The 65,940-nt window shown below is 50.1% G+C and overlaps 1 protein-coding gene across 1 annotated transcript; it reads right to left on the bottom strand.

Annotated features, from left to right (window-relative positions):
• Positions 1–5,258: 5,258 nt before the first annotated feature.
• Positions 5,259–28,077, bottom strand: LOC147660925 (uncharacterized). The gene is made up of 4 exons (XM_086951420.1): positions 26,394–28,077; positions 24,258–24,359; positions 13,523–13,639; positions 5,259–6,912 (listed from the first exon to the last, which is right to left on the bottom strand). The coding sequence occupies exons 1-4, from the start codon at positions 27,961–27,963 to the stop codon at positions 5,747–5,749; spliced, it is 2,955 nt and encodes a 984-aa protein (XP_086807546.1). The 5' UTR covers positions 27,964–28,077; the 3' UTR covers positions 5,259–5,746.
• Positions 28,078–65,940: the final 37,863 nt, after the last annotated feature.

The raw sequence follows: 65,940 nt of genomic DNA, 5'->3' as shown, positions 1-65,940 counted from the left end.
CGCCGAGACCCCTGTGGTCTCGACCGTCTACCTGCACTCTCGTGGGCAGCCCACCCTGGGTGATTTCCTCAGCCTCCCATAATCCATTAGGACAGTTTGTCCTTTAGCAACTCCCAGCAAGTATTGCTTTTGCGCTAACATGAGAAGGAAGCAGAGGGTCCGTTCCAACTGGGATCATAGCAGTGGCAGCTCCTCAGCTAGGGCGGACAAGCATTGCCCCTATGCCAGCACCCTCAAAAACATAAAACTATAATAAAATGGGTTTTAAACCGGTTTTGTTTTTCTTGTGCTGAGTCTTGGGGTGCAGCCAGGGCGATGACCAGCTGGAAGGGGAGTGGTAGGCACTGCCATCAGTGTGCATGTGGGTTTGGCCAGCCGTCTCAGGCCTGCCACAACCACATGCGCAGTGAAGCTCTCTCCAACCCCTGCGGCATTGCCAAGTAGGAGAGTGCATGCATAGGCTCCCAGTTTGTAAGAGAGCGCAGCTCATCTGCGCTCAGGACAATCCTAAAGCTGCTGTCATGCATGAGAGCAGCTTCAGGATTGGCTGCAGGGCAGTCTGGGAGGATGTGCCTGCCTGCAGTGGAGAGAAGAAGAGCAGAGGAGCCCGATCCTGGAGGGCGGCAGGTAAGTTGCTATAAAAAAGTTTATAATTTGTCTCCATTGTCGTCCCCCCTCACCCCTCTTTTTTCCCCAGACACGAGCCGCTTCTGGATCATAGTCGATTCACACTGTGTACCGTAAGGAACAGACTAAACGAGCAAGTGTTCTTGTAGCACCATACCTGCATACTCTCTTTAAAAGCTCATTTGCCTGCTCTAATCATAAAGTATTGAACCCAAGCGAAGCCAGTTTAGTTTTAGCGCTAATGTTATTGTTTCTAAGCATTGAATGTGATACTTAACAAACATGATAACTTGAAAAGTACTTATATAATGCTTATGGTTTTGTTTTGTTCAGAATATAAACCTACGTGGAATCTTTTTGTGGTGTATTCATTGTGTTACTGTGTGTGTGTGTGTGTGTTTTGCACAAATACTTTACTCATGCTTCGGATGATAAGTCTGCCTGCTCTGCGCCACGCTACTAGAGGGTGAGCACAGGTTATCTTCATTCTGTATCTAGATTACCCTGAATAGAGTGGTGGGTTATTCCTGGCATAGCCTAGCCGACCAGAAATCCCATTTCTAACAGGGACCTTTCATTGGATATCCCCCACAGGCAAACCGCGATAACAGAGGAAGGAGTGGAGGTAGAAGAAGCGCCCTGTCCATGTCCATCAGTTCTTTCCGATTCTGCCTCTTTGAGCCTGTGCGGATCATCCAGGAAGTCCCTTCGGTTGTATCTTCTCTCGGTCTTTGAAAGGCCAGGTTGAAATCTTACAGATTCTTTGAGAAGAAGGAAGGCGAACAATACAAACTGCACAAGGGTGTGTTTGAGCCTCATTTATCCCACAGTTAATAAAACGACATTTTGTGAAGAATAAATATTTTTTCCAGCAAGAAATAGAACAAAATGTGCTGCCTGTATTTAAAGACATTGAGTGAACACATTTTTCAAAGATTTGCAAAGGTTTACAAATAATAAAACGTCCAAAGGTGAAGCTCAGTGCTCCAGGATCCTTGCAGCAGGACTCGGAAAACAAACAAGTGGCCCACCTGCAATCTACAGGGCATGATGGGATACTGGAGGTATCCTATGCCTTCAAGGAGCAGCAGAGTTTTACCAGCTTCTCAGTCTTGAGACTATTAGTCAACATTGTACCTGTTTTTTCATCCTTCCTTAAAAACGGTTTGTATACCTAGTGAGTACCTAATAATAGTTTTTAGATAAATAGCTGAAAATTGGCCAATATGGCACTTCAAAGGTTGCTCTAAAAGTTTTCTTCTTCTTTTGTGTTTTCCAAAATAAAAGCGTAAATTGATTTGTCATTTGTGTTTTGTAAGAATTGCTTGTGGATCCCACGCGTGGGTGGGTCGGTTCAGTGCTCATGTCTATTAATGACGATCCCCTCGGGGGGAGCAGAGTTGAAGCCACAGGTTGTGGCAGTGACTCGATTGGGTGAGGAGTTGTAGTCAAGGGCTCAGAAACACTTGAGGTGGGTGACCTGTTTCAAAAGAGACAGAGTCAATGTAGGGCCCAGGTTGTGGCAGTGACTTGATTGGGATGAGGAGCTGTAGTCGAGGGCTCAGACACACTTGAGGTGGGTGACCTGTTTCAAAAGAGACAGAGTCAATGTAGGGCCCAGGTTGTGGCAGTGACTTGATTGGGATGAGGAGCTGTAGTCAAGGGCTCAGAAACACTTGAGGTGGGTGACCTGTTTCAAAAGAGACAGAGTCAATGTAGGGCCCAGGTTGTGGCAGTGACTTTATTGGGTGAGGAGCTGTAGTCGAGGGCTCAGACACACTTGAGGTGGGTGACCTGTTTCAAAAGAGACAGAGTCAATGTAGGGCCCAGGTTGTGGCAGTGACTTTATTGGGTGAGGAGTTGTAGTCAAGGGCTCAGGCACACTTGAGGTGGGTGACCTGTTTCAAAAGAGACAGAGTCAATGTAGGGCCCAGGTTGTGGCAGTGACTCGATTGGGATGAGGAGTTGTAGTCAAGGGCTCAGACACACTTGATGTGGGTGACCTGTTTCAAAAGAGACAGAGTCAATGTAGGGCCCAGGTTGTGGCAGTGACTCGATTGGGATGAGGAGTTGTAGTCAAGGGCTCAGACACACTTGAGGTGGGTGACCTGTTTCAAAAGAGACAGAGTCAATGTAGGGTCCAGGTTGTGGCAGTGACTCGATTGGGTGAGGAGCTGTAGTCAAGGGCTCAGACACACTTGAGGTGGGTGACCTGTTTCAAAAGAGACAGAGTCAATGTAGGGCCCAGGTTGTGGCAGTGACTCGATTGGGATGAGGAGCTGTAGTCAAGGGCTCAGACACACTTGAGGTGGGTGACCTGTTTCAAAAGAGACAGAGTCAATGTAGGGCCCAGGTTGTGTCTAAGGTGCTCAAGGAGGGGCAGGGGCCCAGGTTCTCCCTGTGGTCTGTATTCTTCTGATTCTTAGGTTAACCTTCGGATTTTCTGACGTTTGTCTGTAGTTCCACTTGTACGGCTGACAAAGAGGCAGCCAACGCCTTCTTTGCTGAAACAGGATTATTTCCCTGCGCATCTCCTGGAGCCGCAGTTTGAGTCATGTCACCTGGGAAGCAAAACTATTGTGCACTAGTCTGCTACTCCACAAGCAGATTTTGTGAATCATCCCAGTCACTCTCCTGGTCCGCAATAACATAACGTGTATTTGTACAGTGTGCGTTCACCCAGAAGGGCCTCTTGGCACTGAATAATAGAGGTTTATTGTTACCCAACTCAATGTTACTCATTTTTATCAAACTCAGAAGGAGTAAAGGCTGGGTGGACCCACCGGGATTTGAACCTAGGACCACAAGGTCAAACACAGGCCCCTACAGAGGACGCATTTGTCTATTAAGCCACCAGACCCGACTATCAATCACCACAGTAGCCAACTAGCTTGACTCAAAAGAGTGCACATGACCTGTAAGCCCCATATGTGTCAAAGTCAAATCAGTGCCCAGCTCTCTCTGTGGTAAATTAAGTGAGCATCTGTCCATATGCACATGGAGAACATGGAGGAAAGGACACATCTTCACTATTATAATGCAAGAAGGTGTTCTTGAGAGTGTTAAAGTGTAATGACATTCATCCTGCACTCACATAGAATTACTGCCTTTAACCGATTCATCTTGGTTTGTCCTTCAGACGATATAGTTAACGAAGAGTATATCTCCAGGATGTTTCTGTTTAGCCAGACACATTATATGACAGGTTCGATTGCGATCATTTCAGCAATAGAGAAGAGTTGTTTTAAAAATGAACTGCTGCCCTGAAAAACAGCTGCACAATGAAAGACTTGCAGGCACTGATTACGACTGAATCAAGAGGAATAATTCTGGAATATTATCTGTTATCGTTCACAAAGATATATTTTGGTCCCTCTCAAATTATTTGTGTGCATCAACATAAGTACGTATTTATAACATCAGTGAGGCCTCTCTGGAACAAGACCGAAAAAAGATAATTTTACTGTTTTTATCAGTGCCGGCATCCAAATCTTCCTGAAAAATGGGTTCTGCTGTAAGAATCTCCCTGGTATATTATCCCTATGTACTACAGAAACAGACAATGAAGCTGATCCGATAAATAATGACTACACATACAAAATCCCACCAATTCGCCTCTAGAAATGCACCAGGTTAGCTATTACTCACCTTATACAGGCATATGTGAAGATCTTTACAAATATAGAAACATATTTTACTTTCACTAAGGTCCACTCACTAATGCCAGAAAAATTTCTTGCAACACAGGAGTCCATATTTTGCACTCCAACATTCTGACATGTGCAATCCACACGTTCTGAGCAAACTGAAGGACAAGAACTCAGCTCCCTTCAGTAAATCAGCTGTTTGAAAAATACCCTTGAATGACCTCCATTATCAGTTTCTTCTTCCGAAGTGATGGGGATTCACCCAACCACTATATTTTAATAGGAACCGTGTCCGATGACCGGAAAATGTGGATTACGTGCACAGTGTGGCTTGTGCCTTAGGCAGACCAGTAGCCATGGACGTTGCTATGTGAAAGATCACTTTGCGGCTCCTACATCAATAAGATAGATTTCTGCACACAGTATACTTTTATACTTGTAATGTACTTGTAACACTTAAATACTTGTAACGTACGTAAAATACTTGTATACTTGTAATGTACGTGTAATATTTGTATACTTCAAATATACATGTAGTACCTGTATACCTGTAATATATGTGTAATACTTGTAATGTAGCTGAAGTACTTATATACTTGTAATGTAGGTGAAATGTTTGTATACTTGATATGTACGTGTAATACTTCTAATGTACGTGTAATACTTGTAATTTACATGTAATACTTTTCTTGTATACTTGTAATGTGCGTGTGATACTTGTGATGTTTGTGAAATACTTGTATTCTTGTAATGTGCGTGTGATACTTATAATGTACGTGTGATATTAGTAATGTACTTGTGATACTTACATGACATATTCTACAGCATGTCAGGTTCAAGGCAAAAGTAAAATCTAATGTATATCCATTTACTGTGGATTTGGGCCAGTGGAAAAGTGTCAATGTTTACTGGTAATGTCAACAAATATATTATACTAGGGAAGTCCTATTACAAAAAAAAAAGAAGAGAGTATTTTCAGTGCATTCTATATTTGCAATATATTATACATACATGGTTGAAATGTGCTTTATAAACTGATTAATTTCTTAGCTAATTATATAACTTTAAATCAAGGTGTGATTGTTTCCATTACAAGATTATCAGGAACTGCAAAAGGACCCATTTTGTAATTGTTTACAATAATTCTGAACAAAGAAATGTTTTTTACCTGCACTGCAAGAGGCAGGGAAATACTGATTTAAATGCAATTATTCCCTAGTAAGACACAGCAGATAAAAAAAAATACGTCTTATGAACCAGTTAGTTCAAAGACCACCTAGGGTAGTACAAAATTACATATAATACTTGCAAAATTATAGTTCACTCTGTTGAAGGAGGAGTCAAATGTCAGAAGATCGGTCGCCGAATGAATTAAGGGACAACAGCGATGCTGTACGTCAGTGCATTACATAAGATCAATGAATGTCAGCAGAAAACGGGATGTTGCCAGCATAGTTAAAGGATCCGTGCCCTTAAGGAGCTGCACTCTCAGTTACACCAACTCCATCTTTCTTCTCCGCATGTAGTCTCAGATGTCGTGAAAGAGATTGTTTTGCAGTGAAACTCTTCTCACACTCAGTACAATTAAAAGGCCTCTCTCCTGTGTGTGTTCTCTGGTGTTGTATTAGAGTTGTGCTCAGAGTGAAACTCTTTTCACAGACAGTGCACTTGAAGGGTCTTACACCTTTGTGTGTTCGTAGGTGTTGAATGAGGGATGGTTTCAGAGTAAAACTCTTATCACACTCGTTGCAGTTAAAAGGTCTCACTCCTGTGTGAATTCTTTGGTGTTGTAAAAGAGCGGTCTTATCAATAAAACATTTCTCACAGTTTGTGCAGTGAAAGGGCCTAATCCCCTTGTGAATATTTAGATGCCGTAATAGAGCAGATTTAACAGTGAAACATTTTGCACACTCAGTGCAGGTAAAGAGCTGCACTCCTGTGTGTATTCTTTGGTGTTGTGTAAGAGCTGTTCTCACCCTAAAACTCTTTTCACACTCCGTGCACGTGAAGGGCCTCACTCCAGTGTGTATCTGTTGGTGTCTTAGAAGAGAACCCTTTTCAGTAAACCTTTTCCCACATTCTGTGCAGGGAAATGGCCTCACTCCGGTGTGTGTTCTCTGATGATTTAGGAGATTTCCTTTTTTAGTAAACCTTTTCCCACATTCTGTGCAGGGAAATGGCCTCACTCCGGTGTGTATCTGTTGGTGTCTTAGAAGATATCCCTTTTCAGTAAACCTTTTCCCACATTCTGTGCAGGGAAATGGCCTCACTCCGGTGTGTGTTCTCTGATGATTTAGGAGATTTACTTTTTTAGTATAGCTTTTCCCACAGTCAGTGCACTGAAAGGGCCTCTCTCCTGTGTGTATTCTTCTGTGAATTACGAGATCAGACTTTAGAGTAAAGCGTTTTTCACAGTCTGTGCAGGGAAAGGGTCTCAGCCCTTTGTCGGGTCTCTGGTGTGCCGCAAAAAATATCTTAGTCCTATATGCCTTTTCCCACTCACTGCTGGTCAAGCGTCTTTCTGTTGTCTGGAGACCGTATTGTTGATTTAGGATGAAATTGTCAGTAAACGTCTTACACTCCGTGGATGTACTGGTCTCTCCCCTGTTCACACTTCTTTCTTCTGACTGGAAGGCTGCTGAATGAAAAGAAATGTAAAAAAACAGGGAAATAGTTTACATAAACGAGCACCAATGTGTGATGTTACATCTCAGTGGTTGGCAGTACTGCTACAGGAATGTTTTGCATGTTCCAATGAGAGACAGTACCAAGGATTCCTATGATACACAAATGTTGGACACTCAGGTAATTTCAGACAGATAACAGACTCTTGTCGCTCATGAGACATACTTATGTCAGTCAGGTGACAGACCCACATTAGTCTAATGAAGGACGCATGTTGGACAGCCATGTGGTATGCCATGTTATGCAGATTTGTAGATGGCACTGTTCTGGCCCTGAGCAGGTTTGAGTCGAGCCAAACATATGGACTAGTGGCACTACTCGAAAAGTCAGGTCTTCATCTTATTGTTGCATTCAAGAAGTGAGGGGGAGGCTCTTATGTGTAGTGACAGGTCCTTCCACACTTTACGAGTGAAGTAGGAGAAGGTGTGACTGACAGATATGGTTTTTCGTGTCTGTGGGATTTGGGCAAGGAGTGCGGACGAGCAGAGGTGTCTGGAAGGTTTCTTTGAGCAGATGCAATTGTTGAGGCATGCTGGGCCAGTGCTATGTAATGCTTTGAAAGTGTGGGTGAGGAGTTTGAATTGTGTTCGTTTGTGTATGGAAAACGAGAGGGGGTGCTTCAGGTGAGGAATGATGTGAGTTCGGCATTGGAGCTTGAGAGTGACTGGCCTTAGAGTTCTGAATAGTCTGCAGGCCTCTGTGAGTTTTTTGTTGATCCTGGCATATAGGATGTTCTCGTAGTTCAGCTTGCTTGTCACCAGGGTGTGCATGACGGTTTTGCTGTTGCTGATTGAGAGCCGTTCAAAAATCATCTTCAGCATCTTCAGGGTATGGAAGCATGAGGTTGTGACGGCATTGACTTGAGCTGTCATGTTGAGTTTGCTGTCGATGACAAGCCAGAGGTTATTGGTGGGGATGAGTGTCAGTTCAAAAACTATTGCCCACCACATAAAGCCCCAGTTGAAGTGCTATTCTCCAAGATCATGATTTCAGTCTTGTCAGCTTTAGACAACTGGTCTTCATCCAGTGGGTGATTTCAGTCATTCTGGTCTGTGAGGGAGGGCTTGAGCTGTGTGTCGTTGGCATAGGAGAGGATGTTGGGAGAGTGGATGATGCTGGCTAAACAGATCAATTCTGTGTTGCAGAGGGTCAGGCTCAGGGAGGATCCTTGCAGAACTTTGCAGATGAGGTCACCGGCATCAGAGGTGTGTGGTGTCAGGCTAATTGCCTGGGTCCATCCAATCAGGAAAAAGCAGATCCATCAGATTGTGTGTCCTTAGATTGCAATGTTGTGCAGGCTTTGGATGAGGATGGGGTAGGGGACTGTGCTGCAGAGTGTTCCAGGAGAATGAGGCCACCATGTCTCCTCCATCCAGTGTCATATGGATGTCATCTGTGGCAGCGATGATGGCAGCTTTTGTGCTGCTGTTGGGTCTGAAATTAGACTGAGTGATGTTGAGCTCTGGTCCTGTCTCCTGATCCTGATATGACCTGACCTCTTGTCACCCCCCATGCCGCACGGCTCCTCCTGGTGGCCCGTGACTGCCCCACTGCTGCTGCTGCAGAGGGTTCGCTGCAGGTGTTCCCCTGGTACCTGTTTTGTTGGTTCTGTATTGTTGCTCTGTTTTTCCCCATACCTGGCTGTTTATTTTGTTTTACTGTTCCTCTGATTGCCGTTCCTTTGCGCCCTTGCTCTCTGCCCCCCCGCTCCCCGCCGCTGGCTGTTCCCCTGCGGCCCCGCCCCCTCTTTCCTTCTGTGCCCCGTGCCGCCGCCCCGCTCCCGCTTCCAGCTGCTCCTCCCTCCCACTTGGCCTCTTATGGAGGGCGCCGCGCGGCAGTGAGTGTGACCTGACCTCTGGTCACCCCTCACGCCACACGGCTCCTCCTGGTTGCCTGTGACTGCCCCACTGCTTCTGCTGCCGAGGGTTCACCGCAGGTGTGCCCCTGGTACCTGTTTAGTTGGTAGTGTATTGTTGCTGTTTTTCCCCATACCTGGCTGTTTATTACTGTACCTCTGATTGCCGTTCCTTTGTGCCCTTGCCCTCTGTGCCCCCCCGCTCCCCGCCGCTGCTCCCATGTGGCCCCGCCCCCTCTTTCCTTCTGTGCCCCGTGCCCTCGCCCATTGGCCGCCCCGCTCGCGCCTCCCAGCTGTTCCTCCCTCCCACTTCGCCTCTTATGGAGGGCGCCACGCAGACGCGCAGCGGGCACGCCGCTGGAGCACCGAAGGCGCGAATGGCAAGCCCGTCTGCGTCCGTCCCCGCCTGGACCGCACCCAGCGCCAGAACCCCTGGACCCCGCGCCCCCGCAACACCAGACTGCCCTACGACTCCAGCACCCTCCACGCACGCAACATCGGACGAGACCACCCCTGCTACCAGGCCACCCCGAAGCGCACCCAAGGGTTCTTCGCCTGCCGGAACTGCAGATACACCAGCATCTGGCCCACCTAACCATCAACCAGAGAACCCAACCACCTCCGATGCACCCTCCTCAACACCCGCTCCACTCGCAAGCACGCCATCGAACTCTGGGACCTCCTAGACTCCACTGCCCCCGACGTCGCCTTCCTGACGGAGACCTGGATGAACGCCACCTCAGCACCAGACATCGCCATAGCCATCCCACAGGGCTACAAGATCTCCCGCAGAGACCGCACCTCACCACCGCCGAGCACATGCACTTCCAGATCCACACCAACCCCAACACCACCTTCAGTGGGACTCTCGTCTACAGACCACCCGGACCACGACCAAAGTTCTGCGACACCATCGCCGACCTCGTCAGCACCCACGCCCTCGCCTCCACAGACTACATTCTCCTCGGGGACCTGAACTTCCACCTCGAGAACAACAACAACGCCAACTCCACCGCCCTGATAGACAACCTCGGACTTAAACAACTCGTAACGACACCCACCCACGTGCTGGACAAACACTGGATCCCATCTTCTCCACAAGCCCCCACGTCTCTTTCAACCACACCACCGAACCCCACTGGACCGACCACAGATGCGTCCACTTCACCTTCAGGAAACCCACCACACACCACCGCACCCTAAAGATATCATGCCGCTGCTGGGGCAAGGTCACCAAGAACCAACTGACTACCACCCTCGCCCTGAGACCACCCGCCGACCCCACCAACCCAGGCACCGCCGCAACCAACCTAAAACAATGGATCAGCGACTGCGCCAACACCCTCGCCCCTCTCAAGACCTCCACTACTAATCAACTCCGACACCCCCACACCCACCACCGATTCCACCACCCCTGCGATCACCACCCGCACATGCCGCTTGACCGCCTGGACTCACGACAGCGACAAAGACACCATAAAAACCAAGAACTCCATCCACTCCGGATCCCCATCCGAGCCCTGCCCTCACCACATCTTTAACAAAGCCAGCACAACCATCGTACCCCACCTCCGGAAAACAATCAACAGCTCCTTCGAGACAGCAACCTTCCTGGTTAGCTGGAAGCACGCCGAGATCAACGCCCTTCTGAAGAAACCCAAGGCGGACCCCAAGGACCTCAAGAACTTCCGGCCCATCTCCCTGCTCCGTTCCCGTCAAAAGTGACAGAGAAGATTGTCAACAAACAGCTGACCCGTTACCTCGAAGACAACAACGTCCTGGACCCATCCCAATCTGGCTTCCGCAGCAACAACAGCATTCAGACCGCCCTCATCGCCACCACCGACGACATCAGGATCCTGATGGACAATGGAGAAACAGCCACCCTCATCCTCCTTGACCTATCAGCTGCCTTCGACATGGTCTGCCACCGCACCCTATCAGCCAGCCTTCATGACGCCGGAATTCAAGAGAAGGCCCTGGCATGGACCACATCCTTCCTCTCCGGCAGAACCCAGAGTGTCTGCCTCCCTCCCTTCCATTCAAGAACCACCGAGATCATCTGCGGCGTCCCACAGGGATCCTCCCTCAGCCCGACGCTGTTCAATATCTGCATGGCTCCACTCGCCCACGTCGAACGACAACACAGCCTCAACATAATCTCCTACGCCGACGACACCCAGCTGATCATATCCCTCATCGAAGACCACAACACCGCCAAAGCCAACCTCCACAGAGAAATGAAGGCCGTCGCCGACTGGATGAAGGACAGCAGACTGAAGCTGAATTCAGACAAAACGGAGGTCCACATCCTCGGACCCACCCCATCAGCCTGGGACAACTCCTGGTGGCCCACATCGCTAGGCACATCCCTGTAACCCACCGACCACGCACGCAACCTGGGCTTCATCCTCGACTCCTCCCTCTCCATGACCAAGCAAGTCAACGCTGTCTCGGCGTCCTGCTTCAACACCCTCCGAATGCTCCGCAGGATTTTCAAGTGGATCCCTCCCGACACGAGAAAAACCGTCACCCAGGCCCTCATCACCAACAGACTCGACTACGGAAACGCCCTCTACTCAGGAACAACAGCCAAGCTCCTGAGATGACTACAACGAATCCAGAACGCCTCAGGACGACTGATCCTCGACGTCCCCCGGCGCAGCCATATCGCACCCCACCTGAGAGACCTGCACTGGTTCCCAGTCAACAAGAGGATCACCTTCAAATTCCTCATCCACGCACACAAAGCGCTACACAACACCGGACCATCATACCTCAACAACCGGCTCAGCTTCCACACCCCCACCCGCAACCTTCGCTCTGCCACCCTCGCCCTCGCCACAGTTCCTCGTATCTGGAAAACCATCGCCGGCGGCAGATCCTTCTCCTACCTCGCCGCCAAGACCTGGAACGATCTCCCTGCCAGCCTACGACAGACCCAGGACCGCTAGCCTTCAGAAGACTTCTCAAGACCTGGCTCTTCGATCAGTAGCAGCCCTCAACCCCCCCCCCCCCCCCCCTCACCGCCTTGAGATCCTCACGGGTATGTAGCGCGCATTATAAATGCTTGATTGATTGATTGATTGAGAAGTTTGTAGTCATTGAGGTATTCAGTGAGGAGTTTGTTGATGATTTTCTCTAAGATCTTGGACGGTAACAATAGCAGAGAGATTGGTCTTCAGTTGGTAAGCATTCACGGGGCAGTGGGGGGTTCCATCAGCAGTGGGAGGACCAGTGCCTATTTCCAAGCATCTGGGAAGGTCGTGGAAGAGGAGGAAACATTCAGAATGAGTGTGAGCATGGTGCTGATGGATTGCAGTACTCTGGAGATGGTGTGGTAGGGGCAGGGCTCTGATGGGGCTCCTGAGTTGATTGACTTCACGGTGGGAGCAGTTCTTATGGGGTGATGGCGAGCATAAGTTATTTGGATAAGATCAGGAGGCCTTTGGAGAGGTCTGTCTGGTCCATTTGAGGGTTGAAGTTGCTGTAGATAGTGGTGATTTTGTTGCTGAAGAACTGAACGAGTGTTGCAGAGGTCCTGCGAAGGGGTGATTGAGTTGAAGGCAGCCGCCTGTGAGGTCAAATCCTTCACAACAGTGAACATTTCTTTGCTTCGGTGCTGGTATTGATGCGATCCACCGGAGCGGCACGTTTGGTGGTCTAGTTCCTTTGGTGGACTTGTCTCAAGGTGGATTTGGACAGTGCTCCTGTCTGCATTGTCCTGGCTCGTTCTCCGTTTCCTCTCCAGTTTTTTGCAGTGGTGATTCATCTGTCTGAGTGTTCGTGTACCAAGTGTCCTGGGGTCTGGATCTTGCTGTGCTGCTGTGTTTGGGGTGAAGGGGGGAGGAGTCAGTGCAGGAGGTGACAGATGTAAAACATTGGGCAGTGGTATGACTCACTCATGTTGGACAGTAATATGATAACTGTGGCAGACATGTGATAGACGAATGTCAAGGCATCATGTGACAATCACATGAGGGACAGTTATATGACACTCACAAGTGAGAGGCAGGTGACAGATCCATGACAGTCATGTGAGAGACCCATGTCAGATTTGCAATAGAATGTCAGATATCAGACAGGCCCATCTCAGTTCTGAGTCAGACCCATGTTGGGCATGTGACAGACCCAAGTCTGCACTTTTAAAAGTAGAAAGAGATCCCCTTGCAGGTAGGTGCAGTGAGTGACTGCACCGGCCAACCAGGGGACCCCTAGGAGTCCATGGCGCCCATTCCCCCCTGCAGAGGCCTGCTATCAGGAGGCGCACTGTCAGCGCACCTCCTGACAGCTTCTTTGCCTGTGCGCCCGCGTCTCCAAAGGGAGAATGCAAAGGGATTCCCTCATTTGCATGGGGCCATGCCCCCATGTAAATGAGAGAACACACTCTGGTGATAGCATTGGCACTATATTGGTGCAAGCACTATCTGTATTACAAAAAGGACAGCACAAGCGTCTGTGGCCCCTTCAGAAATACCAAAGTGCCCCAGGGCACGTAAAGTGGGCAACCATGTTCATTGTGCCCCTGGGGCACTTTCCATAATACGACCCCGGAAGTGTAGATGGCCAGGTGCTCTGTTGAGGCACGTCTTCCCCTAATACCAGAAGTGAGGCTAGGCAGACACTTACTGGAGGCATGTGTCACTGTAATCCCAGCTGGAGCTGTCAGCCTGCGTGAGATTCTATGTAGGAAAGCATCATATCTTACCTGAAGCACAACTGACATTTTGTGTTTCCTCTGGCCTCGGATAGGTAGTGGGATGGCTCTCCTCCTCCTCCTCCTCTTTAATGACGACCGAAATTATATTGGTCATCGTCTCATAGCCTAAAATGAATTCAAACCAAAAAATAATCACAACATTTACATTTCAATGTACTGTCTGCATGAGTGTGAAATCTGCTGACTGACTGCATGAAGCCCCAATACTCTGCACAACTGGAACATAGAACTCTAACTTGATGAGCAAAGAATGAAGGGAAAAGGAACTCTTTACACAGCTCCCATAAGTGTATCCGTGCAAGTGCCGTATTATGAAAAGTGCCATTGAGGCTCAACGGGCATGCGTGCCAGCTTTGCACGCTCCTGTGGCACTTTGTCATCACAGGAATGGCTGCGGAAGTTTGTGCGGCCCTTTCTGTAATACAGATAGCGCTGACGCACATATAGCGCCAGTGCAATCACCAGAGGACGTTCCCTCATTTGCATGGGGGCGTGGCTTCTTGCAAATGAGGGAATCTCTTTGGCTCTGAGCCCGCATATGATTATAGACATTGGCGCGGAGGCAAAGAAGGTGTCAGGAGGAGCTATGACAGTACGCCACCTAAAAGGTGGTGCACTGTCAGTGCACCTTCAGAGAGAAGCCCTCTGGAGGGTGGAAAGGGGGGTTTTATGGAACCCCCCCAGACATCCCCTTGCAGGGAGATGCAGTCACTCACTGCACCCACCTGCAAGGTGGTCTCTTTCCCTTCTTAAAAGTGCAGGGGGGTTGCTGCCTGTCCAGTGATACACGGCGGGCTGCTTCAAAGCTGCACTGTATTTCACTTGAATGCGCAGCCCCCAGGGCAGAGTTTGCAGCTGCCCCGGAGGGCAGCACATTGAACATAAGAAGGCGCACTTTCCCGGGTTGCACCTGGCACACCTTTTAAAAGTTGCGCCAGGCACTAAAAAGGAAAATGCACCACATTTAAAAAAGCGTCCCCAGGTCTTCATGGGCATCTTGGCTATGAAGCAGACTCCTAAAAGTACACGCTTCTCTTCCTCCTGAACGATGGACTGACACACTCATCTCTCACCTCCTAAGCGTGGCATGAGTTACAGTCAATAAGTGTCTGCCGCGATGTTGTGATGCATCCAGTGTTCAATCAGAATGACGTAGTTGTTAATTGCAGTCTGATCTTGGTTTGTATCTTTAGTTTATATGATTTGTTGTACGGGTGTCAGCTGAGGAGTTAGATTGGGGGGGATTGGATATGTTTTTCCAATGCGGATTCACCCGCTCGTCTTTAAACCAGCGGGCGCCACATCCCTCACCCTCTCTAGTAAGACAGAGCTACCCAGATTGTAAAAAGTCCCAGAAACACAAACACATCAGTCGCTGGGGTGAAAATGATACTCTTTCTGGGGTGGTTTTGAGCAGAAGTTTGAATCATAGTTGGAGGCCTGACAAACACCGGTCTCATCTGAATTACGCCCCTACCCAGCAGTAACAGCAGACGACAGGGTGGAAAGCAAAACACTTAAAATTTGTTTAAATAATTGAATGGAAGACAGCTTGTCACACCCTTTTCTACCTGATAATCTGTATATATTGTACCAGTAGAGTTCAAAGCAGGGGAGCCAAAACCAACTGACACCGAAGTACATCAAACTGATTAAATGGGTTTGCAAGAAATTTCAAACTTGTATTAATGTAATCTGTTTTGTGAAAATAAAGACATGTACTATCCATGTCTCATAACTCAAGTGACCTCTGAGTTCCATTATCTTCAAAACCACTTGCCCTTCAGCCTCATTCATGTTTCACAAGGGAATTCCTTGGTGACTAGTAATATGTTTATAATTACAGCAGAGGATACTTCATCCTGTTTTTAGGTCTCGCCTAGGCAGCGCTTTCGCTGTCTCTTCGAGACAGGCAGTATCTAGGGTAAGGGATTGAAAAAACGCCCATCTTTTTCACTGGCTCCTATTGCTGTCCTTTAGAAATGCTGTTGTTTCATTGGAGAATACACTTAATAGTCCCTGCTTTTAGAATGTTGTATCCTCCCATGAGGACTGGCACTCTTTCACATGTTCTTACTGTTCAGGGTATTTATACTTAGACAGAACTCTTTTTTTTGATTGGGCTGTGTCTTTGCTCCTTCAGTGTTCGGTTTACTTGTGCAAATAAACTTCCTTTTGCTTAATTTGCTTGCAGTGGGGTCCCAGTGCCTCCCCCTGACTCCTCCCACAGCACTACTCCAGACCCCGGCACTCCTCTGAGGCCGTTGATGTTTTCCTCACAACACTGCTTTTATGATATTTAAAAAATGTTGCTTTTATTTATATAGCGCACTTGCTCATGGGGGGGAATTAAAGAATCCGGCTGACGGCAGACTCTATTCGGGATCCCCAGCTTCCCAGTTGGCAGCTTCCACCGCTGCGCCATATCCTTTCCTCGGCCAGGTTGCAGGTGAAGTACTATATGTGGTCAATAAGATCCCTCAGGACACCTAGTGACAGTCTGTGGTACTGCACCCTCACAACACTGCCTGTTTTTGCTGATGTGAGGCTTCTTGCATTGCAAATGTTTGGCCCGCATAAAGACAAGCTACATTCTTGCAGGGAACAACCAAAAATAAGTGTTCTCTGTGAGTGCCAGAAGCACCTGTGTGCCTCTGCTTGTGCATGTCGTATGTTTGAGTAAGGGGAGTTTGGGAAGTTGCCGGAGTCCTTCCTGCTCGGTTATAAAGAAGCTTGCACAGCCAGTGCCCAGGCTGCACCTGTTCTGTTTTAAGGACTCCTAGTTCTTCTGCCTGCACTGTAACTAATCTGCGTGCGAGGGGAGCTTGGAAACCACCCGTGCCTATGCTCCTGCCCGTTCCAGCCGTGCCTATGCTCCTGCCCATGCCACCCGTGCCTATGCCACTGCCCATGCCACCAGTGCCTATGCTGCTGCCCATGCCACCCTTGCCTATGCTGCTGCCCATCACACACATACCTATGCTACTGCCCATGCCACCCCTGCCTATGCTCCTGCCCATGCCACCCGTGCCTATGCTACTGCCCGTGCCACCAGTGCCTATGCCACTGCCCGTGCCATCAGTGCCTATGCTACTGCCCATCCCACACATACCTATGCTCCTGCCCATGCCACCTGTGCCTATGCTCCTGCCCAAGCCACCTGTGCCTATGCTACTGCCCGTCCCACCAGTGCCTATGCTACTGCCCATGGCACGTGCTTATGCTTCTGCCCATGCCACCCTTGCCTATGCTGCTGCCCATCACACATATACCTATGCTACTGCCCGTGCCTATGCTACTGCCCATGGCACACATGCCTATGCTACTGCCCATCACACACACGCCTATGCTACTGCCCATCCCGCACATACCTATGCTACTGCCCATGGCACGTATACCTATGTTACTGCCCATCACACACATACCTATGCTACTGCCATGCCACCTGTGCCTATGCTACTGCCCATCCCAAAAATACTTATGCTACTTCCCATGCCACCTGTGCCTATGCTTCTGCCCATCCCACACATACCTATGCTACTGCCCATGCCACACATACCTATGCTACTGCCACATGCCACCCATGCCTATGCTACAGCCCATGCCTATGCTACTGCCCATGCCACACATACCTATGCTACTGCCCATGCCACACATACCTATGCTACTGCCCATGCCACACATACCTATGCTACTGCCACATGCCACCCATGCCTATGCTACAGCCCATGCCTATGCTACTGCCCATGCCACACATACCTATGCTACTGCCCATGTCACACATGTCCTACGTGTGAGAAACGTGTGCAGTGTTTGATCTGTGTTTGCAATCCTGTTCGCTACACAAAAGCCAAAATGATGGCCTTTGCCACTGCTTGTTTTATTATTGTTGCTGCGTAGCGTTGTTGTTGCTGTTCGGCCATTGTTGTTGCTTGTTATGCAATGCACTATGTTGGCTTAGTACAGTTCAAGGGCTTGCAGCGCCTGGAGGTCCTGCAGAGAGCCCAGTTGGTTTAGTGGTGGCACATGGGCCCCTTCTGAGATTGTGTCCGAGGGAGGGGAGTGATTGGGCATGGGGTAAGGGGGGCACTCCTCTCTTGCCGCCGCTTTATGGTTGGTGTGTTGTCCACCTTCATCCAGTTCCATTAGCCAAGCGTTGGCTTTGTCTAGAATAACGAAGTGATTTAACTTTTCCTGACATATTTTGTCGGACTGTCGGACTCCTTGCCGGGATTAATGCATCTGATTTCAAAGGGGGTTCTGGGAAAGCAGAGCGTGCAGCAGGCGTAAAAAACAAAAAAAAAATACCCACTTCTATAAATGAATGAAAGTTACAGTTCTGTTGAACCTAATTCTATGGCAGTCCACGGCGGCTTCGGATTATGCTTCTCTTTCTTTACTGAAAAAACACCTCAGCCAATCAAACTTTAAATAGCATAACCCGGAAGGACTGCCCCTCCATAGTATGCACCAATCAGGTCCCCCCAAAGGTATAAATGTCCTGAACACTAATCTTCTTTCTCTTTCTTTGCTGCTGCAGTTGCATGTTAAGTGCATTCATTTTACTATATTTAGAGTGATATGTGGTTACTATGCGATTTATTTCAAACGTATACTGTGTTTTAATGGTCACGATCAATCCTAGTTACAAGTAAATTGCTGTATTGTTGCCGATATATATTTCCTGGTGGCTTGAGTGGAGCATGACAGACGCGCTCTGGCCGCTCGGGGAGCAGTCCCCTTTTCATTGCCACTGGATTCGTGCATGCGCAAACAGCCGTATCAGGTTTTTATTACTTATCGGCTGAGCGCGCATACGCGTCTAAGGACAGCTCAATCCCCGGTCCTCAGTGAACGCCCGACGGGGCGGATAAGCGTTGCAGGGCACTGCCCTAGAAGGAATAAAGGGGTGGCTCCCTCCACACTTAAAGAAAATAGTTTTTCCTAGTTAGTTAGTCTCCTAGTTAGTTGGGATACAGAGGTTTGGCAAATATATTGGATATAAAAGAGATAGGCTTTGGGCCTGGAATAGCTTATAATCAGGTTAGGGAGGGATTGTAGGGCCTTTGTCACCACTGGGTCACCCCCTCTGAAACCTTCTCCACACCTCCAATAGCACGATGGCGTACTACCCCGAGGCGGTTGACCAGTGGGCAGATTATAATGACTACGTGGAATTTGAGGAGGTGTCCTATGAGCAACAGATGGAGGAGCAGTTGGTGGAAGCCCTGGATACCCACGTCCAGGGGGTCTGTGAACAGGGTGCTGGTAGAAGCTTTACAACCATTTACTAAGCCCCTGGAGAACTATGGAAAGCGCAAATTTAAGGCATCTCTGGGCGAGCCATCATTTCACTCTTCAGCTGAAGTCTTTTCCCTGGTGGCGCCTAATGTCATTAAAGACCATAGCTATGGCGGGTCCCTCCCTTCTGGAATTTCAGCTCTATTGAACCCAGGGGAGGCGGAGGAGTCTCCTCCTGCCGCCCCGGACATCTCGGACTCTGAGCAGGACAGGACATGGAATGGCAAGGCCATATTTGCATCAGTCCCAGAAGTAGTGATAGAATCAGTTGCCAGCAGATGGGGCTGCAGAGCCCGCAGCGGCTCTGTGGAGATGAGGGGCAGATGGTCCGTGGAGGAATTGAAACTCCATATAAATTGTCTGGAACTTTTGGCGGGCTTGTTTGCGGTCAGGACACTTTCTCCACAGAAGGCGAGTTGCTGTATTCTCCTGCGGATGGACATTTCTCAGCAGTGAGATACATCAATCGTCTAGTTGGCACGAGGTCCTGTCTTTTAGTGGAAATGGCCATAGAATTTTGGCACTACTGCCTCCTACATCACACCTCGGTGACAGCGGAGTACATTCTGGGCACCTGAAATGTGGTGGCGGATTGAAACTCACGTTTCCTTCGAGACTCCAGTGATTGGAAACTTCATCCCAGGGTATTCCAACAGCTAAACAACAAGTGGGGCCCTTGTTCGATTGATCTGTTTGTGTCCAGACTGAAGACGTAATTGCCTCAGTGTTATAGTTGGCGACCAGATCCTCTGGCGATCAACTCAGATACATTTCTTCAATCGTGGATGACGGATATGCTGTATGCATTTCCTCCGTTTGTCAGTATCCAGAGAGTATTGGTGCAGATCTGTGGGCTGGAAGGTGAGGTGTTGTTGATATCTCCGTGTTGGAGAGCACAAGCTTGGTTCCCGGCAGCGCTGACCTTGTGTTGTACTCCTCCAAAAAGTCTGCTATATATGCAGAGATATTGACGAACCCTCTGGGTCAACCGTATTCATTAGTGGTTCAGGAACAATTGTCCATCATGGCATGGAAACTTTCAGGAGACGTTGGTAAATGCCGGGAGTTTCGCAGGAAGTAACGCTTTTCCTGTCTCAATCTTGGGCTCCCTCTACGCATAAACAATATGAATTAGCTTGGCGTAAGTGGGTTGGTTGGTGTTCTGAACGACAGGGGGATCCCGTGGGTTCCGGAATTCGTATGATAGTTAATTTCCTGTTGGAGATGGTGACTAAAGGTTTGGCCTATCAGACAGTTAATAATTTAAGGTCCGCCATCTCAGCCGGTCATCTTCATGTGGACGGTAGGCCGGTGGGGTAGCATTCTTTGGTAAGTAAGATAGTGAGAGGCATCAGATTGGTGAATCCTCCAAAACTGCGATGTTCACAACTGTGGGATGCAGACGTAGTTCTGTGTTTTCTCAGGAATTGGCCCGCAAATGATGGTTTGTCGCGTAAGCAACTGTCGGCAAAACTGACACTTTTTTTATGTTTAGTTTCATGCAGAGGAGTATCTGACGTGCGAACACTGGACTTGGCAGGCAGGGTTTTCACGCCTTCGGGGGTCTCATTTACAATCTCAAAAAACAAACTCTAAGTCTATTTCTTATCCTGTGTTTCCTCGCCATAGTAAACTGTGTGCTGTACAATGTTTAAAATGCTATGAGGAGTGCACTCGAGAGTTTAGAAATGACGTTGCAGGACAGTTGTGGATTTCCTTATAGAGACCTTTTTGCCCAGTCACTGCAGCAACCTTAGTGGGTCACTAGGTTATTAGGTCTGGCAGGTATTGATACTTTGGCTTTGGGAGCCCATTCGGTGCGAGGAGCTACAGCTTCTAAAGCTTTCTCTGAAAGTTCTCGATTAGAGGACATTATGACTGCGGCAGATTGGTCTTCCGATTCTACTTTTAAGACATGTTATCATAAGCCATTTTTTGATGTGGCATCTACAGTGGGGGAGTAACTTTGAACTAGCATAATCCGAAGCCTCCGTGGACTGCCATAGAATTAAAAGAATTCTAGCTGACGCGTCAAGAATTTTCAATTCTATTAAGGACACGGAGGCGAGGATTATCCCACCCTAGAAACATCGATATTCAATATGTGATATGGATTGTTCATATTGGAAATTGTGATTTCATGCAATGTTCTGTATACTGATGTTGGGTTTCATCCCGCCTGTAATAATGTTTGAAGTATATCCAGTGAGTGGTATGATACGGCTTTCTCTGATCTCCTGAAAATATAGGAGAATATAAGCCGTAATATACCACTCACTGGATATACTTCAAACATTATTACGGGCGGGAAGAAACCCAACATCATTATACATAACATTGCGTGAAATTACAATTTTCAATATGAAATTTTGATGTTTTGTAAAGAAAGAGGAAGAAGATTAGTGTTCAGGACATTTATACCTTTGGGGGTTACATGATTGGTGCATACCATGGCGTGGCGTGGCGTGGCGGGGCGTGGCAGTCCTTTCGGGTTATCCTATTTAAAGTTTTATTGGCTGCTGTGTTTTTCAGTAAAGAAAGAGAAGCATAATCCTCGCCTCAGATTCCTTAATAGAATTGAAAATTCTTGACTCGTCAGCTAGAAACATTTTTATCCATGTGTTTCCTCTGAAAGGCTGATGAAGTTGATTATCTTTGATTTCTTTTGGAAACTTATTTCTTGCTTTGGGAGTCTGAATGGACTGAGTGAGTCCTTTGTGGTCTTTGGCTGTTTTATACCGGGCGGCTGTGGCTACAATATCTCTTCACTGTGCCTTTTTGCTGTGGGGCCGCTGTGGCTACAATAGCTCTCCTCTGCGCCTTTCTGCTGTGGGACCGCTGTGGCTACAATATCTCTTCACTGTGCCTTTTTGCTGTGGGGCCGCTGTGGCTACAATATCTCTCCTCTGCGCCTTTTTGCTGTGGGGCCGCTGTGGCTACAATATCTCTCCTCTGCGCCTTTTTGCTGTGGGGCCGCTAGTGCATTAAACGTCCATGCATGCGCCGCCCCAACCCAGTGCCCCGATCACAAAGGTGGTAAATCAACTTTAATGGAAACCAGAACAGTTTCGTTATTGTCATGCCCACAGCACCAAGATATTTTTTATAAACTGGGCCAACTTTTTATTCTGCAGCAAAATTTTCTAAATATGTTCGGTGAAAATAGTAGACTTTGATAAAAAGGCCCCAACGATACATGTACAAAATATTAAAATCTGGCGCAGTGGCCATGAGCGGTGTGAAATAACGTGCCCACACTTTGCCTAAAGGTGGTAAAATAAATGACTTTATATTTTCTGGTGAATAAAAACAGCATGTACTCTGGAAAGACCCTTCCAAATTAGATCACACATGCTCTTGATTTTCATTCTTTCTCACATAGACTGCACACGGGTGCCAGCCTTACCCTTGAGCATACATCACGAATGGGAACTCCACCACTGCCACCTCCCACGCCTAGTCTCCAGCCGGCATGAAAGAGCCAGTGAACCTGTCGACAGGAGAGGTGGGAACAGATCTTAACTCCAGTCCCCATCACATACCAGAGGGCCACAGGCGTTAAACGCTCAGTGCTGACAAATACCGTGATCTGCAGGTCACGAGTAAGGCCAACTCACGCTTTCATCCTTTCAAGGGTGGCAAACTGAGTGCCATTAATTTAAGTTTTAGAACACACCTTATTTATAGCACTTTGAACCAGTAGAAGTACTGTACAAAGTGCCACATAAAGATGTTATTATAATAAACTGATTTTCAATCTCAAAAACAAACCTGATCTTTGGAAAAGCTATATTAGAAAAAACTGAAGCAAACTGAGTTTGCACTATTTAAGCTACGTTTATAATAGGAAACAATAAACATTCATTTTGACCAAAGTATATTTTCACCATTCAAACTTTAAAAGTAGAGGCTGCCCGTTTGTTCCAGTGTTTTTAGTATGAACGCAACAAATATAGAGCACATGGAGTTAGATCTATTATTTTAAACTGACAGTGGACCTCAGGCCCGCCCATTGCTTACCATTGGTTGTCTTTACTGTTACTCACATTTGCTTGACTCTTATTAGTCAGCTTTTGTGGCGTTCCTTCCTCTTCTGGTGTTTGCTCCTCTCCTGGAGTACAGACTGATTACTTGCATCTCTCCACTGCTCCCTTTTCAGGCTTCTACTTTTTTATCTTTTTGGTTGAGCATTCTAGGAGAGTGCATGTGTTTTCCAGCTGCACTTCGAGTTCCTCATCCTCTTTCTTGCCTTTGGATTTCCCCTTCACTCTCCTTCTGTTGCCCTTCTTGCTTCCTTAACTCCCACCCACCTTCTTGCCGTTCTTGCATGCCACCACCCTCTGATGTCTGTGCGCGTCCCTATCATTCCTTTGTCCTTTTACTTCACATCAACACTCACCCTAGCTTCGTTGCACCTGCGCTTCCCCATGGCCACTTACCTTCTGTTGTCCATGTGCTTCCCGATCCCTGCACGCCCACCCTTTGTTGTCTGTTTTGGGCACTGTCTGCTATCCCCTGCTTCTGTATGGGTTCCCAGCAGTAGCTTAAGTAATATAAGAAAATCCACAAAACAAGGAAAGTGTGCAGTACGACAGGCTGTTACTAGGTGTCCCTGTGGAGTTGTAAATCCATATAAGGTCCTGCACCCTTAATGCAATTATAAAGAGAAAGATTGCAACTGAGCAAACGTTTCTATTTGTTATTATTGGAAATGAGAAGCTAAATAAACAACAATGGTGCATTTTAAAACGCAAGGCAAAAAAAATCTCACGTCCAATAAAAACAAATAGAAACATGTGCTCAGCTGCAAGGTTTCTCTTTATAATTGCAGTAAGGATGCAGTACCTTATGTGATCAATAGAGGTCCCTTTACAGGGATACCTAGTACCAGCCTGTGGTACTGCACCCATTCCTTGCTTTGTGGATTTTCTTTTATTCCTTATGCTACTGCTGGGATATTTTTTCACAAACAAAAATAATTTAACAGACATTATCACTTGCAACGGCAATAGATCAAACTTTCACTAATGCGAGACCTACTGCATTGCAAATGCTTGCCTATATATGGGGGTCCACAGTAATGTGGTGTGGCCGGTAGGCAGGACTTTTGAAACACAGACCTCCTCTGTGAGTCCAGACATGCTGTCCAGTAAAGAACAGTTACAGGGAGAACACCCACCCACCACAGACCGTATTGTGTTCAGTCTGGAAGAACCACAGGGAGGGCGTTTTTAAAGGGCAGGGCCTGCGGGTTAGAAGAAATACAACTCAACGCTCTGGCCACATTAGGGCACCCCTGACACCCAAACAGGACCCTCAGAGAACCTGCCCAGATGTCAGCAGGTGGTAAGCTTCCTTGGTGTGTGTCATGTGAGAACACTTGTGTGTTTGTGCTCTGAGACTTCCGCCACGTTTCACTCACCTGAGGGACAGTCACTGCCATGTTTCCTCTCAGCGTCATCATCCACAGGCCTCAGATCTTCTGTCTCTTTTAAAGAAGACGCACAGGAGGCGGTCATAGAGTCTGTTTCAAAGGAGCACAGCATTAATATTATCATAAAAGTTAAAAACTAACCTAATTTAAGAAATAAAAACATTTACTAAATAAATCAACTAAACTAACCACATGGCTTCTAATTAAATTTAGTATTATTTAAAATCTAAAACTAAAACTAAAAATGTCAGTGAGGGTAGGATTTTTTTTAAATACAATTATTAAATCGTTATTTTTAAATTAAACTAATATATTTAAATTAGTTATTAAATAAACATTTAATCTGATGAGTTGTTCTGCTAAAACATTTCTTTTTATTCGTTCTAGGTGAATAAAAATACATATTGCTCATTATTTTTTAAAGAACAACACATTTTAATAATTTTCCTTGCACTTTCCTATAGGGAGATTTCCACCACATTGGCAAAGACCCCCACCTAAGTGTGAAAAGTTACTATTAGTACCATTACCCTTGTAATTCGTTTTGAAGAAAGCTTCACCCTCTTAATTTGAGGGGGTGCAGACATGTAAGTCAAGTAGATGTAAATGTGCACTCAGGAATGGTGAACCTCAAACAAGTGCAGATTTACACCTGGGTGCAGGAGTAAATCTACACAAGTAATTGTACCTATGTGACTTGGCCACTAACTAGGTTTTGTGCCAAACAGAAGAGTGTAAAGTAAGTTTTTTCACTAATGCTAATGGCCTTTTAATGTCGCTGCCACACCCCTGCAGGGCTCCTTTCTAATCTGCACAACGACACCAGGGCTGGACTGCGGTCACTAAACCGTCCCAAACCAAAAGAAGGGGGTTCTCAGTGTCAAGTGTAAGCGCGTAGACCTTATTCGCAGCTCCAGAAACGATCAGTAGGTCACATTGTCATGTTGCACCGGTTAACAAAGTCAGTTGCGCAGTCACTCTACATCTCTGCTGCCCCGTGGCGGTGGACTGGTTCCAGAGGGCAGCGGTGTATGACAAACTATGAAAGGGACGTCTCCTGCAACGGTACCGCCAGAACTAAAGCTTGCTATGCTGGGCTGCCTCAGTGTGTGATGTGTTGGACTGCCTCAGCGTGTGCTATGTTGGACTGCCTCAGTGTGTGCTGTGTTGGACTGCCTCGCCGTGTGCTATGCAGGACTGCCTCATGGAAAGTGCTATGTTGGACTACCACAGCGTGTGCTATGCTGGACTGCCCAGGGAAGAGACTCTCCCCTAGCAGACAGTATAGGTGACTCTCTCTCCCCTAGCAGACAGTATAGGTGACTCCATGAGACAGTACAGAACGCTCTTGCCCCTAGCAGATAATAAAGGTGACTCAATGAGACAGTATAAAATGCTCTTGCCCCTAGCAGACAATATAGGGGACTCCATGAAACAATTCATAACGCTCTCACCCCTAGCAGATAGTATGTGACTCCATGAGACAGAATAGAACGCTCTCGCCCCTAGCAGACAGTACGGGTATGGATCCATGACACAGTACAGAACGCTCTCGCCCCTAGCAGGCAGTATAGGTGACTCCATGAGACACTACTGAACTCTCTCGCCCCAAGCAGACAGTATGGGTCCATGAGATAGTATAGAACACTCTCGCCCTTAGCGGCAGTATAGGTGACTGCATCGTGCAGAGTACAAGGCCCTATGGGACTGTCGGTGCATTGGGGTGTCCAGGGCAATGTGCAGAGTACGAGGAGAGTTGAATATCAGGCGCGGTCAGCAGGATGTTAGGAGAGGGCAGACCACGCCTGATATTCAACTCTCCTCAAACCGAGAACAGAGACATTTTCTGGTTTCAGACCTTCTTGTACAGTGCACAATGCCCGAAACCACTCCACAACCACAGCCCCTTCTTAGTTTCCAGGGCCCTTGCATTGGACATATTGTCCCACACACCACATCACACAGGCTCCGTCTTGAACGCAGAGGTTCTTGTAGGGTGCCATTGCCCGTCCCAGCACCCGCAGCCCATGCCTTACACCTACAGATCTTGAAATGTGCACATTAACCAACAAACCACCACCACACAGCCATGTACCATCTGCGTAAAAACAGACTGTGAAATACCTGGCATGGCTGGTAGTAGAACCGATTCCAGACTTCTTCTCGCCAAGGAGCCTGTGAGAGGCGTCCCACCTGCACGGAGAGTGTCCCGTCCGAGGCATGATGTGAGCGCGGATGTACTGTGGGCATCAGTACATGGTGACACTACCTTGTAATCCACGTCTGCCTCATGTACATCAGGACGCACCGGCTGCGTGCGCTGGTTCCACTCTGAGCCACGCCCACCAACGGGCAATGGTTCTGGCTTTAGGTGTTCACCTGGTTCCTTCCCATCTGGAAGCATTACTTCTAAGCTGTGGTGCTGCTGTGGTTCATGCCCTGGTTCCTTGCATGGGTCCCGCTGCAGTCCATGTCCATCTGGAAGCACTCGTTGTAAGCTGTGGTGCTGCTGTGGTTCATGCCCTGGTTCCTTGCATGGGCCCCGCTGCAGTCCCTGTCCAGATGGAAGCACTCGTTGCAAGCTGTGGTGCTGCTGTGGTTCATGCCCTGGTTCCTTGCATGGGTCCCGCTGTAGTCCCTGTCCAGATGGAAGCACTCGTTGCAAGCTGTGGTGCTGCTGTGGTTCATGCCCTGGTTCCTTGCATGGGCCCCGCTGTAGTCCCTGTCCAGATGGAAGCACTCGTTGGAAGCTGTGGTGCTGCTGTGGTTCATGCCTTGGTTCCTTGCATGGGCCCCGCTGCAGTCCCTGTCCAGCTGGAAGCACTAGATGCAAGCTGAGGTGCTGCTGTGGTTCATGCCCTGGTTCCTTGCATGGGTTCCGCTGCAGTCCCTGTCCAGCTGCAAACACTCGTTGGAAGCTGTGGTGCTGCTGTGGTTCATGCCCTGGTTCCTTGCATGGGTCCCGCTGCAGTCCCTGTCCAGCTGGAAGAACTAGATGCATGCCAAGGTCTTGCCCCCCCAGCAGTCCTGGTTGTAGGCGCAGGTCCTTCTGCTGGTCCAGCCGAGTCTGAAGCACGGGCCCTGTATGTTGGTCCTTCTGCGAGTCATGGACCCCTGGAGATGGTGGCTTTATTAAATGGCTGTCTTGTGGGTCCCAACTATCAACAGACAATGGCTCTTGCTTCAAGGGTTCATCTAACTCCGGCTCACTTGAAAACACTGGTGGTAAGCCGGGGGCCCGCATTGGGTCATGACTATCAGGAAAGACTTGTAGACTTGGGCTAGGCACCCCTGGGCTCGCTGGACGAGCAGTTGGAAGGGACCTGGGGAAGCTACAATCTCTGACCCCTGCTGGACTCACTGCCTCCAAAGACACTGCACCGCCTTCTAGGAAATCTCGACCCTTTTCTACCCAGATTTTTTCCATAAGATGTGCAACTCGAAAAGGGACCTCTCCCACTGAATTGTGCAAGTTATCGAGTTTGGCTTCCAGCCGCTCTAGCATGGCCAACATTACCAGAGTGGGAGGGTGCCCCACATGAGACTCTGGATTAGGACCACTGTGCGCATCGGAGGTCATGTTAGGGGGGGTGCGAGTCCTGCTTACAGTTGTGCTGTAGTTGTTCACATCCTTCTCCAAAGCATTTATGAGGATGCTTTCTTGGCAGGACCCAAAAAGCAGAGTGTCTGGCATTGGTAGCTTTCCAAACTCTTCCTGGGCGGTCCATCCACAGATCTGGGAACCCAGGTTGTTGGCGCCTCAAGGCCTGTGGAGATCTTCAGGTCGTGGTCTTGCAGCAGAGAAGTTATGACTTGGAAAGGCTGCAAGTGTTGCTCTTAGACCTTCAGGTGAATTTGGGACTTTTCCATCACTTTCTGAAGCCTGCGCTCTCCACATTCTAAATGTTGATGTTCTGCGATCCAGTGTCTGCAAAGGGGATGAAAAAAAGAACAGAAACATTTTAAAATGAGAAAATCAAGGCAAAATGTTCAAAGTAACAAGAGAACGGCCAACCTATATAAAAACTCCCTTGGTTTTGTGATGCACCTCACTCCTTATACAATCTCCTCAATAGTTTAAACTGAAAACTGAGCCTTATGCTCACAATGTGTGCAACTCCCCTGCCCCTGCCGTTGCTCTGGGGCGGTTAGAACAACCCAAATACACTTTACCAACTGTAGGTTGCACCACCTAACATAAGAAGTCCATAAAGAAGTAAATATACGAATGTCCGCCCAATGTTGAGAAAAATCAGAGTTCTTTATTCTTCTTTACAATATTGACAATTGTACACCAAACAGCCAACACGTTTCATTCTATACGAAGAACTTCATCAGGGCTGTAAAACAATATTTAAAAACACATATGTAGGGCGTGGCCAAGATGGCGGCTTGAACGGACGGCGATTTCTGTGGCTCCCCGTCCCGATCCCCATTGCTGCCCTTTATATTGCGGTTTAATCCCCCCCCCCAGCACCACACAATCTGTCAGCCTTGCGGGGACACCCTACAACTGCTCCCCTGAGCCCAGGTCCTGACCAGCGCGATCTCCGGGCTTCCTCCAAGCGGTGGGACACTCGCTGATGAGGGCAATCGTAATGGCCGCTGACTCTGCCGAGTAACAGCGGCCGGCCGGGTTCCCTGCTGCCGACCGAGCCCACCCACGGCACATCGCCAGCCGTGCTCCCGGCCCACCTGCTTGAGGCTGGGGACCCGCGACAGCGGCGAATGAGAGAGCACCCGCCGACGCGTCACCCCTGACGGTGGGAGGCAGAGCCCGCCGGGAGTAGCAGCACTCGAGGCCCCGGCTCCGGGCCTCTGCGGGACCCGCAGCGAAGACCTTCACGGAGCCGGCACTACGCGGGACCCCTGGCGGCTCTTGGGAGACCCGAGGAGGCAACGGGCTCAGGCCCACACGAAGGTGAGGAGGACAGCTCGGGGCTGGTGGGAGCGGAGAGCTCGGGGGGTGCAATCAAGCCACCGGCGAAGGGCCCAGCTAGGCCCACAGACCGCAAAGCGAAGGCGGCGAGGAACGCGCGCCTGAAGACAGGGCCACTCAGAGGCGAGGCAGGGAGCTGAGAGTGGAGGGGTCCTCACAAACCTCCGCCAGGCGACCAAAAAGGTGGAACTAGGGGGCCCTGCACACCATAGCGAGGGACCTGCCCATGACGCAGTGACCGTTTGCCTCGGGGACAAACAGCCCCTCACAGACTCCTCGTGGTAGGGCCCTGGGGCTATAACCACAATAGAACCTTGCCTGACTACCAACACCCTCTTGCCTGGGAAGCCAGATCTCCGTACCGGCCGCTTCACGCCGGGACCACCCATCACCGGCCACTGAGATCAGGAGGACGGAGACCTTGCCCTTGGTCGGCGCTGCCACCTACCACGATATCGGGGACAACTGCGTTGGGACACACACACACCCAAAATTCTGCCCTAGGGGCCCCGACGGGCAGGGCCACCGGTCTGACGGAAGCGCAGCGGACAGTTTGGCGGGTCTCAGGAAGAACGGGGAACGCACGCTTCCAGAGATGCTTGCGAAAGGCAACGCCAAACACGACAAAGGGCCACCCTCCCCCGAGGTCCCCAAGTCACGACCGACGCCCGCTGACAATAATGTGACAATCACTAAATCTTTCCTGGAGTCCTTGTTTAACTCCCTTAGAGACGACTTCAAAGCCCTGAAGCAAGAGGTGGCCGGAGAGGTTAGGGAGCTTAGGAGAGATCTGGAGGGCCTGGGAGAGCGCGTGGCGGCCATTGAGGAAGCCGATCAAACGAGAAGCGAAGCGGTCGAGCAACTCCAGCAGGAGGTCCTACGGCTCAAAGATCAACAGGTGGACCTCCAGGCCCACGCGGAGGACGTAGAAAATCGGTCCTGCCGTAATAACATAAATGTCCGGGGGGGCCCATAAAAAGCAGAAGGGACGGACGTCACTGGCTATTTACAAGATCTTTTCCGTGAGATACTGGGAGAACCCTCAGATAGACAGGGCACACAGAGTGGGGCTCCCCAGGCGCTCATCTGCCCCGCCACCGGATATTTTAGCGTTCCTCCCTGATTTCCCGCTCAAAGAAAGGATTCTCCGAGAAGCTCGACGGAACCAACCCCTTCAGTACCGCGGCCACCCCATCGCCCTGTATCAGGACCTTTCTGCTATCACTCTCCAGAAGAGGAAGACATTCAGGGTGGCTACGGACTTTCTGCATCAACAAGAGGTCCCCTACTCCTGGGGACACCCGTTCCGTCTGATCTTCAAATGGAATGGGGCCCTACAACAGCTGCGTTCCCTCAAGGACACCTGCACACTACTGGGCATTGAAATGGTAGACGACGCATCGCCAGTGGGGCCCTCCCAGGGGTCCTCCCTTGGAGGCTGGTAAACAGTGGGCCGAAGACGATCCTCGGATCTACGCTCCAAGCCTGAAGCTCATCTCACAGGAGAGAGCTACGGCCAATCTAGAAGTGGCCAAAGAGACATCATCCGCTGATTGACTTCTCTGACGGGGGAGGGGGAAGTATCACCGCATTGTTGCATACTAAGCGGAGGGGACGGGCGGGGGGCCACGAAGGCCGGCATTGGACATCACCCCAATAGGTATTGTTACCACAGACCTGTGTTGGACTGACAGGACTGGGTCATTGTATCCACAAAGTTGGGAAGTTGGATCCGGGTGGAGGGAAGCGGGGGACTGGTCATTGGGACTGGGGGTTTGTTGGGGTTAGGGATGGAGGGAGGAACGGGAGTTTTTGGGGGGGTGGGCGGGGAGGGGTGGAAGGGGAGGGAGGGAAGCCGGTGTGTCACAGGGAATTTTACATTCTGGGCTTGTCGCCCTTTACCCTCGTTTCAGAGCACAGCGCTGTCATCCTCATACAACACCTCTCGTTTACCTGATTTGTAATGGCTAATTCTGCCTTGAAAGTGTTGACCCTAAACGTGAAGGGCTTGAACAATCACATCAAGCGGAGGGCAGTGATCTCATATCTAGAAAACTCAGGGGCAGGGATTTGTCTACTTCAGGAGACCCATTTGCTTACGAAAGATTGGCATAGGATGCGCTCCCGCGCTTTTCCACAGCAGTTTTTCTCCTCACTCCCATCGAAGAAGGCGGGGGCGGCCATTCTGATTTCTAGGCACATCAGAGGGCGGATAGGGGATAAAGTGGGGGAAATTAAGGGCAGACTCCTGGTCTACACCTTTCACATTGGCGATCAACACCTCACCATTGGTTCCTTTTACGCCCCTAACACAGGTCAAGAGCCCTTTATGAAGGGTGCCATTTCAGAGGCGCTTCAGTCACCCGACCCCCTCTTGCTCCTTGGGGGGGGATCTCAACCTAGTGTTGGACACTCATATGGATAGGTCCGGCCACAGATATGGGGACACGGGCGCCCTTTCCAGTGCAGGTAAGGCTTGGTTACAGGAGCGGGGCTGGGTGGATTTGTGGAGGGCTAAGCACCCTACTGCGTCCCAATTCACTTTCAACTCCCATGTGCACCGCACTTACACCAGGCTCGACTACTTCCTAGGATCCTCCGACCTGGCCACTTCCCCCGCTGACGTCAGCATTGTCCCTGCCGCCCTCTCCGATCATGATGCCGTGGAGATATTGCTCGAGCTTCCTAGCCCTAGTCGCCCCCCCAGGGGCGTGGAGACTACGCAAGACTCTGTTACAACGCCCAGAGGTAACTAAACAAATCCGTTCATGTATCACAGATTACTTAACCATTAACGACACACCGGAGACGCCAATCAAGGCTCTGTGGGGAGCGCTGAAATCGGTGGTCCGTGGCGACCTCATTGCCATAGCGGCAGCAGAGGCTAAGGCTCGTAAAGCGAAGCGAGAGGACCTCTCTGTCCAGGTCTCTGAACTCGAGAGAGTTCACAGTCGGACCGGGGCTCCACGGGTGTGGAAACAATTGAAGGCCGCCAGTGCCCAATTAGCCAGCCTAGATACCGACAGGGCTGAATTCGCGGCTCTCCGACTGCGCCACTCGTACTACATCAGGGGGAATAAAACAGGCCGACTTCTGGCCAGCGCGCTGAAAGCCAAGTCACAACACTTGAAGATTTCCGGCCTTCGAGACGACAATGGTGTGGCGGTTGAGGGGGGAGACAAAGATCGCGGAAACATTCAGAGACTTTTATGCCTCACTATACCATGCTGATAACGCCCCGAGCGGGGATATTGACAGCTATTTGGAGACAGCGGAGATTACCGCACTCTCCCCGGGAACGGTGGATACCCTGGAGGCCTCCATCTGCCTGGAGGAGGTGCTGGTAGCTATCTCTCGCCTCCGCCCTCTTAAATCTCCGGGGCCTGACGGCTTTTCGGCCGGTTTGTATAAGATCTTCAGCTCACTACTTGCTCCTATCCTGACCAGCTCTTCAATTCCTTCACCGGCCCGGGTTCCATCCCCCCCGGTATGCTGACGGCCGAAATTGTGGTGTTGCCTGAGCCCGGCAAAGATCCCACACACTGCTCGGCATTTCGCCCCATTTCTCTTCTCAATTTAGACCTGAAGCTTTTCACTGGAATATTGGCCACGCGTCTCGGGCCGTGTCTGCCCGGGATTCTGGAACCCGACCAATCAGGCTTTGTCCCGAGCCGCCAATGTAGCGATAACACCAAACGGATCCTACATTTGGTCGACAAGGCCCAGTTCCAGCAATCGGACTCGGCTCTTGTCGCAAGCGACACAGAAAAAGCGTTTGACCGCGTCGATTGGAACTTTTTACAGCGGGTACTAGCCCGCTTTCGGCTCGGGGATCGCTTCCAATCCTGGATTGCGAGTTGTTACCATCGCCCCTCCGCACGGGTCCGCTTGGGCGGCTACCGTTCTAGCCCCTTCGAAATACAAAGAGGCACAAGGCAAGGGTGCCCACTCTCACCCCTTTTATTTGCCCTTTACGTCGAGCCGCTGGCGCAAAAAATTCGCGATAACCCCAATATTCACAGCATCACTTTTGGCGGGGAGCCACACACGATTGGCCTATACGCCGACGATATTATTGCCGCCCTCGATAACCCGGAACACTCTATCCCTGCTTATTTGGAGGAGATTGACACCTTTGGCGCCATATCTAGCTTTAAAATTAACAGGGAGAAGTCGCTGATCTTGCCCCTGGGCAGGAACGCCTGAGCTCTAGGCGATGCGCCATCATATGGCGGAGGTCTGCAGACGACAACACAACTCCCTTATTTGGGCATCATGCTCACCTCCTCCACGGAATCAACGGTTCCCCTCAATTACGACACCCTCTCCTCCCGAATTCGAGCTGACCTTGTGCAGTGGTCTAAACAACCGCTCTCTTTGCTGGGCCGTGTCGCGGCAGTGAAAATGTCGGCACTGCCCTGGATTTTGTATATCTTCCAGACCATTCCGGTAACTCCTCCAGCTGGGGCTATCGCACATCTCCAGACTGCCTTTCACCATTTTATCTGGCGGGGAAAGCGCCCGCGCCTACACAAACAACTGGCATATCGCGGTGTCGATGAGGGCGGCCTCGGGATCCCCAATCTCCACCAGTACTTCTAAGCCTCCCAACTCCGTTATCTGGTGGAGTGGTATAGGCCGGAATCTGAAAAGAGATGGCTATTTCAAGACAGGGCGATGGCCCAGACGTCCCTTTGGAAAGTCCTGTACATCCGCCGCCAAGACCGAGCGAAATACCTCCAGAAATCTCCTATCACTTGCACTATCTTACGCGTGTGGGACGTGGTTGCAATTAAGAAAAAATTGACAACTTTTCCCTCCCCGCTCACCCCCCTTCTGGACAACCCCGAATTCCCACCGGGCACTGACCCCCGCGCCTTTTTGCAATGGCGAGGCACGAGCTGCAGGTCGGCGGGCCATCTCTTCGACCCGCAGGGTTTTCTCCCTCTCTCCGAACTGTCAAAGGGTTATGATGTTGTCTCTCCCCACTTGTTTCAGTACTTTCAAATCAGGCACTGGCTCACGCACCCGGATTATGCTCCCCTGGTGAGCAGGCATATGACAAATTTTGAGCGGTGGCTGGTGACGAGAGAAACCGACAAACATCTTATATAGTACCTCTACGAGATGCTCACACCCCCAACCGCCTTGGGTCGAGTGGCGGACAGCGACGCTGGGAGACGGAATTGGTGAGAACATTGTCGGCCCAGGAATGGAGCTCCATATACTTTAGGGCCTCTCACACTACACGTAACACAGAGGGCAGAGAGGCGGTGGTGAAGCTAGCCCTTTACTGGCACCTTACTACTGTTAGGCTCAACAAGGGGAACCCGGCTCGTAGTGCGCTCTGCTGGAGAGGCTGCGGGGAACAGGGCACCATGACTCATCTCCTCTGGGACTGTCGGGAGGTCAAAAAAACTGGACTGCAGTCTTAAATGATATAGATAAGACTTTCGATACCGAGATCCCACGCTTCCCTGCCTATGCTATCTTAGGCCTTTCCCAACGCGCTCGCCTTCCCCTTGAAATCAATCCGAGGGCGCCAGATGGAAATTGCGATGCAGGCAGCAACACAACACATTCTGTCACTCTGGGGATCCTCCACCAAGCCCACCCACACGGGATGGCTGCATAAACTCTGGTTTACGCTAGGCATGGAGCGCATTCAAGCTATACTCACACAGTCCGCAGACACGTTTCGGAAAGTGTGGCTGCCATTGCTGTCCCTCCTCTCCAGCGAATTCAACGAGATCACGTGTCCCAGGTATCTCCGCTTACTGTGCCTCACAGAAATCCCTGAAGATCCTCCATGACCTCCTGATGGGACAAACTATACCCCTTACGGGTGGCTTAACGTTTGTTTCTCAATTTTGGCACACCGGCTGGGGTGGGGGGGGGGGGAAGTTGGGGGTGGGGGGGGAGTTGGAGGGTTTTGTTTTCAAAGTTGTGCGTCTCTGCTATACTTGGCATATATGAGTTGTGCAGCTCATCCGTAACCTGGCTCATGTACCTTGCTTGCAACTCGATTTGTGGAGAAGCCTTATATGTCTGTACCAGATGCTTCCTTTACATGATGCCTTTCTACTGCGATGCATTGTCTATCATTGTTTTTGAAACCAATAAAACAAATTTAAAATTAAAAACACATATGTAATACAATATAATGAAATGCATATTTTTATACAAATAATTCATTGTATACAAATAATTAATAGCATAGCCTAAAAAACAGGAGGCTATGCTATTAATTGTTTGTATACAATTAATTATATGTATAAAAATATGCATTTCATGATATTTTATTACATATGTGTTTTAAATATTGTTTTACAGCCCTGATGAAGTTCTTCGTATAGAACGAAACGTGTTGGCTGTTTGGTGTACAATTGTCAATATTGTAAAGAAGAATAAAGAACTCTGATTTTTCTCAACATTGGACGGACATTTGTATATTTACTTCTTTATGGACTTCTTATGTTAGCTGGTGCAACCTACAGTTGGTAAAGTCAAGGCAAAATGTTTCATCCAGTCTAATGCAGCTCCCGAAGTTCTACACTTAAGTTATAAAAATAAAGACTGATCACTTTCCGTATTCATACAGCTAAAATGTGAAACCGTGGTTCAAACATAGAACAGTTTAAGAGTGGAACCACCAGCTCTCGAACAACCACCTCTCAGAGATACCATTGGCAGAATTCAAAAACGTGTTGACAAGTCTGGACAGATGAGAGCGCAGACAGGTAGGGAGGGAATCAAAACAGGTAACTGGAAGAACTTGTGATGGGCAGGCATCATTAGCATGGCTACTCGTCTAGGTTTAGAGGAGCTTGTGGTGGCACTGTGAACTAGCTGGCCTAAAGGACAACACATCCTGAGGGGGTGCATGGCATCAGTCTGACACCATCCCAACAGTTATGCCATCCACAAACGTGCAGTTCCTACCGTAGAGTGGAAACTATATGGCAAAGTCATGGTTGGAGTAAGGTAAGAGCCTGTTGTTCCCTCTAAATGAACATTACCAGGCAGGCTTGTGGTGGCTCTTTAAAGCACCAGTTACAAATCAAGAATTTTATCATCTTTCTTAAAGGTGAAAATGCTCTGCTCGGAATGGATTTCTATTAAGGACATAAAGTTTCCTTCCAGCTGGTGGGTTTCTTTTTTTGTTTAGGACATTTCCTGCCTCTCAGACGTACTTCCATTGGTTGACCTGGGACTTCCATTGTTTCAGTCTGCAAACAGTGGTCAGCTCCATGCTCCAGACAGGCAAACCGTGCACTAGGCACTATTGAGAAGGTCTTTGCTGGGATAATCTTGTGTTACCTAGATACTTAAATTGGTATTGAGTGACATCATGTGGCGTTGGAAGCTGATTTTAGAAAGTAACATTCCCTCTATGATCTGGTTTTGTCAGCTCATAAGAGCTGTTCAGATGCTGCATAACGCATGGGTGGCAATGAGGCTCTACCATGACCAAGCACAGATTAAGAACCCTTTTGCCCAGTCACTCGTACACAGTGGGATGTTTTCAATGTTTATTGAACCAACGTGATTCTTGTGTAGAGTATATGTGCTGCAATGATCAATAGACAGAAGCAAATGAAAGTTATTAGAAGTATTAGGACAGTAAACAGAATGAAAAGTTCCACTATCGTGCTAAAACTATTTACACAAGCAAGCATATAAAGCAATATAGAAATCTGGCGTACTCCGACTATGCAGTCCTTAACCGGAGTGTGTGTGTTCTGCCAAGAATCCACGTACTGGATGATCCAACCCTTGTTACTTGAAGGGAAAGAATGGAGGTCTCCATCGTGGTCACAAGCAGGACATCCCTTGCAGAGATATCAGGAGGCTGCTGGGCCGAAGCATCAGCATGTAGAGACCTCGCCAATGACGGCAAATCGCTCTTCTTACAACACTAGGAAACGGATGTTTATTTATAATGTAAAGCATCCTTGCGAGTCCTGTGCAAGACAGCGTTGTTATGGTCTACAGATAGCTATGTCGACCGTGAATGAAAAATAGAACATTTGCACAATGTATGTCGGGCCTTGGTTTTCAAGGAGTCGTGATAATCTTAAGCAAAGTGGACGCTGTAAGCAAAGAGGTTTCAAAGAAACAAATCCAACATTGTCACACACGCAAATGTGTGTAAAAGGTTATTGTGTGAAAGGGAAGGCAACTTAAGAAATATGTTCATGATGAAAGACGATTTAGAAAAAGGGGGTGGTGATGAACAGAGTGTCTGAGTTAAACAGACCACTCTTACCCAGTCCAAAGATCAGGGCTTGATCCATCACCGTTATTTATCTCACTGCCCCATCCCAGCTCAGAACCTGGCTATATGCAAATCAGTCTGTCCCTGGCCCAGTGCATCATGGGAACAGGGCAGACTAAACTACCAAGCCAATTCTTCACCAGAAAGGAGACAAGCTACCGGGGACCGGTTTCTGGCATTTCAGCCTTCTTCGGCCCGGCTTGCTTGAATCCTGATGGAGCAGTGAGAAAGGGACTCATGTCTGAGTATACCCTGCCACACCTATAGTGGCCAAAAACGATTTAGAAAAAGGGGGTGGTGATGAACAGAGTGTCTGAGTTAAACAGACCACTCTTACCCAGTCCAAAGATCAGGGCTTGATCCATCACCGTTATTTATCTCACTGCCCCATCCCAGCTCAGAACCTGGCTATATGCAAATCAGTCTGTCCCTGGCCCAGTGCATCATGGGAACAGGGCAGACTAAACTACCAAGCCAATTCTTCACCAGAAAGGAGACAAACTACCGGGGACCGGTTTCTGGCATTTCAGCCTTCTTCGGCCCGGCTTGCTTGAATCCTGATGGAGCAGTGAGAAAGGGACTCATGTCTGAGTATACCCTGCCACACCTATAGTGGCCAAAAACGATTTAGAAAAAGGGGGTGGTGATGAACAGAGTGTCTGAGTTAAACAGACCACTCTTACCCAGTCCAAAGATCAGGGCTTGATCCATCACCGTTATTTATCTCACTGCCCAATCCCAGCTCAGAACCTGGCTATATGCAAATCAGTCTGTCCTTGGCCCAGTGCATCATGGGAACAGGGCAGACTAAAGTACCAAGCCAATTCTTCACCAGAAAGGAGACAAACTACCGGGGACCGGTTTCTGGCATTTCAGCCTTCTTCGGCCCGGCTTGCTTGAATCCTGATGGAGCAGTGAGAAAGGGACTCATGTCTGAGTATACCCTGCCACACCTATAGTGGCCAAAAACGATTTAGAAAAAGGGGGTGGTGATGAACAGAGTGTCTGAGTTAAACAGACCACTCTTACCCAGTCCAAAGATCAGGGCTTGATCCATCACCGTTATTTATCTCACTGCCCCATCCCAGCTCAGAACCTGGCTATATGCAAATCAGTCTGTCCCTGGCCCAGTGCATCATGGGAACAGGGCAGACTAAACTACCAAGCCAATTCTTCACCAGAAAGGAGACAAGCTACCGGGGACCGGTTTCTGGCATTTCAGCCTTCTTCGGCCCGGCTTGCTTGAATCCTGATGGAGCAGTGAGAAAGGGACTCATGTCTGAGTATACCCTGCCACACCTATAGTGGCCAAAAACGATTTAGAAAAAGGGGGTGGTGATGAACAGAGTGTCTGAGTTAAACAGACCACTCTTACCCAGTCCAAAGATCAGGGCTTGATCCATCACCGTTATTTATCTCACTGCCCCATCCCAGCTCAGAACCTGGCTATATGCAAATCAGTCTGTCCCTGGCCCAGTGCATCATGGGAACAGGGCAGACTAAACTACCAAGCCAATTCTTCACCAGAAAGGAGACAAGCTACCGGGGACCGGTTTCTGGCATTTCAGCCTTCTTCGGCCCGGCTTGCTTGAATCCTGATGGAGCAGTGAGAAAGGGACTCATGTCTGAGTATACCCTGCCACACCTTGTTGTAAATATTTTTGTCCACCCTAAGCGTGGAAGGGTATACTCAGATGTGAGTCCCTTGCTCATTGCACCATCAGGATTCAAGCAAACCGGGCCGAAGACGGCTGTAATGCCAGAAACCGGTCGCCGGGAGCTTGTTTCCTTCCCAGTGTAAGAATTGGCTTTTGTAGTTTGGTTTGCCCTGTTCCCATCATGCACTGGGACAGGAACAGACTAATTTGCATACAGCCAGGTTCTGAAACTGGGATGGTGCAGTGAGCTAAAAAACGGTGTTGGATCTAGCCCTGATCTCTTGACTGGGTGAGAGTTTTCTGCTTAATTCAGAGACTCTGTCCCTCACCACCCCTTGTTGTAAATATTTTTGTCCAACCTAAGCGTGGAAGGGTATACTCAGATGTGAGTCCCTTGCTCATTGCACCATCAGGATTCAAGCAAACCGGGCCGAAGACGGCTGTAATGCCAGAAACCGGTCCCCGGGAGCTTGTTTCCTTCCCAGTGTAAGAATTGGCTTTTGTAGTTTGGTTTGCCCTGTTCCCATCATGCACTGGGACAGGAACAGACTAATTTGCATACAGCCAGGTTCTGAAACTGGGATGGTGCAGTGAGCTAAAAAACGGTGTTGGATCTAGCCCTGTTCTCTTGACTGGGTGAGAGTTTTCTGCTTAATTCAGAGACTCTGTCCCTCACCACCCCTTGTTGTAAATATTTTTGTCCACCCTAAGCGTGGAAGGGTATACTCAGATGTGAGTCCCTTGCTCATTGCACCATCAGGATTCAAGCAAACCGGGCCGAAGACGGCTGTAATGCCAGAAACCGGTCCCCGGGAGCTTGTTTCCTTCCCAGTGTAAGAATTGGCTTTTGTAGTTTGGTTTGCCCTGTTCCCATCATGCACTGGGACAGGAACAGACTAATTTGCATACAGCCAGGTTCTGAAACTGGGATGGTGCAGTGAGCTAAAAAACGGTGTTGGATCTAGCCCTGATCTCTTGACTGGGTGAGAGTTTTCTGCTTAATTCAGAGACTCTGTCCCTCACCACCCCTTGTTGTAAATATTTTTGTCCACCCTAAGCGTGGAAGGGTATACTCAGATGTGAGTCCCTTGCTCATTGCACCATCAGGATTCAAGCAAACCGGGCCGAAGACGGCTGTAATGCCAGAAACCGGTCCCCGGGAGCTTGTTTCCTTCCCAGTGTAAGAATTGGCTTTTGTTGTTTGGTTTGCCCTGTTCCCATCATGCACTGGGACAGGAACAGACTAATTTGCATACAGCCAGGTTCTGAAACTGGGATGGTGCAGTGAGCTAAAAAACGGTGTTGGATCTAGCCCTGATCTCTTGACTGGGTGAGAGTTTTCTGCTTAATTCAGAGACTCTGTCCCTCACCACCCCTTGTTGTAAATATTTTTGTCCACCCTAAGCGTGGAAGGGTATACTCAGATGTGAGTCCCTTGCTCATTGCACCATCAGGATTCAAGCAAACCGGGCCGAAGACGGCTGTAATGCCAGAAACCGGTCCCCGGGAGCTTGTTTCCTTCCCAGTGTAAGAATTGGCTTTTGTAGTTTGGTTTGCCCTGTTCCCATCATGCACTGGGACAGGAACAGACTAATTTGCATACAGCCAGGTTCTGAAACTGGGATGGTGCAGTGAGCTAAAAAACGGTGTTGGATCTAGCCCTGATCTCTTGACTGGGTGAGAGTTTTCTGCTTAATTCAGAGACTCTGTCCCTCACCACCCCTTGTTGTAAATATTTTTGTCCACCCTAAGCGTGGAAGGGTATACTCAGATGTGAGTCCCTTGCTCATTGCACCATCAGGATTCAAGCAAACCGGGCCGAAGACGGCTGTAATGCCAGAAACCGGTCCCCGGGAGCTTGTTTCCTTCCCAGTGTAAGAATTGGCTTTTGTAGTTTGGTTTGCCCTGTTCCCATCATGCACTGGGACAGGAACAGACTAATTTGCATATAGCCAGGTTCTGAAACTGGGATGGTGCAGTGAGCTAAAAAACGGTGTTGGATCTAGCCCTGATCTCTTGACTGGGTGAGAGTTTTCTGCTTAATTCAGAGACTCTGTCCCTCACCACCCCTTGTTGTAAATATTTTTGTCCACCCTAAGCGTGGAAGGGTATACTCAGATATGAGTCCCTTGCTCATTGCACCATCAGGATTCAAGCAAACCGGGCCGAAGACGGCTGTAATGCCAGAAACCGGTCCCCGGGAGCTTGTTTCCTTCCCAGTGTAAGAATTGGCTTTTGTAGTTTGGTTTGCCCTGTTCCCATCATGCACTGGGACAGGAACAGACTAATTTGCATACAGCCAGGTTCTGAAAATGGGATGGTGCAGTGAGCTAAAAAACGGTGTTGGATCTAGCCCTGATCTCTTGACTGGGTGAGAGTTTTCTGCTTAATTCAGAGACTCTGTCCCTCACCACCCCTTGTTGTAAATATTTTTGTCCACCCTAAGCGTGGAAGGGTATACTCAGATGTGAGTCCCTTGCTCATTGCACCATCAGGATTCAAGCAAACCGGGCCGAAGACGGCTGTAATGCCAGAAACCGGTCCCCGGGAGCTTGTTTCCTTCCCAGTGTAAGAATTGGCTTTTGTAGTTTGGTTTGCCCTGTTCCCATCATGCACTGGGACAGGAACAGACTAATTTGCATACAGCCAGGTTCTGAAACTGGGATGGTGCAGTGAGCTAAAAAACGGTGTTGGATCTAGCCCTGATCTCTTGACTGGGTGAGAGTTTTCTGCTTAATTCAGAGACTCTGTCCCTCACCACCCCTTGTTGTAAATATTTTTGTCCACCCTAAGCGTGGAAGGGTATACTCAGATGTGAGTCCCTTGCTCATTGCACCATCAGGATTCAAGCAAACCGGGCCGAAGACGGCTGTAATGCCAGAAACCGGTCCCCGGGAGCTTGTTTCCTTCCCAGTGTAAGAATTGGCTTTTGTAGTTTGGTTTGCCCTGTTCCCATCATGCACTGGGACAGGAACAGACTAATTTGCATACAGCCAGGTTCTGAAACTGGGATGGTGCAGTGAGCTAAAAAACGGTGTTGGATCTAGCCCTGATCTCTTGACTGGGTGAGAGTTTTCTGCTTAATTCAGAGACTCTGTCCCTCACCACCCCTTGTTGTAAATATTTTTGTCCACCCTAAGCGTGGAAGGGTATACTCAGATGTGAGTCCCTTGCTCATTGCACCATCAGGATTCAAGCAAACCGGGCCGAAGACGGCTGTAATGCCAGAAACCGGTCCCCGGGAGCTTGTTTCCTTCCCAGTGTAAGAATTGGCTTTTGTAGTTTGGTTTGCCCTGTTCCCATCATGCACTGGGACAGGAACAGACTAATTTGCATACAGCCAGGTTCTGAAACTGGGATGGTGCAGTGAGCTAAAAAACGGTGTTGGATCTAGCCCTGATCTCTTGACTGGGTGAGAGTTTTCTGCTTAATTCAGAGACTCTGTCCCTCACCACCCCTTGTTGTAAATATTTTTGTCCACCCTAAGCGTGGAAGGGTATACTCAGATGTGAGTCCCTTGCTCATTGCACCATCAGGATTCAAGCAAACCGGGCCGAAGACGGCTGTAATGCCAGAAAACGGTCCCCGGGAGCTTGTTTCCTTCCCAGTGTAAGAATTGGCTTTTGTAGTTTGGTTTGCCCTGTTCCCATCATGCACTGGGACAGGAACAGACTAATTTGCATACAGCCAGGTTCTGAAACTGGGATGGTGCAGTGAGCTAAAAAACGGTGTTGGATCTAGCCCTGATCTCTTGACTGGGTGAGAGTTTTCTGCTTAATTCAGAGACTCTGTCCCTCACCACCCCTTGTTGTAAATATTTTTGTCCACCCTAAGCGTGGAAGGGTATACTCAGATGTGAGTCCCTTGCTCATTGCACCATCAGGATTCAAGCAAACCGGGCCGAAGACGGCTGTAATGCCAGAAACCGGTCCCCGGGAGCTTGTTTCCTTCCCGGTGTAAGAATTGGCTTTTGTAGTTTGGTGTGCCCTGTTCCCATCATGCACTGGGACAGGAACAGACTAATTTGCATACAGCCAGGTTCTGAAACTGGGATGGTGCAGTGAGCTAAAAAACGGTGTTGGATCTAGCCCTGATCTCTTGACTGGGTGAGAGTTTTCTGCTTAATTCAGAGACTCTGTCCCTCACCACCCCTTGTTGTAAATATTTTTGTCCACCCTAAGCGTGGAAGGGTATACTCAGATGTGAGTCCCTTGCTCATTGCACCATCAGGATTCAAGCAAACCGGGCCGAAGACGGCTGTAATGCCAGAAACCGGTCCCCGGGAGCTTGTTTCCTTCCCAGTGTAAGAATTGGCTTTTGTAGTTTGGTTTGCCCTGTTCCCATCATGCACTGGGACAGGAACAGACTAATTTGCATATAGCCAGGTTCTGAAACTGGGATGGTGCAGTGAGCTAAAAAACGGTGTTGGATCTAGCCCTGATCTCTTGACTGGGTGAGAGTTTTCTGCTTAATTCAGAGACTCTGTCCCTCACCACCCCTTGTTGTAAATATTTTTGTCCACCCTAAGCGTGGAAGGGTATACTCAGATATGAGTCCCTTGCTCATTGCACCATCAGGATTCAAGCAAACCGGGCCGAAGACGGCTGTAATGCCAGAAACCGGTCCCCGGGAGCTTGTTTCCTTCCCAGTGTAAGAATTGGCTTTTGTAGTTTGGTTTGCCCTGTTCCCATCATGCACTGGGACAGGAACAGACTAATTTGCATACAGCCAGGTTCTGAAAATGGGATGGTGCAGTGAGCTAAAAAACGGTGTTGGATCTAGCCCTGATCTCTTGACTGGGTGAGAGTTTTCTGCTTAATTCAGAGACTCTGTCCCTCACCACCCCTTGTTGTAAATATTTTTGTCCACCCTAAGCGTGGAAGGGTATACTCAGATGTGAGTCCCTTGCTCATTGCACCATCAGGATTCAAGCAAACCGGGCCGAAGACGGCTGTAATGCCAGAAACCGGTCCCCGGGAGCTTGTTTCCTTCCCAGTGTAAGAATTGGCTTTTGTAGTTTGGTTTGCCCTGTTCCCATCATGCACTGGGACAGGAACAGACTAATTTGCATACAGCCAGGTTCTGAAACTGGGATGGTGCAGTGAGCTAAAAAACGGTGTTGGATCTAGCCCTGATCTCTTGACTGGGTGAGAGTTTTCTGCTTAATTCAGAGACTCTGTCCCTCACCACCCCTTGTTGTAAATATTTTTGTCCACCCTAAGCGTGGAAGGGTATACTCAGATGTGAGTCCCTTGCTCATTGCACCATCAGGATTCAAGCAAACCGGGCCGAAGACGGCTGTAATGCCAGAAACCGGTCCCCGGGAGCTTGTTTCCTTCCCAGTGTAAGAATTGGCTTTTGTAGTTTGGTTTGCCCTGTTCCCATCATGCACTGGGACAGGAACAGACTAATTTGCATACAGCCAGGTTCTGAAACTGGGATGGTGCAGTGAGCTAAAAAACGGTGTTGGATCTAGCCCTGATCTCTTGACTGGGTGAGAGTTTTCTGCTTAATTCAGAGACTCTGTCCCTCACCACCCCTTGTTGTAAATATTTTTGTCCACCCTAAGCGTGGAAGGGTATACTCAGATGTGAGTCCCTTGCTCATTGCACCATCAGGATTCAAGCAAACCGGGCCGAAGACGGCTGTAATGCCAGAAACCGGTCCCCGGGAGCTTGTTTCCTTCCCAGTGTAAGAATTGGCTTTTGTTGTTTGGTTTGCCCTGTTCCCATCATGCACTGGGACAGGAACAGACTAATTTGCATACAGCCAGGTTCTGAAACTGGGATGGTGCAGTGAGCTAAAAAACGGTGTTGGATCTAGCCCTGATCTCTTGACTGGGTGAGAGTTTTCTGCTTAATTCAGAGACTCTGTCCCTCACCACCCCTTGTTGTAAATATTTTTGTCCACCCTAAGCGTGGAAGGGTATACTCAGATGTGAGTCCCTTGCTCATTGCACCATCAGGATTCAAGCAAACCGGGCCGAAGACGGCTGTAATGCCAGAAACCGGTCCCCGGGAGCTTGTTTCCTTCCCAGTGTAAGAATTGGCTTTTGTTGTTTGGTTTGCCCTGTTCCCATCATGCACTGGGACAGGAACAGACTAATTTGCATACAGCCAGGTTCTGAAACTGGGATGGTGCAGTGAGCTAAAAAACGGTGTTGGATCTAGGCCTGATTTCTTGACTGGGTGAGAGTTTTCTGCTTAATTCAGAGACTCTGTCCCTCACCACCCCTTGTTGTAAATATTTTTGTCCACCCTAAGCGTGGAAGGGTATACTCAGATGTGAGTCCCTTGCTCATTGCACCATCAGGATTCAAGCAAACCGGGCCGAAGACGGCTGTAATGCCAGAAACCGGTCCCCGGGAGCTTGTTTCCTTCCCAGTGTAAGAATTGGCTTTTGTAGTTTGGTTTGCCCTGTTCCCATCATGCACTGGGACAGGAACAGACTAATTTGCATACAGCCAGGTTCTGAAACTGGGATGGTGCAGTGAGCTAAAAAACGGTGTTGGATCTAGCCCTGATCTCTTGACTGGGTGAGAGTTTTCTGCTTAATTCAGAGACTCTGTCCCTCACCACCCCTTGTTGTAAATATTTTTGTCCACCCTAAGCGTGGAAGGGTATACTCAGATGTGAGTCCCTTGCTCATTGCACCATCAGGATTCAAGCAAACCGGGCCGAAGACGGCTGTAATGCCAGAAACCGGTCCCCGGGAGCTTGTTTCCTTCCCAGTGTAAGAATTGGCTTTTGTAGTTTGGTTTGCCCTGTTCCCATCATGCACTGGGACAGGAACAGACTAATTTGCATACAGCCAGGTTCTGAAACTGGGATGGTGCAGTGAGCTAAAAAACGGTGTTGGATCTAGCCCTGATCTCTTGACTGGGTGAGAGTTTTCTGCTTAATTCAGAGACTCTGTCCCTCACCACCCCTTGTTGTAAATATTTTTGTCCACCCTAAGCGTGGAAGGGTATACTCAGATGTGAGTCCCTTGCTCATTGCACCATCAGGATTCAAGCAAACCGGGCCGAAGACGGCTGTAATGCCAGAAACCGGTCCCCGGGAGCTTGTTTCCTTCCCAGTGTAAGAATTGGCTTTTGTAGTTTGGTTTGCCCTGTTCCCATCATGCACTGGGACAGGAACAGACTAATTTGCATACAGCCAGGTTCTGAAACTGGGATGGTGCAGTGAGCTAAAAAACGGTGTTGGATCTAGCCCTGATCTCTTGACTGGGTGAGAGTTTTCTGCTTAATTCAGAGACTCGGTCCCTCACCACCCCTTGTTGTAAATATTTTTGTCCACCCTAAGCGTGGAAGGGTATACTCAGATGTGAGTCCCTTGCTCATTGCACCATCAGGATTCAAGCAAACCGGGCCGAAGACGGCTGTAATGCCAGAAACCGGTCCCCGGGAGCTTGTTTCCTTCCCAGTGTAAGAATTGGCTTTTGTAGTTTGGTTTGCCCTGTTCCCATCATGCACTGGGACAGGAACAGACTAATTTGCATACAGCCAGGTTCTGAAACTGGGATGGTGCAGTGAGCTACAAAACGGTGTTGGATCTAGCCCTGATCTCTTGACTGGGTGAGAGTTTTCTGCTTAATTCAGAGACTCTGTCCCTCACCACCCCTTGTTGTAAATATTTTTGTCCACCCTAAGCGTGGAAGGGTATACTCAGATGTGAGTCCCTTGCTCATTGCACCATCAGGATTCAAGCAAACCGGGCCGAAGACGGCTGTAATGCCAGAAACCGGTCCCCGGGAGCTTGTTTCCTTCCCAGTGTAAGAATTGGCTTTTGTAGTTTGGTTTGCCCTGTTCCCATCATGCACTGGGACAGGAACAGACTAATTTGCATACAGCCAGGTTCTGAAACTGGGATGGTGCAGTGAGCTAAAAAACGGTGTTGGATCTAGCCCTGATCTCTTGACTGGGTGAGAGTTTTCTGCTTAATTCAGAGACTCTGTCCCTCACCACCCCTTGTTGTAAATATTTTTGTCCACCCTAAGCGTGGAAGGGTATACTCAGATGTGAGTCCCTTGCTCATTGCACCATCAGGATTCAAGCAAACCGGGCCGAAGACGGCTGTAATGCCAGAAACCGGTCCCCGGGAGCTTGTTTCCTTCCCAGTGTAAGAATTGGCTTTTGTAGTTTGGTTTGCCCTGTTCCCATCATGCACTGGGACAGGAACAGACTAATTTGCATACAGCCAGGTTCTGAAACTGGGATGGTGCAGTGAGCTAAAAAACGGTGTTGGATCTAGCCCTGATCTCTTGACTGGGTGAGAGTTTTCTGCTTAATTCAGAGACTCTGTCCCTCACCACCCCTTGTTGTAAATATTTTTGTCCACCCTAAGCGTGGAAGGGTATACTCAGATGTGAGTCCCTTGCTCATTGCACCATCAGGATTCAAGCAAACCGGGCCGAAGACGGCTGTAATGCCAGAAACCGGTCCCCGGGAGCTTGTTTCCTTCCCAGTGTAAGAATTGGCTTTTGTAGTTTGGTTTGCCCTGTTCCCATCATGCACTGGGACAGGAACAGACTAATTTGCATACAGCCAGGTTCTGAAACTGGGATGGTGCAGTGAGCTAAAAAACGGTGTTGGATCTAGCCCTGATCTCTTGACTGGGTGAGAGTTTTCTGCTTAATTCAGAGACTCTGTCCCTCACCACCCCTTGTTGTAAATATTTTTGTCCACCCTAAGCGTGGAAGGGTATACTCAGATGTGAGTCCCTTGCTCATTGCACCATCAGGATTCAAGCAAACCGGGCCGAAGACGGCTGTAATGCCAGAAACCGGTCCCCGGGAGCTTGTTTCCTTCCCAGTGTAAGAATTGGCTTTTGTAGTTTGGTTTGCCCTGTTCCCATCATGCACTGGGACAGGAACAGACTAATTTGCATACAGCCAGGTTCTGAAACTGGGATGGTGCAGTGAGCTAAAAAACGGTGTTGGATCTAGCCCTGATCTCTTGACTGGGTGAGAGTTTTCTGCTTAATTCAGAGACTCTGTCCCTCACCACCCCTTGTTGTAAATATTTTTGTCCACCCTAAGCGTGGAAGGGTATACTCAGATGTGAGTCCCTTGCTCATTGCACCATCAGGATTCAAGCAAACCGGGCCGAAGACGGCTGTAATGCCAGAAACCGGTCCCCGGGAGCTTGTTTCCTTCCCAGTGTAAGAATTGGCTTTTGTAGTTTGGTTTGCCCTGTTCCCATCATGCACTGGGACAGGAACAGACTAATTTGCATACAGCCAGGTTCTGAAACTGGGATGGTGCAGTGAGCTAAAAAACGGTGTTGGATCTAGCCCTGATCTCTTGACTGGGTGAGAGTTTTCTGCTTAATTCAGAGACTCTGTCCCTCACCACCCCTTGTTGTAAATATTTTTGTCCACCCTAAGCGTGGAAGGGTATACTCAGATGTGAGTCCCTTGCTCATTGCACCATCAGGATTCAAGCAAACCGGGCCGAAGACGGCTGTAATGCCAGAAACCGGTCCCCGGGAGCTTGTTTCCTTCCCAGTGTAAGAATTGGCTTTTGTAGTTTGGTTTGCCCTGTTCCCATCATGCACTGGGACAGGAACAGACTAATTTGCATACAGCCAGGTTCTGAAACTGGGATGGTGCAGTGAGCTAAAAAACGGTGTTGGATCTAGCCCTGATCTCTTGACTGGGTGAGAGTTTTCTGCTTAATTCAGAGACTCGGTCCCTCACCACCCCTTGTTGTAAATATTTTTGTCCACCCTAAGCGTGGAAGGGTATACTCAGATGTGAGTCCCTTGCTCATTGCACCATCAGGATTCAAGCAAACCGGGCCGAAGACGGCTGTAATGCCAGAAACCGGTCCCCGGGAGCTTGTTTCCTTCCCAGTGTAAGAATTGGCTTTTGTAGTTTGGTTTGCCCTGTTCCCATCATGCACTGGGACAGGAACAGACTAATTTGCATACAGCCAGGTTCTGAAACTGGGATGGTGCAGTGAGCTACAAAACGGTGTTGGATCTAGCCCTGATCTCTTGACTGGGTGAGAGTTTTCTGCTTAATTCAGAGACTCTGTCCCTCACCACCCCTTGTTGTAAATATTTTTGTCCACCCTAAGCGTGGAAGGGTATACTCAGATGTGAGTCCCTTGCTCATTGCACCATCAGGATTCAAGCAAACCGGGCCGAAGACGGCTGTAATGCCAGAAACCGGTCCCCGGGAGCTTGTTTCCTTCCCAGTGTAAGAATTGGCTTTTGTAGTTTGGTTTGCCCTGTTCCCATCATGCACTGGGACAGGAACAGACTAATTTGCATACAGCCAGGTTCTGAAACTGGGATGGTGCAGTGAGCTAAAAAACGGTGTTGGATCTAGCCCTGATCTCTTGACTGGGTGAGAGTTTTCTGCTTAATTCAGAGACTCTGTCCCTCACCACCCCTTGTTGTAAATATTTTTGTCCACCCTAAGCGTGGAAGGGTATACTCAGATGTGAGTCCCTTGCTCATTGCACCATCAGGATTCAAGCAAACCGGGCCGAAGACGGCTGTAATGCCAGAAACCGGTCCCCGGGAGCTTGTTTCCTTCCCAGTGTAAGAATTGGCTTTTGTAGTTTGGTTTGCCCTGTTCCCATCATGCACTGGGACAGGAACAGACTAATTTGCATACAGCCAGGTTCTGAAACTGGGATGGTGCAGTGAGCTAAAAAACAGTGTTGGATCTAGCCCTGATCTCTTGACTGGGTGAGAGTTTTCTGCTTAATTCAGAGACTCTGTCCCTCACCACCCCTTGTTGTAAATATTTTTGTCCACCCTAAGCGTGGAAGGGTATACTCAGATGTGAGTCCCTTGCTCATTGCACCATCAGGATTCAAGCAAACCGGGCCGAAGACGGCTGTAATGCCAGAAACCGGTCCCCGGGAGTTGTTTCCTTCCCAGTGTAAGAATTGGCTTTTGTAGTTTGGTTTGCCCTGTTCCCATCATGCACTGGGACAGGAACAGACTAATTTGCATACAGCCAGGTTCTGAAACTGGGATGGTGCAGTGAGCTAAAAAACGGTGTTGGATCTAGCCCTGATCTCTTGACTGGGTGAGAGTTTTCTGCTTAATTCAGAGACTCTGTCCCTCACCACCCCTTGTTGTAAATATTTTTGTCCACCCTAAGCGTGGAAGGGTATACTCAGATGTGAGTCCCTTGCTCATTGCACCATCAGGATTCAAGCAAACCGGGCCGAAGACGGCTGTAATGCCAGAAACCGGTCCCCGGGAGCTTGTTTCCTTCCCAGTGTAAGAATTGGCTTTTGTAGTTTGGTTTGCCCTGTTCCCATCATGCACTGGGACAGGAACAGACTAATTTGCATACAGCCAGGTTCTGAAACTGGGATGGTGCAGTGAGCTAAAAAACGGTGTTGGATCTAGCCCTGATCTCTTGACTGGGTGAGAGTTTTCTGCTTAATTCAGAGACTCTGTCCCTCACCACCCCTTGTTGTAAATATTTTTGTCCACCCTAAGCGTGGAAGGGTATACTCAGATGTGAGTCCCTTGCTCATTGCACCATCAGGATTCAAGCAAACCGGGCCGAAGACGGCTGTAATGCCAGAAACCGGTCCCCGGGAGCTTGTTTCCTTCCCAGTGTAAGAATTGGCTTTTGTAGTTTGGTTTGCCCTGTTCCCATCATGCACTGGGACAGGAACAGACTAATTTGCATACAGCCAGGTTCTGAAACTGGGATGGTGCAGTGAGCTAAAAAACGGTGTTGGATCTAGCCCTGATCTCTTGACTGGGTGAGAGTTTTCTGCTTAATTCAGAGACTCTGTCCCTCACCACCCCTTGTTGTAAATATTTTTGTCCACCCTAAGCGTGGAAGGGTATACTCAGATGTGAGTCCCTTGCTCATTGCACCATCAGGATTCAAGCAAACCGGGCCGAAGACGGCTGTAATGCCAGAAACCGGTCCCCGGGAGCTTGTTTCCTTCCCAGTGTAAGAATTGGCTTTTGTAGTTTGGTTTGCCCTGTTCCCATCATGCACTGGGACAGGAACAGACTAATTTGCATACAGCCAGGTTCTGAAACTGGGATGGTGCAGTGAGCTAAAAAACGGTGTTGGATCTAGCCCTGATCTCTTGACTGGGTGAGAGTTTTCTGCTTAATTCAGAGACTCTGTCCCTCACCACCCCTTGTTGTAAATATTTTTGTCCACCCTAAGCGTGGAAGGGTATACTCAGATGTGAGTCCCTTGCTCATTGCACCATCAGGATTCAAGCAAACCGGGCCGAAGACGGCTGTAATGCCAGAAACCGGTCCCCGGGAGCTGGTTTCCTTCCCAGTGTAAGAATTGGCTTTTGTAGTTTGGTTTGCCCTGTTCCCATCATGCACTGGGACAGGAACAGACTAATTTGCATACAGCCAGGTTCTGAAACTGGGATGGTGCAGTGAGCTAAAAAACGGTGTTGGATCTAGGCCTGATCTCTTGACTGGGTGAGAGTTTTCTGCTTAATTCAGAGACTCGGTCCCTCACCACCCCTTGTTGTAAATATTTTTGTCCACCCTAAGCGTGGAAGGGTATACTCAGATGTGAGTCCCTTGCTCATTGCACCATCAGGATTCAAGCAAACCGGGCCGAAGACGGCTGTAATGCCAGAAACCGGTCCCCGGGAGCTTGTTTCCTTCCCAGTGTAAGAATTGGCTTTTGTAGTTTGGTTTGCCCTGTTCCCATCATGCACTGGGACAGGAACAGACTAATTTGCATACAGCCAGGTTCTGAAACTGGGATGGTGCAGTGAGCTACAAAACGGTGTTGGATCTAGCCCTGATCTCTTGACTGGGTGAGAGTTTTCTGCTTAATTCAGAGACTCTGTCCCTCACCACCCCTTGTTGTAAATATTTTTGTCCACCCTAAGCGTGGAAGGGTATACTCAGATGTGAGTCCCTTGCTCATTGCACCATCAGGATTCAAGCAAACCGGGCCGAAGACGGCTGTAATGCCAGAAACCGGTCCCCGGGAGCTTGTTTCCTTCCCAGTGTAAGAATTGGCTTTTGTAGTTTGGTTTGCCCTGTTCCCATCATGCACTGGGACAGGAACAGACTAATTTGCATACAGCCAGGTTCTGAAACTGGGATGGTGCAGTGAGCTAAAAAACGGTGTTGGATCTAGCCCTGATCTCTTGACTGGGTGAGAGTTTTCTGCTTAATTCAGAGACTCTGTCCCTCACCACCCCTTGTTGTAAACATGATGAAAGACAGCATCGTTTCTATGTGAGCCTAAGAACTTTGCAGAAATGCTTGGGCAGGGTCCATTTACTTCCCAACACTGACCCTTTGTTACAAGACACATAATCGCTCTTGCATCCCGCAATCAATGACCTTACATAAGGCACCAAAGCACTCTTGCATCCCACTATCAATGCCTTTATACAAGACACCAAAGTGCTTGTGCATCCCACTATCAATGACCTTCTACAAGACCACAGTAAGTGAAACTATTTTTCCTTTTTTTAAAGAAGATATCTCTAGGGATTTCTCACCTTCCTCAGTTCCCTTAAGGGCACATCCAGATCAAAGAGCTGGGCTGGTGCTGAACGGAGACCTTGTACTCAAGGGCAGAGATCTCGAGGTCTGACAACCACTTTCCCCACTATAACCAGTGCTCTGCCCAGGAGTGGATTCTCCAGCGTACATATTTGCCCTTGGAATAAATTTGGAGATCTTACCCGGACAAGGTCTCTGAAACCCCTATTAGCCTTGTCCGCCCAATCACATAAAGTCAAAGGAAGCTACCTAATAAATAAATATAAATAAATAAAGACTAAGCCTAAGAGATTTTTTGGAAATTATGATCACTTTTATAAGTTTAAATAATTGAAAATATTAACGAAGATTTTCAGAAACTTCAGAAAATAGACGTGAGTTAGTGAAGATCCTCCGAAAGACAGAAACGTATTCACTGTGGATGTGACAGCAAAGTAACTCATCTAACATTTCCAGAGTTTATTGAAAGGACGACTGAGTGACAGCAAGGAGAAATCCATCTATTATGACCAGAGGTTACTTAATACGGCTGAGTGACAGCGAGGATAAACCAATCTAACATTACCAGAGGTTACGGACAGAATGGCTGAGTGAAAGCAAGAACAAACCTATCAAGCATGACCCAAGGTAACTTAAAAGGATGGCTGAATGACAGCAAGGATAAACCCATCTGACATGACCAGAAGTTACTAAAAGGAAAGCAGAGTGACAGCGAGGAAAACCCATCTAACATGGCCAGAGTTTTCTGAAAGGACAAATAAGTGGCATCAATGATAAATTGGAATCCCAGGTGCAGAGCATGTTGTTGATTGAAGTCACTCATTTCGAACATAAGCTACTGTTTTGGCCCTTGGTAGCTCTAGTTGTGCCTCCCCTTGCAATGATACACTGCAGGATTTCTGCCATTGCTATAGTGGGTTGCGTGCTGTCTGTAGAAATATGTATTCGCCGTAGGACCATCCCAACCTTTCATTGTATTGCTGCCGATAAGAGGGCTGCCATTGAGTTGAGTAATGATCACCCGTCTTGTTTTAAAACCCTTAGTCGCTCGGTCTGAGTCCCATGGGAATTAAATTGCTGTGTCATATTCCTCGTCTCATGCGCCTTGCAGAGGCATAGCTATCAGTGGGACAGCAGGTACAGTGCCACCGGGACCCAAAGCGGGTAGAGGGGCCTGAATCATGATTCTGACACAAGCCCATTCTTGCGAGGGTTGGAGCACCCTTTCTTTACCAAGTATGATTTACTTCTGTACCCGAACTGTTCCTAAAGGTGTCATGTGTGTTTATGACGGGGGGGGGGGGTGTAGACTTGTTATTAAGTCGAGCCTGCAATGGCTGTGCATGTTTTTTAGTCAGTGTCACTAGCGGACTTTAAGCCCCGCCCCTCTTTCCAATTGGCCGGCGTCACCGTTTATGCTAAACGGTGGCCAGCCTTCGGGAAATAGGTCCTGGTGACGTATTCTTTTCTCTATTTCTGCCGTCCCACTTGGACTGACTGCCCTGATTTCCTGCTGGTGTAAAAGGTTTGTTATCTTTATGGGGCCAAAAAGATGGCCCCATAAAGAAGATAATACATTTTTTACGCCAGCAGGAAGTCAGGCCAAGTCCGTCCAAATGGGACGGCAGAAATAGAGAAAAGTCGGCGTCATGGCGAGCGTGTTTCCTCACTCCTGCTTATGTTGTTTTCACCTGACTCACTGTGACTCTGTTTTCTCCTCTTCTCTCTTTTGGTTGCCTTCTTATCCTTCATTCCGTCTCTTTTCCCACCTCATTCCCCTCTCTGCTTCTACTTCTCACGTTCTCTCTTCTTTTCCCGTCCCACTTTGCCTCTCTTTAGTGTGCTTTTCGGAAGACGGTTGGGAGGGCGCCGTTACACCGCTGACAGATTCACCGCTCTAATCAAGCATACATAGAAGGAGTGGAAGAAGACAGGGGATGGATACAGGGGAACTACTTTGCATATGCGCTTAGAGTCACTGCACCCCGATACTTTTTAAAGAAAGACACTTAAATCCTTTTCATCGTTAAAAGAAATTTCATTGATGCTTAAAAGGATCGGCTACACCGCATGGGAGGATAGATAACCCCTGAGTTACCGTATCGACTGTAGAAGCGTTTGGAGCCCCAAGGAGCCCGCTTCATTTTTAACAATTTCCCAGCAGAGGACACACCACCCTGCAGGGAGCGTGCCAGCACCAAGATATAATTGGAGCCCCAAGGTGCCCGGCGAATACATCTACATTGTGGAAACAGTTCCTGAACCACCCCAGTGAGATTGTGAGGGTATACTGGTGTTTTTAAATTGAAAGAGAACATTCTATATACATTGTCCTGAGGAAGGTGGCGCATAATAATATAAAGGCCATCGAAACGCGTCAACGTACTTTTGGGTGTTACATCCAAGGATTTGATTGGGTATTGACTAAATGAAATGATTCATGGACACCCAAGAGATAATACAACAATGAATCCTACATGGAGTAACAAATTCTTGATGTTTTTTTGATTATACATTGTTGTTTGTTGTTCTCTCATTTTTTGTTTTATTGTTTATCTTTCTAGCACACTGGTGTTTTTTATTACGTATGTATCAGATGAAATACCTTTTTGTGTAAGTACTTTTAATCATTGTGTAAGTTCTATACATTATATTAAATTCATTTACTTTTGCATATCATGTGTTTATGAGTATTGTTCTGCCTAGCTGACTATTGGGGCCCTGGTTGTCTCTATTTGTGGTTGTGATCGGGGACGTTATAATCTTGGGGATAAATGGTTTTGAGTACATGAGTATGGATGGTTAGGATCAATTAGTACAACGAAATCAATTTCCCAGGAGAGATTTGCTCTTTAATTACCTGTGGTACCCCTTCTCTTGGGTGTGGCGTCGCTCCCATTCTCTATTTTTATCGGCTCTTTATTGTGCACCTGTCTTCGTTCCCTTCTTCCAGCGGTGCGACGCGGCGGCGGAGGGACGAGGGTGTGCGGGGACTTGGAGAGGAGCCCCCTCGGCCCCCACACAAGCTCGGTTCCGGTCTCTGCCCCCTCCCTGGTGCTCCCCAGTCTCCTCACTGCTCCCTATCCCTACCCCCTGCCCCGGTGCGCCGGTCCCAGCCTCCCTCTCGTCTGCTCGTCACTCCCTGGCAGTGTCTGCCAAGGGCACCTCAGGACACATCCCGGCTGCTAGTAATTAGGCTGAGAGCCAGGGGAGCCCTGGCATGGCCGGGGCTGGAGGGGTGAGTGCGCACGAAGCGCAGCCCCTCCTCGCCAGAATCTGTGGATGGGGGGTCAGACTGGCGCCGCCTCTCCCCACACCTACCGATGCCCCCTCCACCTACACAGATGATACTGAGCGGAGTAGTTCATGCTGTTGCGTAGTTTCAGGATTTCAGTGCTCCATGATTTCAGCACTACGACCTCTTGATCAAACTGCTCTAGCCGCTGTGAAAAGACTCCCGCGAGACTCCCTACCAATAAACCCAAGGGAACGACATCAAACGAGCCCTCACATCCCACCAAAAGGTAAAGCACCCAAACTATCATCCACATGTGCGTAAAACGCAACCCCTGGTAAACGACTTCAGTGCACCCCTCCTTTGAGCATGACCACCAACATGTGCTGGCAGCAGATAAACAAAGTAAGTGCCATCAACATCACCATCAGATGAAGGACGACGTAGACGCCAGTAAGGTCAACTCCCAACCAGCCCCCTCGTCCATGCATGTTCCCTCGAAACAGCCCCACTTTCCAGCAAATTCGATTTAAGCAGTCCCCACACCCAGCCAAAATAAGACCAATTAACAGCTACTTTCCAACATCCCGTGTGTCTGAGTAAGTCCAACCCTCATATCCACCCACCCTCTTCCAAACAAACCTTACTATCAGCATAGCCATGCACCACATGCAACCAAAACAATACCAATCAAAACTCAATTTCAAGGTACACCAAGCCCAACGTCCTGAACAACCCTCCGCAACAGCGCCCACGCAATATCCCATAGTGATTCCACGTTCAATCAAGAGCAAACCACCAAATGGACTGACACCGTGGCAAGCTCTTCCCAAGCTCTACATTGCATAAAACCAAAATAACACTTCCCCAACCAGTCCCAAAAGCCAAGCAAAATTAGCGCTGTGAACACCCACATCTTAAGGAGAACACCCCATCCATTCCCCATATTCAACCATATAGCCACCTGCCACGACCCACATCCATTGGAGACTGCCCCCAGCAACCCACATGCCTACACAATACCCAAGAGAGCCCCACGCCCAAGGAAAGCTAGCCCCAACAACCCATCAAGCTCTTCACAACCAGTCTCCACTTCCAAGCAAACTATTTCCCAACGAGCACCCCCCCACACACACACACAATGAAAATAACAACCCTCAACAGCCATTCGATGAAGACACCTAATAGGTTTGTGTCCAAGCAATACTCTATTGAGCCACAACTTCCAAGCAGGGACCCCCCATACACACACACACACACGTCTAGTCAATCACTTTCAACAAGCCACAGCATACTAGAAGGTTCTTCACCAACCATCCCCACACCAAAACAAGATTTCCCCACCTGCTCCCTGTTAGACGGGGACCCGGAGGGTCGGCCGAGGACAGGGGGAGAGGCCTCCGGTGAGGGCCGTCTCCAGCGATCGTACAGACGAGTAACTTCCCCCCCACAGAGGGACACCACACAAGGATGAGGTCAACACACTTTATATACGGTTCTTTAAGCAAGGTTATCAGCGATACAGTGAGGTCTGGACACGAGGGTCCTCTCAATTCTAGTCTCTGTAGGGAAAGGGGTAGCGGGACAGTCTTGGTACCGGTCCGGTACAGGCGTGGCAAGAGGGAAGCTCACAATCCTCGAGCTTAGGGGTCTGCAAGGTCGGGCCGCGGCAGCGCCAGCAGGCTTGGATGGTAGTTCTCGAAGGAGGGCCGCGGCAGCGCCAGCAGGCTTGGATGATGGTTCACGAAGGAGGGCCGCGGCAGCGCCAGCAGGCTTGGATGATGGTTCTCGAAGGAGGGCCGCGGCAGCGCCAGCAGACTTGGATGATAGTTCTCGAAGGAGGGCCGCGGCAGCGCCAGCAGGCTTGGACGAGGCTTTACGTTGTAGAGGGGCAGCGGTAGCGCCAGCAGGCTTCAGAGATGGGTTCACAAGGCAGGGCTGCAGCAGCGCCAGCAGTCCGTCAGGGATGAGTTCTTCAAGGTGTCTCTCGACTCCAGGATACAACTGCCTTCCTGCTCTGGAGCAGCCCCAGTTATAGGTCTGGTCTCCTTTGATGTCCGGACCCTCGCGCTTGGAGGTCGGGAGGTCCGGGATGAGGGAGTCCAGACACCCAGCAGGGGGGTGGAGCCAGCGCCCGGGGAGGCTGGGGGCAATCGGCACCTGGCGCGGGAGAGCCATCGACACTCCTTTCTCCCATTGACCTGCCAAGTGGTCTCTTCACCTCCTGGGTGGATGGTGGTGCCTCGATGTCGGGGCCTGGCCAGGCCCAGGGTTGGGGTCGAGCCGAGGCACGCGGCCTCGTGATGCAGTGTCCAAGATGGCGGCTGGGCCGGGGCAATGCTGCTAATGGAGGCCCGGCCAGCCGATACCGGGGTGTTCGGGAGCAGGCGTCCCGTTGGGGACGGGTTGCGGGTTGCCTCGGTGGGTTGCCGGGAGGGTTGTTTCTGGGCATACAGGGAGAGCCGGTGTCCGGGCCCTATCATGCGGGGAGGGAGCGGGCCTTCCACGAGGCCTGTCCAACATGAGTCCCCCCCAGCTGAAGGCTGGGAGAGTCACCCATCCTCTTGGGTACTCTCCTCGCCGAGGCAGAAAAAGCGTGACAGGCCGTCCGCGTTGGCGTGATCCTGGCCAGGACGATGCTCCACAGTGAAGTCCATCCCCTGTAAGGAGATGGACCATCGCAACAGTTTTGGGTTTTCCTCCCGCATTTGCATCAGCCACTGCAGGGGTCGGTGGTCTGTCTGTACCCTGAAGTGAGTACCGAAGAGGTAGGGCCGGAGTTTCTTGAGGGCCCATACCACTGCGAAGGCCTCCCGCTCGATGGTGCTCCAGCGCTGTTCTCGAGCCAGCAGGCGTCGGCTGATGAAGGCCACTGGCTGATCGACTCCCTCAGCGTTGAGTTGAGAGAGGACTGCCCCAACGCCATGATCTGAGGCGTCCGTCTGGACTATGAATTCCCGGCTGTAGTCGGGGGCCTGGAGCACGGGGGCGGTGCACATGGCGGTCTTCAACTTCTCGAAGGCCGCTTGACAGTCCGGCGTCCAGTTGACTGTTTTGGGGCTTTTCTTGGATGTGAGTTCCGTGAGGGGCCCCACAATGCTGCCATAGTCCTTTACAAACCGCCGGTAGTATCCGGTGAGCCCCAGGAAGGGTCGGACCTCGGTTTGGGTGACAGGGGGTTGCCAGGACTGGATGGCAGCGATCTTGAGCTGAAGGGGTGCCACCAGACCGCTCCCCACTTGGTGTCCGAGGTAGGTCACGGACCCCTGGCCAACCTGGCATTTGCTGGCTTTTATGGTGAGGCCGGCCTGCTGGAGGGCGTGCAGGACTTCTCGGAGGTGGTCTGCCCAGTGGTGACTGTACACAGCAATATCGTCCAGGTAGGCGGCGCTGAATTCTTCGAGGCCCGCCAGTACCTGGTTCACGAGTCGTTGGAAGGTAGCTGGAGCGTTTTTCATGCCGAATGGCATCACTTTGAAGTGGTAGTGGCCATCCGGGGTAGAGAAGGCGGATCGTTCTTGGGCCCTGGGGGTGAGGCCGATTTGCCAGTAGCCCGCTGTTAGATCAAAGATGCTCAGGTAGCGGGCAGCCCCCATGCGGTCAACTAGCTCATCTGCCCGGGGGATGGGGTGAGCGTCGGTTCTGGTAACGGTGTTCAGGCCCCGATAGTCCACACAGAACCGGAGCTCGGGGGCAAAGCCCGACGCGGCTGGCCCAGGGGCTGTCGGATGGTTCGATCACTCCCAGCGCCAGCATTTTGGTGACTTCGTTCTGGATGCAGGCGCGCACCCGATCTGGCACCCGGTACGCCCTGTGTCGAATAGGCAGACTATCCCCGGTGTCCATGTCGTGAAGGCACCAGGGGGTGACCCTGGGGGTGAGGGAGAACAAGTTTGCAAATTGTAGCAGGAGAGCTCGACAGTCTTGGCGTTGCTCCGGGGTCAAAGCGTCGGAGAGTCTGACCCCTTCCACTGAGCCATCCTGTTCACGGGTTCTCAGTAGGTCAGGGAGGGGCTCGGAGTCTTCCTCCGTCCCACTGTCTGTTGCCATCAATAGGCTGAGTTCTGAGCGTACGATGTGGGGTTTGAGTCTGTTGGCGTGGAGGACTCGTAGGGGGTTCCGGGGAGACTCCATGTCGATCAGGTAGGTGACGGGGCCCTTGCGCTCTATCACCTTGAAGGGTCCTGTCCATTTGTCCTGCAGGGCACAGGGTTCGACCAGCGACATCACCCAGACTTGCTGTCCCGGTTCGAACTCGATGGAGGAGGCATGCTGATCGTACCATTTCTTCATGTCGTCCTGGCTGGCCTCAAGGTTGGCTTTGGCAAGCTCCCTGAGTCGCCGGGTCTGGTTGCGGAGGGTCAGGAGATACTTATACACATCTGGAGGAGTCTTCTGGGGGGCCATCTCCCATCCTTCCTTGACCAGGCTGAGGGGACCCGGGACTGGGTGTCCGTACAGGAGCTCAAAGGGGCTGAAGCCGAGGGATTTCTGGGGGACTTCTCGATAAGCGAATAGGAGGCGCAGGAGCAGCACGTCCCATTCGCGACGTAGGGGCTCTTCCAGGCCCATGATCATTCCCTTGAGAGTGCGGTTAAACCGCTCGACCAGTCCATTTCCTTGCGGGTGATAAGGGGTCGTGAATTTGTAGGTGACCCCGCACTGTTGCCAGAGAGATCTCATGTACTTCGAGATAAAGTTCGTGCCCCTGTCGCTGACGACTTCCCGGGGGAAGCCCACTCGAGAGAAGATCCCCATCAAGGCTCGGCCTACCACAGGCGCTGTCCTGGTCCGAAGAGGAATGGCCTCGGGGTAGCGGGTGGCGTGGTCCACCAGGACCAGGATGAACCGGTGCCCCTGTGCCGTTCGGGGGTCCAGGGGCCCCACAATGTCTATTCCTACCCGTTCGAACGGGGTGGTGACGACGGGAAAGGGTTGCAAGGGTGCTTTGATCTTTCGGCCGCTCTTCCCGCTGGCCTGGCAGGTGGGGCAGGCCCGGCAGTGGTTGGAGACATCATTTCGCATTTTGGGCCAGTAGAAGTGAGTTACCAAGCGGTTGTACGTTTTGTCTTGCCCCAGGTGCCCAGCGAGTGGGACATCGTGTGCCAAGTTCAAAAGGAAGTCTCTGAAGCGGAGGGGTGCCACCAGTACCCGACTGGCCCCCAGCTCAGCAATTCTTTGCTCACTGTAGAGCAGGTCATTGACCCAATAAATCCAGTGGGCCCCTGAGGTGTCTCCTGCGCTCTGGGCGAGGGCTTGCTGCCGGAGTCCATCGAGGGAGGGACAGGTTCTCTGTTCCTGTCGGAATTGTTCCGGGGTGGGACCACCCTCTTGACGCCACTGGGCCAGTTCGGGAAGGTCCTGGAGTCGAACGGGCCCTTCTTCGTTTGGTTCTGGGGGATTGGCTCTTAGGGCGGTTCCCTCTGGGGCGATCGGGGGAGGAGGCTCTGGCCATTCTGGTTCTTCGGGACTGGGGATGGCGCGGGCGGCCATGGACCGGGTCGTTATGCAGGCCCATTCAGGGAGGCCCAACATCCCCAGGTGCTCTCTTCTTTCGACGGCGGCCCACGGGGAACTTTCGAGGTCGTTTCCCAGGAGGCAGTCCACAGGTGCATCATCGCGGACAGTCACTTTCAGCATTCCGGACACTCCTCCCCACTCGAAGGGGACGCAGGCCATCCGACACAGGCTTTCTGAGTTGTCGGCAGACCGGACGGGGCAAAGGATGTTTGGCAAGATCTGATCCGGGGTCACCAGATGACAGCGGACTGCTGTCACACTGGCCCCGATGTCGCGTAGGGCTTCAGCCCGGCGCCCATTAATGTTGACCCACTGGCTATATTTCTGTGTATTGGCGGGTAGGGGGGCCCGCGGGATCATGTCTCTTTCCCCTAGGCAGACCAGGGACATGGCGGCTGGTTCCCACTCGGGCTGGTCGGCCTCGTACTCCTCAGGGTCTTCTGGGGTTTGCCCTTCCCCCAGGGCGGCGGCAGCGACCTGGCGGGGCATAGGGTTCTGGTTTTTTGGGCAATTAGGATCATTGGCGTAGTGGCCGGGTCGCTGGCATCGGTGGCAAGTAACGTTGGTCCGGAACCCCGGACGCATCGGGGGGTTTCCCCTGCCGGCCGGGGGTGGGGCGTTGCTGGCGGTAGCCACCGGGACGGCGACTCTGCCCCGACCCTGGCCTCCCCCTCCCCCTCGGGGGCGATGGGGTCCTTGGTTGGTTCTGTTCGGTTCGCTGGGCCCGTTTCGGGCAACTCGGGTGCTTTCCCATCGGTCAGCTTCGGCGGCGAGTTGCCGAGGTTCAGTCAGTTTGCTGTCGAGGAGGTGCTGCCTGAGCTCGACGAAGCAGTTGTTAGAAAGGTGTTCCCACACAATAAGGTCGAAGAGTTGCTCGTAGGTGGTCACCTTGCTGCCCTTGATCCACCCCTCGAATGCTCGGCTGAAGAAGTTCACGTACTCCACCTAAGTTGTACCCGGGATCCGTTTGCAGTCGCGGAACCGCTGGCGGTACATCTCGGGCGTGAGTCCGTATCGAGTGAGGAGGGCGGCCTTCATGTGGTCGTAGGACGTCATCTGATGGTCCGGGAGTTGCAGCAGGGCGTCGCGCCCTTTGTTGACGAACCTCCCCCATAACCTGGCTCCCCAGTCGCTCCGGGGAATCCGGTGGGAGGTCATGGCTACCTCATAGGCCTTGAACCATTGCTGGATATCATCGTTCCGGTAATACTCCCTGACGACATCCTTGGGGATGTGGACTTTAGGGTCTGTAGTGGCAGGAGTGTTCGGGCGCTCGGGAACCCCGAGATCTTTGTTCTGTTTCCGAAGATCTATTTCTTTGAGGTTGCGTTCATGTTCGTAGGCTAGCTTTTTCTCTTCTAACTCTCTCTGTCTTTGTTTCTCTTCCCGCTCCTCTCGGAGCCGCAAGTGTTCCAACATTATTTTTTGTTCCGCCAATTTCAGTTCTCCATCCAAACGCAGTCGAGCCAGCTCCAATTCATGGAGCCGGCTTTTTTCCCGTTCTCGGATCTCCTCTGGGGAGAGACCCGATCTTCTTTCTTCCGTCGGAGGGGTGCTCGTTTCCGGTGCTTCGAGGCTTTGGTTTTGGGGTATGGCCGTACCCGTCTATGCCCAAGATTCCAGGGCCTTTTTGAAGTCTTCTTTCGTGCTTAGTCCTGTGGTAGCAATGCCTAGTTCTATGCAGAATTGTTTTAGTTCTCTGTGGTTGTACTCTTCTAGTTTCTCCATCTGGAATTTTTCTGTGGTTCCGCTCTCTTTTGTTGTCATTGTGGTTGAGTCGTGGGGTGAGTTACTCTCTGTACGATTACGCGTTGGTTCGGATCGCGCCGCTGGCCACCAATGTTAGACGGGGACTCGGAGGGTCGGCCGAGGACAGGGGGAGAGGCCTCCGGTGAGGGCCGTCTCCAGCGATCGTACAGACGAGTAACTTCCCCCCCACAGATGGACACCACACAAGGATGAGGTCAACACACTTTATATACGGTTCTTGAAGCAAGGTTATCAGCGATACAGTGAGGTCTGGACACAAGGGTCCTCTCAATTCTAGTCTCTGTAGGGAAAGGGGTAGCGGGACAGTCTTGGTACCGGTCCGGTACAGGCGTGGCAAGAGGGAAGCTCACAATCCTCGAGCTTAGGGGTCTGCAAGGTCAGGCCGCGGCAGCGCCAGCAGGCTTGGATGGTAGTTCTCGAAGGAGGGCCGCGGCAGCGCCAGCAGGCTTGGATGATGGTTCTCGAAGGAGGGCCGCGGTAGCGCCAGCAGGCTTGGATGATGGTTCTCGAAGGAGGGCCGCGGCAGCGCCAGCAGGCTTGGATGATGGTTCTCGAAGGAGGGCCGCGGCAGCGCCAGCAGGCTTGGATGATAGTTCTTGAAGGAGGGCCGCGGCAGCGCCAGCAGGCTTGGACGAGGGTTCACGTTGTAGAGGGCCGCGACAGCGCCAGCTGGCTTCAGAGATGGGTTCACAAGGCAGGGCTGCGGCAGCGCCAGCAGTCCGTCAGGGATGAGTTCTTCAAGGTGTCTCTCGACTCCAGGATACAACTGCCTTCCTGCTCTGGAGCAGCCCCAGTTATAGGTCTGGTCTCCTTTGATGTCCGGACCCTCGCGCTTGGAGGTCGGGAGATCCGGGATGAGGGAGTCCAGACACCCAGCAGGGGGGTGGAGCCAGCGCCGGGGAGGCTGGGGGCGGTCGGCACCTGGCGGGGGAGAGCCATCGACACTCCTTTCTCCCATTGACCTGCCAAGTGGTCTCTTCACCTCCTGGGTGGATGGTGGTGCCTCGATGTCGGGGCCTGGCCAGGCCCAGGGTTGGGGTCGAGCCGAGGCCACGCGGCCTCGTGATGCAGTGTCCAAGATGGCGGCTGGGCCGGGGCAATGCTGCTGATGGAGGCCCGGCCAGCCGATACCGGGGTGTTCGGGAGCAGGCGTCCCGTTGGGGACGGGTTGCGGGTTGCCTCGGTGGGTTGCCGGGATGGTTCTTTCCTGGGATACAGGGAGAGCCGGTGTCCGGGCCCTATCATGCGGGGAGGGAGCGGGCCTTCCACGAGGCCTGTCCAACACTCCCACATTCAAACAAGACGGCCCCCAGTAGCTTCACGTACTCCCATCCACAAGCCAACCCATGCAACAAGGCCCCTCCAAACAGCCCCTCGAAAAACTAAGCTCCCCACAACAAGCTCCCGCATACAAAGGTCCCCCCCCAAACACCATCCCCTTGCAAATAAGACAAGCATTGGCATAGCCAATAGGTCTCGCCTTTGGGACCGTATAAGTGTTTAGCCATGGAACAGTTGATGTTGTTGCACCAAGGATATTGTGCTGCATAGCTAAATACTTATAAGGTAGCAAAGGCGAGACCTATTGGCTATGCCAATGCTTGTTATTACAAGTTTGTGTTTTTTTCTGTGGTAAACGGAACAAAGCATTATGAGAACGCCACGCTCGTCGCCCACATACTGACGCAATTCCACCCATCTCTTAAAGCGGCTTTGTGAAATAGCCCATCAGGAGTGGGAGCCCCCAGCACTGCGCCCAACACTGACAGCACAGGGAAAGAGGTATTTTACTGTAACCTGCACTAGTGGGTGTAAGACAGGGGAAAGAGGTATTTTACTGTTAGCTGTACAAGTGGGTGTAAGACAAGGAAAGAGGCCTTTTACTGTAACCTGCACTAGTGGGTGTACGACTGGGGAAAGAGGCCTTTTACTGTAAGCTGCATTAGTGGGTGTAAGACAGAGAAAGAGGCCTTTTACTGTAAGCTGCACTAGTGGGTGTAAGACGGGGAAAGAGGCCTTTCACTGTAACCTGCACTAGTGCGTGTAAGACGGGGAAATAGGCCTCTTACTGTAACCTGCACTAGTGGGTGTAAGACGGGGAAAGAGGACTTTTACTGTAACCTGCACTAGAGGGTGTAAGACAGGGAAAGAGGCCTTTTACTGTAACCTGCACTAGTGGGTGTAAGACGGGGAAAGATGCCTTTTACTGTAACCTGCACTAGTGGGTGTAAGACAGGGAGAGAGGCCTTTTACTGTAACCTGCACTAGAGGGTGTAAGGCAGAGAAAGAGGTCTTTTACTGTAAGCTGCACTAGTGGGTGCAAGACAGAGAAAGAGGCCTTTTACTGTATCCTGCACTGGTGGGTGTAAGACGGGGTAAGAGGCCTTTTACTGTAACCTGCACTAGAGGGTGTAAGACAGGGAAAGAGGCCTTTTACTGTAACCTGCACTAGTGGGTGTAAGGCAGAGAAAGAGGTATTTTACTGTAAGCTGCACTAGTGGGTGCAAGACAGAGAAAGAGGCCTTTTACTGTATCCTGCACTAGTGGGTGTAAGACGGGGGAAAGAGACCTTTTACCTTAACCTGCACTAGTGCGTGTAAGACGGGGAAAGAGGCCTTTTACTGTATCCTGCACTAGTGGGTGTAAGACGGGGTAAGAGGCCTTTTACTGTAACCTGCACTAGAGGGTGTAAGACGGGGAAAGAGACCTTTTACCTTAACCTGCACTAGTGCGTGTAAGACGGGGAAAGAGGCCTTTTACTGTGACCTGCACTAGTGGGTGTAAGGCA

The sequence above is a fragment of the Lissotriton vulgaris genome, unplaced genomic scaffold (assembly GCF_964263255.1).
Source record: "Lissotriton vulgaris unplaced genomic scaffold, aLisVul1.2 SCAFFOLD_4725, whole genome shotgun sequence".
NCBI lineage: Eukaryota > Metazoa > Chordata > Amphibia > Caudata > Salamandridae > Lissotriton > Lissotriton vulgaris.
This window is presented reverse-complemented; position numbering and strand designations above follow the sequence as displayed.

What these genes read in the sequence shown, in the direction of transcription:
- LOC147660925 (XM_086951420.1), bottom strand. Translation starts at nt 27,963, where the DNA reads ATGCCAGACACTCTGCTTTTTGGGTCCTGCCAAGAAAGCATCCTCATA. An exon ending in TGGCAGTGACTGTCCCTCAG is followed by an intron (nt 13,640 to 24,257) that starts GTGAGTGAAACG and finishes AATTCATTTTAG; the next exon opens with GCTATGAGACGATGACCAAT. An exon ending in AAATGTCAGTTGTGCTTCAG is followed by an intron (nt 6,913 to 13,522) that starts GTAAGATATGAT and finishes CTTTTCATTCAG; the next exon opens with CAGCCTTCCAGTCAGAAGAA.